Raw genomic sequence first — 72,089 nt, forward strand, 5'->3', positions numbered from 1 at the left:
GTGACGTCAGCGCGAGAGAGTGCGATCTGCTGGCTACGACTGCAGTGCCTTGCCGGCACTGCTGTCACTTTATTGTCCACAAATAAGATACATTATATAAAATATCCTACCTCATTTGACTATAAATAATGTCATCAGTCAAGGTCGAGATTCGAAGCCACGAGCAACACGAATTTCGAACTTCCTGAATGCAATTAGACCATTCTCAGCCCACGCTATAGAAGGAAAGCGCGAAGAAAGCGCTCTTGCCAGCCTGCTTTTATTTAGATTTGCATTATGAGTAGCGGAGGAAGAAACTTGTATACGTAAACCAATGGGGCGAGCTGCTTCAAAACAAGGAAGCGGTAACTGCGTGTGTATGCAAAAACCACTCCCAGGATTCCTTGCGTCGCCGTCGCCCTCGGCGCGCCGAGAGCCTTGTACCGAATAGCACGGCCGGTGACCGGCCCGATCCAGATTCACGTGTTTCGGTTACTCAAGTGGTGGTGGCGAGGCTGAAACAAATATGCGAAATGAAGCCGCGGACAGGAACGGGCTGCGGCGCGTATTTTCAAGGCGCTGCAGGGGAGCGGGAAGCTGGGCCTCGTTATCTCCAGGGCTGGCCGCAATTCAGTGCGCGCACTGCCGCCGGGGCTCCGATTCCCACGCTCCCGCATGCCGGCTGGCCGTGCACACCTCGGCGCCACGACGACTCGCGACCTCATCCGTGTGAACTCCAAGGAAAAAGAACGACATTACAGGTGGTTTAGTTTAACCCTTTGCCCCCTTACGTACTCTCCTTTTGAGTTCATTCGTTCGCTCGTTGGTTTAAGTCCCCTAACCTAGAGATACGTCCCTGGCAACACACGGTATTTCTCATCATTTCCTTGCGCGTTCGTATGAGAGCGAAAAACACATCTACTATTTAGTTGGACATGATCACACAATGATCGCTAATTTATGATACAGCTGTGCTTGTAGTTTTTCTGCCTTCGCAAAGGCACTCAAGACGTCTGATGTCGGTGACTGGACACGGGCTCGAAAATCATACACAGAGGTCATCGCGGGCACTGCACAGAGGTGAAACTTCCAAACGGAACGTATGCAACGGAATGACCTGCGTCTCGACAAATTCCTTACGTTGCGGGTATATTGCGAGCGAAACGATGGGGGAGCTTTGCATCGAAGACATCGGTATAACGAGTTATTTTGAAAGTGCGCGGACTTTTGCTGTAATGTCCATCCGTGTGTGGTCAACACAACTCTGGTGTTTTACGTGTCATAACCGCGATAAGAAGGATGCCATAGCGAAGGGCTCCGTAAATTTTGACCATCTAGCGTCATGTAACATGCACTGATACCACATAGTAGGCGGCCTCTATAATTCAGCCATGCACCATAGAAATACGACAGCCGTCACCGGGATAGAATTGGCCGACTTCGGCGTCAGCTGTCGAGCACCGCTACCACCGCAGTAGACGTGTGTTCAAATGGAACACAGCGTTCCGGGGTAGCACATGCATGTAGAACAAAGTTTATCGTATAACGAAGTATTTAAAAGTCTAGAGCACATTGTTGCCAAAAGATTTGCGTTGTATGGAGGAGAGCAGAGGAACTCGATGTGAGTTACTTGATGGGGCACACTAAAAGAAAGAAAAAGACAAAAACAAAAATGCTATGCAAAACCATTAGGACTGGAAGGAAGTCTGCTGTGTTTTTTTTTCTTCTAGTTTCATGTTTTTGTGCAGCATATTTTTTTCATCCAGTTTGTGCAAAGAGATCTCTGGGCCGAAAGCAAAACCAAGTTATGATGAGGCACGCTGTATAGAGAGTGCACTCGTGATTAATTTTAATTTCCTAAGGTTCTTGAACATACATATAAATCGGTAAGTACTCAAGTGGGATCCCGAACAATGCGCTGTTGAAAGTGGGTGTGATGACGGACAAAAGTAAAACAAAGAAAAAAGATAGAAAACTTTGTACCAGCTTCCAAGTATATACCTCGACGGAAATAAACGCTCGCTCTGAGATCGGAGGAGAAACAAGAGCGGTAGACTCGAATTAATGGCTCTGAAAAGATTTCTGTCGGGGAATTAAAACAAGGCAAGCTTGTTGACAACTCCGAGCGAGAAAAAGACGGCGGAAACATAATAACGAATGGAGCTTTAACGTCCCCAAACATCGATGTGCATATTAGAGACATCATAGTGGAGGATTCCGGAAGTTTCGACCATCTGAGGTTATTTAACGCGCACCTAAATCTAAGCAGTCAAGCATTTCACGCTTCCATCAAAATGTGGCCATCTCGTTACCTGCAGGTCAGCAGCTGAGCACCGTAGCAGGTAGAAAGGGGAAGTTGAACAGTAAAAGTTCACGGGAACATTCCTGTTAATATAGTATAACCATAAAAATGAACCATTAATGTAATCAAGAAATCAAAGAAATCAAACTGTCGAGATCTTGGAACTCAAGGTGCGTACATATATCCTGCCGTTTACCGAGTTGCGTGCCTCCTAATGAAATTTATTTTCTCTTGCCCCTCATTGAATCCACGCCCTGTCCGCACCATAAATCGTTATACTATGGAGTTTGTACCAGAGATAATGAAACGACTCTGAAAGGGCAATTAAATTAGATCACAAATCACTTTCATAAAACTTTGAATGTATATCAAGTGAAGTCAAATTAAATTTTATTTACAACATGTACGAAGTACAATGTTGAAGGCCACCCTAGCAAGTAAGCTGTAAGCATACAGCTTGACGAGGCTAAGGGGCCGTAACCAGGCAACAAGCAGCAGTGCACACATGTGCAGTACAGACAACACTTTCGGTTGTTGTAAATACATGCAAGTACACGCGTGTGCACTATGAATAGGTTAGAGTATGTGTGAATAGTGAATAATATGACCGCCAACAAAGTATTGTTCATTTACAATGCAAAAAATCGATATGAAGAAAAACAGTATAGTAAATAAAAAAGGAAGCAAGCAATAAAAAACGAGCATGTATGTGATGAATACATTGTAAAAACGATAGATAGATACAAGGTAAATTTGCAAGCTTTAGGCATCAACTTGAAATCAATTATAGAGAAAGGCATCAAGCAAGTGCTTGCGTCATAATGACGTTTCTGTATTTATGCACTTCTGTAATGGATTTAACTGTTTGGGTGCATTGTAGCTCAGGGTTGTAGTTTGTTCAATGGCACTTCATAAACCACCTCGTGTTATGAGGGCATAGCTTGGCATACTCACTCATGAGTACACTCACTCACACTCATTCATACTCATTTGAACGTGGTGAGTGTGAGTATGAGTGAGTACTGATGAGTATGAGTAGGAGTGAGTAGAACGTGAGAGAGTACTCAAGGGTATGAGTAAGAGTGAGTATGAACGTGAATGAGTACTTTCAATGTGAGTAGAAGTGAGTATGAACGTGAGTGGGTGCTCATGAGTTTGAGTAGGAGTGAGTATGAACGTGAATGAATAATCTGAATGTGAAAAGGAGTGAGTATGAACGTGAGTGACTACTCTGAGTGTGAGTATAAGTGAGTATGAATGTGACTGAGTACTCTGAGCTTGAGTAGAATTGAGTATGAACGTGAGTGAGTATTGTGAGTGTGATTAAGAGTGAGTATGAACGTGAGTGAGTACTTTGAGTGTGAGTATGAGTGAGCATGAACGTGAGTGAGTACTCATGAGTGTGAGTAGATGTGAGTTTGAAAGTGAGTGAGTACTCATCAGTGTGAGTATCCGTGAGTATGAACGTGAGTGAGTATTCATGAGTATGAGTAAGAGTGAGTATGAACGTGAATGAGTACTTTAAGTGTTAGTAGAAGTGAGTTTGAACGTGAGTGAGTAGTCATGAGTGTGAGTAGGAGTGAGTATGAACGTGAGTGAGTACTCTGAGTGTGACAAGAAGGGAGTATGAACGTGAGTGAGTACTTATGACTGCGAGTAGGAGTGAGTATGAACGTGAGTGAGTGCTTTGAGTGTGAGAAGGAGTGAGTATGAACGTGAGCGAGTAGGAGTGAGTGTGAGTAGGCGTGAGTATGAACGTGAGTGAGGGTGAAGGTTGAAAAAATTGTGGTGAGTGAGTGAGTGAGTAGTCTCTCAAAGTGCCGACCTATGTAGGCGGGTGCTGTGTCGTTCTACGAGGGCTCACAAATTCTATAGAAAGTGCGCAGTTTTTTTACCCGCAAAATACAGTTGACGGAGGAGGCGGTATGCGTGAATACCTTTGACAGTAATTATCCTGTTTTCTTGAAACAGTGCTTTTGTCGGATGTAAATAATGAACAATATTGATGCAGCGAATAGCTTTCTTTTCAAGCAGCAATAACCTATTGATATTCCGTTTTGTGGTTGCAGCTCATATTAAGAGGCCGTAGCTTATATGCGACCGAAACAGGGAGTGATAAAGTGGGAACATTGTACACGAGGCGGAAACATATGACGGCATCTAAATAGAACAGAAAGTGCAGCAGACAACTTCTTTAATATGAGGTAAATGTGATTAAATTGCATCGCAAAAATCACCTGACCTGAAGTAATGGCCTAGCATCACTATTCATTTGGAAGGTAATGAAATTAGTTTGAATTGATTGATTTGTGGGGTTTAACGTCCCAAAACCACCATTTGATTATGAGAGACGCCGTAGTGGAGGGCTCCGGAAATTTCGACCACCTGGGGATCTTTAACGTGCGCCCAAATCTGAGCACGAAATTAGTTTGAAAAGTTCGTTATTTGTGCACCAAGTAGTGTACAATTTATTTACTATACATGTGCATCGAAATCTCAGATATCTTTGTTGCCTTGCTCTAACAACTGAGGTTAGGCACTCAGATTAACGAGAGTGTGCTATATTTTTCTTTTTTTGGTCAAATTTTATGCTATAAAGAAAGATGACATGATAAAGTTTAGCAAAATTATTAAGGAGAGTAAGTTAGAAAATTATTTTGTTCAAGGTTACATTGCTAGATTACCAGCCCACAAAATTTATTAAGTTACTTGTGCAGTACACAAAAAGTAAGTTCATTTCTATAATTTTATTGGTGACAAGTCTGCTAAGCGCATAATATAGACGGTGAATTGTGTAGCATATGTCACGTGCCTCACTCCTTTTGCTGATACCTTTACACGTATTGGTCTTATTTAAGCATGCGTGTGTGTGTGCGTTATTTTAGCGGTCTTTCTCTCTTATCGAGCAACTGTATCACAGTTCCTGCAAGACCAAACACTTCAGTCGCTTAATGAGCACGTTATGTCTGGGAAAATTCTAAAAAAAATTCATGAATATACGATAGGTACTCGCCACCCTGAAAATTGGTTTACCTGTTGTGGCCAACATCCTAATATGACTAGAAACATCGATTACGGCGATAATTGCAGCCAATTACTTAAACTTATATTTTGCCGATGTTAAGTTTTCAGTTCTCAGAGACAGGGGGGGGGGGAGGGGGTCAAATGGCAGAATTGAAGCCCTTCCTCCGAGGAGCCTGTTGCTACTTGAAGAGTTCGCAAGTGTGGCCACTGGTAACTTTTGCACAGTAATGAAATCCAACCGACTTCGCTGGCAAAACCGAAGTTCAAAAGGCGAAGAGCGCAACTGCCATGCTCTACTGAGACACCCAGGTCGAGCAAGCGTTGTTATGTCAGCCGTCTAGTTACCTCGTTTCGTGGGTGTGCGAGCTGCGCTTACTGTGATGGGCCGCATCACGCACGTAGGTTAACGAATGAAGTGCTCCACTGCGATCGGGGTCGGGAACGGCGACGTCATTCAGGTCGTCTGCAAAGGTGGGGCAGGGGCGCTCATCGGCTTCGTTTTGGCCAGTGAAATCGGTTGAATCTCATCCTTCCCATAAATTCCCAGCAGCCATCTCTTGCAAACTTCGAGGCAGCTCTTCGCAGGAAGGGCTGTAATCCCCTAGTTTGACCCGACCGGCTGTCTCCGCTAATGGAAAGTTTATGTGTTAATTTGTGTGATTGGCGTTGTTATTAATGTGTACAGTCATCTCAAGATGTCTGCGGCCATGCAGAAAATTACGAAGGCAGTGAGAAAATATCGCATATCCTGATTTTTTTTTTAAAGATCTTTTCTTGAAACACTCGGTATTACCCAATCAACGAGACTTCGCATTTCAGTCCTGGGATTCCAGCAATCTTTCTGATACGCTGGTTTCATGACTGATTTCTATTCCAAAATAGCTACGATGACAACTTATTTGGTTCATTCGTATCCTCAGTTGACAGAATGAGTAAGACACTACAGGGAAGTCTCTTCCATTATTTGATAATTAATTCCAACTTAATACAACCCTCAGAGCACGCGTCTACAACGGCCTTAACCGGACGAGAAAGAACATTGTTTTCAATAGTGGCTAACACCTAAAAAACAAATTGCGTTGCGTCCTGAAAAAATAATAGTCATCTAGGAGAAACCTTGTTTGCATATATATATATATATATATATATATATATATATATATATATATATATATATATATATATATATATATATATATATATATATATATATATATATATATATATATATGTGTGTGTGTGTGTGTGTGTGTGTCCTTCCAATACCACATACTGTCCGTTTGCGTGACCGATCCGCGGCGTCCTTGGACGTCCTTGCTTGTTTCGCTCATAACTCTCCCGAAGTCTAAGCTCTCTCGAACAGACCGAGGGTATCTCCGCACTGGACCGCGAGAAGAAGCAGCTCGAGGAATCTGACGTGAGCCCGTCGGGTAGCCTCCCCTCGGCGTAGCTTTATCACGGGCGCAGCCGTGTGTAACGCCCGATAAATCTTGGTTAACTCGCGAGGTGGACGACCTGGCCAGGGGCCCGGAGCAGCGGCCGAGCTACGACCGGCAGCCAAGCCGAGCGGGAAAGGGCGGCGCAATTCCGAAACCGGTCCAAACGACGACATCGAGCCCCTGCGCACAAGGTCCGGGCGAAGGCAAGGTTCATTGCCGGGCCGTAAATCAGCTGGCCGGTGGCTTGGTTTGTGCTTTTGCCGAGGGTCGCCCCTCCTGGTACGTGAACCTGCAGCAGGAGGCCCCCGCGCGTGCGTTCCTGGCGAGCACACGTGCCTCCGAGTGCTGCGCCGACGCATCGGCCAGCGCGCGCGCACGGCCCGAAATGAAACAGTTTAGCTCGGCTGGCTGGCCACGGCTCCCTCTCTTCCGAGCGAGGATGCGCAGCTAGGGCGAAGTTGGGAGCGGCGCCTCTGAGCAACAACCGCGGCCGTGCGGCCAACGACAACAAGAAAACACTGTAATATGGCCAGCCGGGTCGCACGGAATAATAGGAGAGCGAGGCACGGAGGGTGGGGATATAAAAGCAGTGAGACACCCCTCCCCCTTCCCCAGAGGTCAGCGCTGCCGGTCCGCCACTCCATAAACGAGCGGCGGTCAAGAGTTTCGCTGCAGCGCTTAATTATGCTACTGGCCCTTTAGTGTAAATCATAGCTTGGCAATTTTTGCTTTCATTTCGGTCCGTGTACGGCTAGGGTGCCCGGCTCGGCACATCTGCAAACGCGTATGAGCGCACGGAGTGGCGGCGGAGCAAGTGAGAAGGCAGCGAGCAGCGCACGCAGTGCTTAACCCGCGGGCCGGAAGATGCTCGTGGCGCTGGACGCGTTCTATTAACAAAACAAAATGGCGTTAGGAAAAGACGTCACCTACTTGCGCTCTCCCCTATCTCGCCGCCATTTTGGCTTTGTATAAGCCTCCTCTATTCTTTCCGGCCCTTTCGAGTTTTGCTTCTGTCGCCAATGCTTTTGTTGCGAGGCGCACCGGCTCTCTCGACGGAAATACCCGATCCCACCGCGACGCCTAAGCTGCGGGGTCGCTTATTATGCATTATCCGGTCGGAGAGGGTCTCATTAAGCCGTTATATGCCGTGCCCGTCGTACAGTGGCTGAGCCTCGTGGCATGCAAGGAGTGGCGCCTGGAGGGCCAAGGCGTATGGAAAGAAATCGTGTATGATGCGTTTCAGAGCAAGCTGAAGGAATGGAAATGGAAGTCGACACAGCTGTGGTCCTTGCAGCCCGCGAACAGAAAAGTCATCCGTGCGTTAATAAGAGGAGGGAGATTATGTCGCTGAAGTCATCTTATCGCGCAGTTTCCGAGAACAATGTCTCATAAATATCACTTTTTTCCCTTCTGCTAAAAAAAAATAGAAACTCAGAAAGGACTTTTCCGCCCCCCCTCTCTGATTCCCGCTTGCATGAGAAAGAAAAAAATGTTGATGAGAGAAAAAGAGAGAGAATGATGTGAATGAGGGATTATAGTGGCATGAGTGCATGACCCAAAATGAGACCGCTTTGAATTTTTTTGTTGTTGTTGTTGACCTCACATGCTGCCGTTTCGTATGGAGAGCTATACGATGCTTTCATTAGCATGCTGTTAAAATGCTTTCAATATAAAAAGATAAAAAGGAAACGCTAGTACAGAGGCCTTTCTGCGAGCTTCAGAATATGCATTGTAAAAAAAAAAAAAAGATCCGTAACGCCGTTTACTATCTTTCAATTGAGCCAGTTGGTTCATGATTATAGGACAATCTAAGTACTCTTCGAACGAGATCCACACCAGACATTAACTTGGCGTCCGATTCTCCCAGATTTTTCGAAGCTACTTTTTCTCGCTGAACTGTGCTTAAGTTCAGTTTTTCAAGTTAGCCTGAGGTAAAACGATTCCGAATGCGAAAAGAATGGCGCGCTGAGCTGATGTGTGGCACTGTGATCTCTGTTAAGAAGTTGACTGTAAATCTTCTTCTTCTTCTTCTTCTTCTTCTTCTTCTTCTTCTTCTTCTTCTTCTTCTTCTTCTTCTTCTTCTTCTTCTTCTTCTTCTTCTTCTTCTTCTTCTTCTTCTTCTTCTTCTTCTTCTTCGCTCTCACCCAATGTAGGGGATTGGCCAAGTGTTATGTGAATTTTTTTTCTTCGCAATACTACTCGCATATGCTAGGGATAGGTTATATACAACAAATACTTACTGAATGATAATATTTTAACAATTGCAATAATGAACAATTTAGCTCTCTATTCTTTTAGTCTGACTGATAAATTCCTCTATGGCGTAGTAAACATCCCTGTGACTGTAGCCCAGAGTAGAGGCGCCGAATGTTAGAACAACTGGTTCGGATATTTCCAGACTCAAGTTTCGAAGAGGTGGCGCTATGAATCTTCTTCTCAATGACGTATACCGGCGACAGGATAGAAAGTAATGACTGATTGCTTCCTCCTCCTCACAAAAGATACAAAGAGGAGACAACGCTTGACCAGCAGTCGCTATGCTATCCTTCTTCACTCTTCGGAGAATCGTAATATCCGCTACACTATTGGTAGGAATATTGGGCATTTCTTTTATGCAGTGGCTGACGACGATGAAGAATTATGCGTGAAGTGTGTATGCGCCATAGTTAATAGGTGATGAAGAACAAGTTTTCTAATAGATGGTAGAGGATGGCCCACTCAACACGCTATGCGTGACGCTTGCTTGTTTCTATGACGTTCTAACACGCTTTACTACTCATATTAACGCTATTCTTTTCCCGACATGAAGCCGGCCTGAGGCTATGGTTCTGTGGCTCAGTGGTAGGATACTGGGGTGGCACGTATACATATAGCATACCTGGGTTCAAATCCCGTTGTGCCATTGGTGTTTTTTTATTTTCCAAGTTTTTTTCCCTTTTCTTTCGATACTGGTTACGAATAGCGGCGGCGACGGACAACTGGACCGCCGCGCGTGACCCGTGTTCCGATCTCATAGCAAATTTCGCTGTAAAACTTCCGATAGTTCAAGCAGTGGATCTCAGAATGTGAATTTCAATCAGATATGACTCACGATTGTGTGAATCGCAGTGGGTTGGTGGATGTTCGCCCTTTAGTGACAGCTCGTGGTCCCGTTCACGCAAAAAGGGTTTTCAAATCCAATGGGATCGGTTGACCTTGGGTAGTTTCCCTCAACGCTGCCACCCAGTCGCTCCTCCAGAATTGCAAATGTGAACTGGGGTTGAGAGCAGAACGGCGAGAGCTGAGGTGGCACCGCACATGCACTGGCTTTCACACAACCTCAAGAAAGGTTGCAAGCAGGCACGGCGTGCCAATTGTTTCTTTTTTTATTTCCTTTTCCCGGAAGCTATCTCAGCGTTGCTCACGTATACGAAACAATGGGAACAAAAAAAGCAGCTGCGGCAACAAGTACGTAAAGTCATGCACAAAACGTGCCAACGGTGTTGTCGACGAATTCCCGATATTCTGCGGCAAGACGTCAGCCGGCCAGACGAGAAGGTGTGTGCGCGGCCACACGAGCTGTCAAAAGTGAAGGCATATTTGCCGGCCCATTGCAATTCACACAAGTGTGAGCTGAACAACATTCAGATTATGAGCAGGGGCGCCATTGTTCGAGAGCCGCTGGAAGCTTTTCAGATAAAATCACGAGGTTTATTATAGGCATTACTGAGACTTCTTTCTTTCCTAAGAGCACGTTCTTGGATCGCAGGTTTTGATGAAGATGTTATCCGATCGATGTGGGCCTTTTTTGCGCACAACTGCATTGGATCAAACTAAGCGTTATCTGTTCGCTGTGTGCCTTCTTTACGCGCATGCATTTGCATATAGCACTGCAGTAATTTTGGAACAAACAGTGGAAAGTTTGCTCTCCCCTTAAATCCTTCCCTCGGTATTTCTTTGAGCGAAACATCTGTGGCTTCTAATCGCCCATATCTACAGCTACCCCGTACCAGACATATTAAGTTTGCTTACAGCCCACGCTCACCTGCGCAACCTGTCAACACTCGCTGCTTCAAGCGACCGCAAGATGCGGGCCTCTCCTGAACCCCACTACGCAGTATATTCTAGTACACTGCAACCACGTAAACGCTATCCCGCTTAACTATAAGACGCCGTCCGGAACGAGCGTTTGCTACACGGCAACGCTATTCCCTTAACCCCCGTTATTACGCAAGCGGTAAACTCTGTCTAATTTCACCTAAATAACGAGACGCGTATTTCGAAGTCCTATATAGCCTTCTTCGGCGATACAGCTATGTTACAGTGTGAAGCTATTTGTTTTAAATGCATAACTTGCCGCCATTGCCTGATCAATATTCTCTTTAAATCAGAGTTTGGAATCGTAAAGTTTCCTTCGAAATTGCGAAACGTGGCATTGAACACGAGTATTCAGCGTTTGGCATCTTTAGATTTTTTGTGTTCTCTGGAGAAATCGACCTAACGTAGACTCACCCGTCTTTTAGCAATGCTGGCGAGTGTTTTCTATAGGAATTCAATTCCGAAAGGAGCTAACCTATATTTGCGAATAGCGAGAACTGAAATACACGCAGTGTCGTGTATGCAGCTGTCCATGCATATAATTCATGATCAGTACAACCAATTATTGTGTTTTGAGGTCTCACGCCAAGGTCTGCAGACACTTCGCTTTCGGCAAGGTATGAAGTAAGAACTTCGCAAAAGGTTCCCAAGTTCTACAACCATTACTAAACTTCGAAATATGAAATACGCAGTAAAAAAAACATCTTATGCTTTACAGCACTTCAAAAAGTAAACATGAATAGGCCATTCTTTTTCATGTCTGATATGTGGTTCTCGTCCGGTTTCTAGAAAGATGTTGACACTGCTCTGCGCAATCATTACATTTCTGATATAAAAACTATTGACTGACGGCGATATTTTGACACATAGTTGTCACATAACCACTAATAAAAGGTTTGTTTGGTATCAGTCCTGTCTCTGTAGCTTACCCGAACAAAGCGATATTAGTCGAATCAGGGGAGAAAATGACGTGAATACCATTTATGAATGTTTCTACAGCTTGTCTCTGGTTCACGAGCGGGCCACCAGCGAAGTGTCCGTGGCCGCGTGCTTAAGATACCTGCTCCAGACGATCCCAAAAACTGTGGCACTTTATGGCCGGAATTTTGTGTGACGGCAACGAAACTGTTCCACTTTCCCAGTTGTCAGTTTCTAAATTACCCTACACCTTGATCGTTACTGGCTTCTAATTGTTGTTTATCTTCTGATAAGAAGCACCCAAAGCCATTTTGCGCACCAGAGAGGCCTTGCGTCATCTAGTTAGGATCGGACGCGTTATTCGAAGGTCAAGGGTTCGGTCCCTGCCAGCGGCAACTTGTTTCTTGCATCCTTATTCACATTTACATTACAGTTACTTCTAACAACATTCATCGTACTCTGCGTCATATGATTGTGTCTTTTCTTTAATATACTGTCTGAAAAAAAAATGAGCTCAAATTTCAACCCCTATTAATCACAGGGAGCGAAAAGAAGTAGGTTGTGTCTAAAAGGGCACTAGTGGACCGGTTGTGCAGGTAACATAGCTCGCGGGCGGCTTCTTGAAATTCGAAGTTGAAAAAACAGCGCAAAAACACCAAAGAAGAGTGCGAGAAAGATCGCTGTGTGTTTGTTTTTTTGGTGTTTGGACATTGTGTTTTACTATCAATGTGTGCCAACAACGTAAACTACACAGATTCCTTCACCATTGCTATAAATATTGCCTACAGGAAAATATTTCTTCTAGCTTCAATTTATGTTGGCCAAGATGTGGCGACAATTAAGCCGCGAGGACAACCTGTTTAGGTCTGAATAAAAGGCTTAAAAAACGTGGATACTTATTACGGGCACTTCATGGAGCTACCAAGAAAATCAAATCTATTGGTGATCAAAAATTTATTTATTGGCACCTCAACGAGAACTCCTCTCGCTTGCTTATTCCTTTGGCTCACCCCCCCCCCCCGGAGGATGGCCATGAAACAGCTGGTTAATATAAAAGGAAATCGTTAATTTTGAAAAGGAGTAAGGAAGGAATCGATCACCACACTCCTAGACTGTTAGAACATGTTGACAAAAAGAATGACAATCTATGCGAATAATATAGAAGAAAGAAGACAACGAAATATGGTCACGAGAGGTGAGCTCGCACTTGGTGTGCAGCCAACAAGTGGGTATGCGCCACGAGCAATAGGTGAACGTGAACAACAAGAACGTTTGCCTAAAATGAACCCATTTTTTAGTAATTGAACACTTGTTCTGCACCACTCGAGAGACGATGTCTTTATTCAAAAAAGTGAATGAGTCCTCACGGCTGGGCTTGCTTGTCACTGCTCTTTGGGACCTGGAACCCATCGCCTGGAGGCAAGTAGAAAGACGCCCCGAACGTGTCTCGACGCAAGATCCTTTTTGTCTTGCGGCCAGAGCTTGCAGAGGCCGCCGTTCCTCCAAGGCCACTGGGCTTCTCTGCAGGGGCCGCAGTTTCGTCACGCAGCTCCTCTGCGCCGGTTTTCGGCTCCGCGCCGGTTTTCGGCCTGGGGAAACGTCCCGCTGCTTTGGTGTCGGCAGCAGCTGGTTTCGGGAGCGGCTCCGGGTGAACTTTCTCTCGAGTTAGATGACAAGCTGGCGCGGGTGCACGGTCTGCCTTTGGTGACACCGGAGAATGCACAGGAATCATGTCAAAGGTCCCTTTGTCTTTAGCACCAGCCTTTCTGCGCCGGCCGGTTGTGTTTCGTTTCGGTGGCGGAATCTTGAATTTCACCTGTGTCTGCTCGGCGTTTGATGAACTGGCCCTGAAGTCAGGATGGCCTTCATTCTGCGGTTCCACATCAGGTTTCCTGCCTCTAAGTGCGTATGGGCGGTTCACCTGGTTTGCGGTGGTGGGCCCTGCACTGGGACCGGCTGAAGCACCGCCCTCTGAGGCCTTGCTTCCCGTGTGTCGTGTGGTGGTGCTTCCTTCATTCACTTCCCCGTCGTCTTCGGCCTTTGCTTCCATCCCCCTGATCGAACGGGCAAAGCCGAGGGGTAGACCTCGACTGGAGTGAATAACGGTTGCCGCAACTAGGAAGCCGAGCCTGATGCCTCGAGCCGTAGGTTGCCGTTCTATCCGTGTGCACCCCGTGACCTAAAAGAGCACGTGTAACGTGAGTGCCACGGCGTTTTTTTCTTCTTCCACAAGATCAAACTATATCGGTCATGAAAGATAGAACGAAAAGTAGCGGAAAACCCATTGCCACAGACATCAATTGCCCCACACAGTGCAATCTAGGCGAGAAGTGGACAAATAAAGAAAACAAAAGGCCGTGAGAGGCAAAAAAAAAAAGACTTCGAATTCTTTTGTTTTGGAAGATAGGAATTAGTATGACAGTGAAAGCTGCGCTAAACATTGGTGCATCTGTTTAGGGACATTGCCACAGAGATGGTTTCAATCCTGACTGCAATTTTATCAAGGTAGTGAACGTATACCTCTCTGTTATCTAATGAAAAACGTTGTAGTAACATTATAAAGCGTTTTGATACATAGATACTGAATCGTTGGGTGAAGTAAACGCTGCCATCTGGTCAGCTGAAAGTTTCGGAATTTCCATTATTGCTGTTTTCTCGACCTCTCCTCTGTTTTACCAAGAAGAAAGGAATAAACTACGCTTTTTACATAATTTGTGTAGAAACCCATACCGAGGAACCGCTCAGGTGTGAACTGGAGTCTTCGGTAGGCGTCAGCAGATGGCGAACGTGGGCGCCAGAGTTTGCTGCAAGCATATAGAGTAATACAGAATGTTAAGGGGGGATACTTCCTTAGGGTCTTTCGGCTGATTTGGGTTCACAGCGCACCGAACGACTGTGAGCAAACTTCGCAGTCTCAGAGATGGCAGAGCGCAGAAAAGACTGTCTCGAAGGCCATTTTGTAGTGACCAAAAAGATTATACAGCCTCCGAGACCACTTCTACGTGCGTGCTCATCTCTGAGGCCACACTTTAATTTTGTAACACGTCGTTTGCATGCATCGATGAGCTTCGTGTAAGCCGAAGCGCTAAAAAGGCCAGCACACCATGCCAATGTGCATCTATGAACACATTTCAATTAAAACATGAGAATCGTTGGAGGAGCGAACCCTTTAATTTTCAAGTGACATGCTTGGTAAGCGCATGCCCACTTTGTTAATGTTTGATAAACGCTGGCACAATGAGAGCTTCAATGCACTGCGAGACGTGAATATACAGCTGCCATACCATCATTATAAATTACACACAAGAAATAAACATATAGACAACAATATAAGAAGAACCACAGCAGAGCGAAACTGAAATGAACGCACACAACTACACATACAGTGCACAACACGATGCGGCAGTATAGTTGCCTCAGCACTTGACTCTGGCATAAATCGAAAAAAGAAAAGAAAAAGTTGGCTACGTTTTCTTCCTCACCTTCGCACTAATTTTCTTCTACACACTTTACTTCGCCTTTTCGCGAAAAACAATCACAATCACTTGCCGCAGCAAAAACAACGCAATTTTAGGTGTTATGCAAGCCGTCAACGAGGAGGAAGTGTTTACTCAAAAATTACGTCCTAGATTTAGCTAGAAAACATGTTTTTAGATAGTCCACTTCTCTCTTACTGCACTCGTTAGAGATTCAAGCAATTTGCGAACGGCACAGATAACAATGATGAGCATAACTGCACGTTTCACAAAATCTCACTCATGCAGTGAATTCGAATAGATGTAGCGCCACAAAGAAAACCTAATAACGCGAGCGGTGGCTCAATTTCTTGAGCCAATAAAGAAGTTTCTTGCAAACGTGCTGCGAAGCATTACAAACAGTTATCTTTCGTGTGAAGCAATCCACGATAAAAGAACGCGAAGTGAAGAGCACAAAAAAAAAAAAAACTATCTCTGCGCCAAAATGCAAAATGCCGGAAATGCTAGGTGAAGGCTTCAATGAGAAATGCAATACGCACCTAAAGTAATGATTGCGTTCGTACCTATAGCAGCAGCCAAGCTGAGAGGCAGGCGAAACAGTTTTTACAGGGTACCGTAAAAATGGGAACAGGCATGGTGGTAGTGTGTTTCTTTTTTCAAGTAGCCCTACCAGTGGAGAAGTTGTTTTTCATGATGAAACTGAATCAGTATATGATGCCGCGTCCAATTTCCCCATAGAAACAGCGTCGTTTTTAGATAGTTTTACCGTCCTGCAGACCACAGCAGTGAAGCATTACTTCAGCTTTCCGACATGCTATCGCAAATATCTGAATGCGTGATAAGGGGGAGGGATCTCAATCTGCCTGATATGAAGTGGGATTCCGACTGTGTAACCCCACAGAAAACTCTGAATTGTTCTGCCTTTTCAAAACTCACGCGCGTCTATTGATTACAGCAATATGTGAACGAACCAACATAGTTCAACGCAGTACTAGGTATTTTACTAAGCAGTGATGAAAACTTTATTCTTCACCAAATGTACGTCCAGGAATTAGTGATCATAGTTCTGTTATTGTAGAATAAAACGTTTCTATAGAAACGTTTCATAACACGCAGGTATCATATATGATACGTGCGTGTAAGAAATCTCCTGGTAGAGTTTTCATGTACGACGAAGGAGACTTTGATGCCATTACTGAACCGCTGCGGTCTTGTGTTTTACCACTTTTTCGTGCATATTGGAGTTATGTGACATGAATGAATTGGGGAAAATTTTCCGTGACAAGATTAAAGAGCTGGTGAATATGAACGTACCTCAGAAGTGTCTAAGATGCAGAAAGAGACACAAACCCTGGTTCAACTATGAGATTCGTAACCTTGCCAGAAAAGCAGCTAATGCCCACAAAAAGTTCTTTAAAAGCTGAACAGCAGTAAATGAAACAAAGCTCAAAAGTGTAAACAAAAAGCTTAAGTTAACACTGAAACAGGCAAAATTCGTCTTCTTTGACAAGCTAAACACAGACCTGAAGCGCAATCCAAAATTTATTTGGAAGTACGTCAAGAACAACAGAAAATATGACACAGCTATTCCTGACCTTTTAACTGAGGAAAAATTTCTAACGGATGACTTGAAGAAGGCTGAAGCATTTAACGCCTACTTTATGTCAGTGTTTTCAAAAAGGACTGAACACTCACTAACATTCTCTTCTGAAAATATTGGTAATGAAATGATGGAAATAGAAATCAACTACACAGGTTTGCATGGTCTGCTGCGTACTTTTGACACCTCTAAGGCTACGGGACCTGACGGTATATCATTTCATGTACTTCAGAAAAGTGTCACGTTATCATTCCACAATATTTAAGCATAATGTACAAGTTGTTTCTAGACACCGCGTGGTTGCAGGGGATCGGGAAACAGCAAATGTGGTTCCTGTGCACAAGGCAGGAAGCAAAAAACAAGTACAAAATTATCGTCCCATATCCTTGATTTCAGCCTGTTGCAAATTGTTAGTACACGTTATTTACAGCGCATTGTTCAAATATCTCGAATCTACTCATTTGTTTTCAATCACTCCCGACATGGATTTCGCCAGGGTCGTTCATGCGTGACCCAACTAACTGAATTTAAGCACGAATATTGATTGCGCTTCATCATAACAACGCTGTCAATGCATTGTTTCTAGATTTTCGCAAAGCATTTGATACGGTCTCCCATAATCCGCTTGAAATTAAACTTGCTTAAATAAATATTCATGCCAAGCTGCAAAGATGGCTCCGTAATTACTAGAGTTGTCGTAAACATGTGTGTTATTTAAATGCCGAAATGTCTTCATATGTAAACGTGACTTCAGGTTTGCCACAAGGTAGCGTTCTAGGTCCGCTGTTACTTGGTGTACATAAATGATATAGCAGATAACATAAAAGCAAGCATAAAATTATTCGCAGATGACTGCGTCATCTACCGTCACATCACTTCAGTCACAGACACTGAATTGTTTCAAGATGGCTTAGACACAGTAGCACGTTGGTGCTCCACGTGGAACATGTGCTAACATATCTCAAAGTGCAACAACGTCAGGTTTGCAAAAAAACATTTTATAACTTCAGAACACATTCAGTATTGATGAAAAGGCAATTAAAAAGTGTCTGAATGTAAATATTTAGGAATCTATTTAACAGAATTATTCCATTCCAACAGACACATAGACCAAATGATCTTAAAGGCTAGTAGAACACTGTTTTTTTTATTCACAGAAACTTTCGTTGTGTAACAAAAAAGAAAAAAGAAAGCTGGATACTTCCTGCATGTAAGGTCTATACTTCAATGTGCTTGTGTTATCTGGAACCCGGCTTGAAAGTATCTTGCACAAAAAATAGGAACAATTCTGAACCAGGCAGCTTGTTTCATCAGAAAAATTACGACCCATTTTCTAGCATATTAGAAATAAAGGCCACATTAGGCCGGGAAACTGTACAATCTATAGAAGACGGAAACTTAGACTTGAACTTCTGCATACTACAAGCTAACAGGAATTGAGAAGTCAGAATACTTACTAGCACCAACATATTGTTACACAAGATGCCAACACACACATAAAATACGAGGATACGCATTCAAAACCACAACTTTCGCCAACTCCTTTTTAAAAACAATTAGAGACTGGAGTGAACTTCCCGAAGATGTCGTAATCTTGAGTGACAACAGCGCTTTCTTTTTTCATCATTGTGACACTGTGACATGCCTATTCACTTTTAGTACTTGTTTGCCATGTGTCATATGGTACTAAATTATCTTTGATTGGGTGCTGTAATTATCATATGTTGCTTTATTTTCCAGAATGCTTAAAGTGCACTATCGCAGAAATGCTAGCAACCGTGCATATTGGAATTTGTATGTATACCCCCCTGCAGTAATGCCACATACGGCGTTGCAGGAACTCTGTGAATAAATAAAGAAAACAAGCGAGGACCTCAACGCACGCCGGGCACATTATCACACATATTTTATGGCGTCTGCTGCTGCCCGTACTTCTTCATTGCCGTATAGATGCTCATGAACACGGAGCGTGACAACGTTGCCGTCGTGTCGACGCCATGTGCACTTCTCTCGCATCTGGTTCATGCTTGATCCCAGCCCAACAATATCGCACCGTACAATCGCAGACGATAAATACAGATTCAGGCCACTATCACCACTATCACATACGCAAAAACACGTACAATGCACTATAAAAGGTACTGTAGTGAATAACTAGTACGCGTGTTTCCTGAAAGCAGTGCGTGATGTGTTATTCATCTTACGGCTGGCGTGAAGCTGCGTAGCTCAGCCGCTTTTTGGCCCGCATGACCACTCTTGTAATTTTTATGTTACTCAATGAATAAAGTGCGAGTAAACTTGGCTTTTGGTTGCTGGCTACTGATGTGTACGGTTGTGCGTTACTGGTACAAGTTATCGCTTGCGTGCTGCAGCGTAGACGCATGGCGGCAGAAGTGCATCATGCGTCTGAACCACCGAGCAAAGTGGGTCTAAGAGCTTCGGGAATTTATGCAAGTCACTTTCGTAAAAGGAAGAGGAGTTCGCTGTAGTCATAACATGGTTTTCATGCGTAAACTTTAAGTGTAATGCCACGCAGAAGCAAGTAACGTCTCATCACACAAGCCCATGTAAATTTAGGTAACATAATGTTTAAACAAATATTTGTTTACAATCAGTAATAAGTACAGTATCAAACTTACAAGTTATACGTTTCTGCAGTTACCAGATCATGAATTTTTTTTTAAATATTGCATGTTCATGAAATAGTTGAGCTTTGAAGGTTTGCCATTGTCATCAAAATTATAACTATTTGCCAATAAGAGCTCTTCTAAAATCGATATGTCGTTTTCTCTAAAAAAAGCTCATATTTAAATAAGGGAAGATTGAACTGACTAAAGCTTTATTAAGGAGCAAGACGTATGCCCCATAGGTAAGAAAATCCGGCGTCCGGGGCTGACAACACAGATGGTGCCAAAATTATGCCCCACAATGTCATGGCGTCACCTCATCATCGACACCGTCGTGTGACGTCATTATGACATCATAACAGAGAATAGTCGTTTGGTCAAAGGTGGGCCGCTGCCGTAGGAATTTGAACACTCCGTGGAGCTCTTGCACTTGACTGTATCGCAACAGTGCCGTCAACTGCATTACAATGCCGAAGTAATTTAACGCGTGTCTCGTGAGAGCGTGGCTTTCGCCTTTTCCCTCGTAAGCGTTAGCCATTGAGACTGTGTGTTTTGTTAAATATATATATAGATTGAAATATCCACTTCACCACGCAATTTCACTACGGGTTCTCAACAGCTTGTTCGATGTGATTGATTCCATCGAAGACGTGCTTGTCCAAAAACTGTTCTCATGTGCCATATATTGGCACCGCTGCCGACCCTGGCCTGACTTACATCCTTCCTAACATATATCAAATTAGAACTAGTTGTCATTGCATAGTTGCAAAAATAGAAGCCTGCATTTGTCCGTAGGAAGTTTTTTTCGGGTGTAAGTGTGGCAGCTTGGTATCGATTCCATCCCCGCATGATGATAGTTATAGCGCGAGAACAAAACGACGACACAGAGACAAGAAGGACATGAAAGACACGACATGTGTCTTTTGTGTCCTTCTGTCTCTGTGTCGTCGTTTTGTTCTCGCGCTATAACTATCGTCATGCCATACCAACTATAGCCCAAGCTGCCACACTTCCATCCCCGCCGTTTGCTTTGTCAATAATTCTCGTAATAGTGTACTTTTAGGCATGTTGATAATACAGTTATGCGTTTAACGCAGAACAGAACACAATCACAGAGTGAAATACGACAGACAATGCAAGCCTTCGCCTCATTGTATTCTGTGGGCATGTTGTGTTGCGCACGATATGCTGAAAGTAAATAGGCCTTCGTTTATTAGATTCTCGGCACTCACTTTGTTGCTTCAGTTGGGAAAGGCAGTTCTTCGCCATTGTATCGCTCGCGTTAATTAAACTGTGCTAAACACTGGCTGAGCATTTGTAATCCTTTTCGGACTTTTCTTCGAGAGCACTTCTTCAGCTCACTAAATATTGCCGCTAACGATGGAACAATATCGCCAATTTTTCTTGTTCACCTATTGCTCGTGGCACATACCCACTGTGGGGGATTGGTCAACAATTGAGTGGTTTTATCAAATGGTACGCATTTTACTGTTTTATCATTTGAACGTTTTAAAAACAACGGGCATGATCGAGATCGTTTCACAGAAACACCGGCGTCGGCGTCGGCGTCATTGGATGTGAGTGAGAAATTATCATCTTTGCGTGACCTAAAGATCAGCCATCTTCGCATGACCAAAAAATTTGGAAAGATGCAAATAAAACAAACAATACAATTTTGGGTCTGTTTAGAATTCAAGCTAGGGTAGTTTGCTTACCAAGCTGGTGTTCAACCACACAGCCACATTTCTCTTTTTTCTTTCATGGTATCGATCAAAGGATTTGCTCAATAAAGACAAATTGAAGCAAACAAGTATACAATCACAGGGACAATAAGCGCTACTTGTGAATACAGTGAAATTAACATCCTCTGCTTGGAAATGCAGTGAAAGGAACACTCATGCTTTACCAAACACACACGTTCTGCATACATGCTTCACAATGCAGCATGAAATAGTGCCGTAATAATGCGTGGTACAAGCGTAGATTGCCATAGAGCGTTAGAAGTTGGGATTTCCATAAGGACTTCAACGCTTAAAGCTAGTCATCAGCTACAAAAGGCACCCACGATACTGCACCCTTAAAGTCACGCAGTGAGTGCATAGCAAGTTCGAAAATATTTCATATACACATAGGCTGTGTATTCTTAGACAGCACGTAGGCAGTCTACGCAGACTGCTTAGAAGACAGCATCGGGCCCATGCTGTCCAAGAATCGGAACACATCTGGACGGCTTTTACGCGACGATGCGCCACCTCGTGTCGAGAAGAGAAAGTCAAAATGAAGAAATGGGACAAGGTTGCAAATTTGCTTCAGGTAGGCTTGATGTCGGGAAAGGAATTGCGTTAATATGAGTAATAAAGCGTTTTACAACAGAAAAGGAACAACCAAGTGTCACACAACGTGAATCGCGTGACGAGTGGGTCGTCTGATGCTCCAACACATTACAAAAGCTTGTTCTTCATCACCTACTAACTGTGGCACGCACCCACTTCAGGTGTCATTCTTCATCGTCGTCAGCCTCTGAATGCAACACAAAGTTCGTTACAAGTTTTTAGTGGATACCACGCTTCTCCGAAGAATGAATACTGAATGCCGACCTACTATGCAGCAATCATGAATATTTATGGCGTAGTGGGTGCCCAGCAAGTGTGTGCTTCTACCATTTACTCAGTGTTTAGAGAAGGCTCTGAAAGGCCGTAGTGTGACTGTGCTGCGCCTTCATGATGATGATGATGATGATCTTGCATTGGTGGCACTCGCCCACAAAGGGGGATCGGCCAAGAACCGGTTGGCACACAGGCCTGGCATTTTTGACAGTCCACTGTCATTATTTTTATCTAAGCTCTGCACTGTCTCAACAAAGTTTTTCACTGTACAGATTCTTCCCTTTCCGTCTATCAGGAAGGCTTTTATATAGTTGTGTATATTCCTCTTTATTTTTCACTTTCTTTCTATGATTCTCGTCTTCACTTTTTATTCTTCCCATTTTGCGCTGATTTTTTTTATAGATGCGAAACAGCTCTTTGAGCAGCCTGTGTAACGCTGTCCCTTCGTCCGCACCGCTCCCTTCGCTGCAGGTGTTGGGGCGGTGCCAAGTCACTCACGTCCTTCTAGCAGTGTGCGGTGACGTCTCTCTCCCTCACCTGCCGCGTGCTCGTCGTATGTCAACTATATCTTGCTTCACCCTCTCCACGGCTCGCAACGCTCGAGCCCACTCCTCACGTAAGCGTCATCTCACCCGCGCCACCTCTCTCCATCTGACAGCGAGGAGGAGCCACGAGCTGGCGGGTGCGCGCGCTGCGTGCTCCTCGAGAATTCGCCGCACTGACAATGGACCACGCGCCGCCGCTTGCCGCTCGATAGCGCCGACGGGCCGGACGCCGTCGTGGCATGCTTCCCGCTGGTGTGCGCGTACCTTTCCCGGCTGTCGCCAGTGTTGCGAGGGTTGGCGAAGCCGATCGGGTTCTCGAATGGCGACGTAAACTCCGCCTAGGCGCGAGCCAAGGAAGCCGTACGCAAGCGTCGGTAGTCGAAGACCAGCGACACCAATGAGGTGCGAGTCAAGAACACCTATCGCGTTCGAGAATATAAACGGCGCGCGGGTGACACCGACGAGACGCGAGCCATGGAAGCCGAGCAGAAGCGTCTTCAACTCGTCCCACCTCCCGTGTCTTTGCGTTTCAAACAAACATTTACTCGAGTAAACGCTACACCGAGTTTAGCTTCAAACCGTTTTTCCCAACACCCGCATCGACTCCCGTTTCAACCAGGTCAACGGCGTGCGCACCGCTGCTGCTTCGCATTCGATCAGGGTTCTGTTCAGGGAGATGTCCATAGTTTTTCTGTGTATATTCTCTCTTTATTTCTTTTTTCTGAAGAGTGTATTGTATTGTTTATTCTTATTTGTATTGTTTTATTTATGGTTGTTATTGTTTATTTGTATTGTTTTATTTTGCGAGCGCCTGCACGAAATCTCAAAGTTGTTCCAGGGCACTTTAGACTAATTATATATTATCAATAATAATAATAATAATAATAATAATAATAATAATAATAATAATAATAATAATAATAATAATAATAATAATAATAATAATAATAATAATAATAATAATAATAATAATAATAATAAGAATTATTATTATTATTATTATTATTATTATTATTATTATTATTATTATTATTATTATTATTATTATTATTATTATTATTATTATTATTATTGTTATTATTATTATTATTAAGTGAACAGGCACACTCTTGGGTACAAAAAAGTAAGGTAGCTTCGTACTAGTGGAGCCAAGCCCGACGGAAGTGCGGAGTTGGGTGGCCTGTCCTCTTTTACTTTGTTTTTTTCTTCCTTTTCTTTCTCTCTTCCTCCAATGGCGTAGCCAGGGGGCCGCTCCCTGGGCCAGTGCCCACCCCCCCTTTCCCGAATTTTTTCCCCTTTTATGGGATACAGGGCTGTCATGGTCTCTAGATGTTAAGCGCGACACAAGAACGAAAGAAGCTTAGAAAATATTTATAAGAAAAACAAACAATTATGAGAAAAACGCCAAGTATCAGAATACATGAACACTAAGCTGTAACGGTGCCTTGCACACTACGCACACAACTTAGAAAGGTATTTAAAGTACAGGTGCAAGAACTGGCGTGGTGGCGGCTCCGGAGTCGAGTCATAGATGCTCGTCGCGTCAATGAAGTCCGTCGCGCTATGGGTGCATGGCCGTGAGCTACACCATCGGGTCCCTGCAGTATCACGTGACCGCGGCGTCGGGTCCCCGCAGCGGCTGTACCAATCGTCTTTGTGATGTACACTCTACGGAGCGAAGTCGCAGGACATCTTTCGCGTCCTCACAAGGATGACGTCGCTCGGCCTATAGCTCCCCTCCTGGTCGCACGCCACAGCTCACAGGGCGCTGCTGAGAAGGCACCTTGCCATTAGCTCGGCTGGTGGACTTCCATCGAACTCTGTGCCGCTTGCTTGCTTGCTTGTACCTGTATGCAGTAGCGCGTACGCACCACTCAGGATTGGCCATTAAACCAGTGGTTAGTGTAATGGGGAAAAGGAATTTCAAATCTCGATGAAGAAAAATTAATTATTCGGACACTGTCAAGTTTAGTCAAGTTCCTTGAAGATGTGGCGCACACCCACGCTGCGGGATTTGCTTGCCTCCTCTTCTTCTTCTTTTCTGATGGCTCATACCCAATGCAGGGAATTGGCCAAGTAGTGGGTGAATTTTTTCAGTATTTCTTTTAGTATACTACAAATATAAATTAGAACTAATATAGTGAATTTAGGTTCGAATCATTATTGGTGAGATATTTGAAAGATTGAGAATTAAGCTGAATATTTTTAGACTGATTGATAAATTCGTCAATAGCGAAGAAAACATCCCTGTGACTTCAGCCCAGATAGGCGCCGAAAGAAAGAACACCTAATTCTGATATTTGCAGACTCAGATTTTGAAGAGGTGGTGCGATGAATTTTTTCCTCAATGACGTTAACCAGCGATAAGAGAAAGTAATGACTAATGGTTTCCTCCTCATTCCAGAAGAGACACATATGGGAAATCGCTTAGCCAGCTCTATGCAGATAAAATGGAGGGACGTAACGCGGCAGCCAAATTTGGTTATCAACTTCCATTCTTCTCGAGCCCCAGAGATCACTGCGCCAGGGAAATAAAAGATGCTTATATTCTGGAGAAGCTGTCAAGACAGGGTGTGATAAGCTTTTCGTCTGCCTCTTGCCGTTGCAAGCCCCCTCTTCGTCGTCTTGTCCACCCGCCACGTCGCCTCTCGTGCTCCGTCTTCAACGTCTTCTTCTTCGTGTTCTTTTTTCCAACTTGGCTTCAATGTCTGATCTTCCCCTTCCTTTATTTGTTTTATTTTTTATTGTTCTTCTCTCTCGTTTCTTCTGCCTCTTCTTCTTCCTCTTCTACCACTGGCCAGGTCACATGCTCATTACAAGAGCACGAAATGACACTTGACCACACTTACCTGCCTGGACGCCAGGTCCCATCAAGCTGGTGGCCACTATCTCGAAACAAATTTCTGGTTACGCCACTGACACACTCTCTTTCTCTCTTAAAATCTTTCTTTATATCTTTTTTTTTCTGTATCTCCTTCTGTGATTATCTGTATTTTTTTTCTATGTATTCCTTTCTCTGTATTTTTCTGTCTTTCTTCCCCATCTTTCTCGCTGATAGTCTCCTTCTTTTTATTTCACTTTCTCTCTGTGCCCGTTCTCTTGCCCATAACAGTTATTGCATACCTCACATCGGAAAAAATTGGCACACGTATTCTGATAGCGAAGCAGAAGATGGAGAAGATGAAGATGCAGAAGAGGTTGACGAGAGCGTGTGCAGGTTCATTATGCTGACAGCTTTATTATCCCTCTTTGTAGGTGTGCGCCAGAATAACAAGGATCATCATCATCTTCATCATCATCATCGTCATCATCATCATTATCATCAACAACAACAACAACAACAACAACAACAACAACAACAACAACAACAACAACAACAACAACGACAGCTTTATTTTCATTCTTGCGCAGACTAACAGTCGTCTTAGACATCTCCAGTGTTAAACATGCAACAGGCGCTTTCAACTGATACGAAGGGCCGTTCGAATAGTCCCACTCTGCCTTTTTGCCACTGTCGTTTACCGGAACGTGAGTTGTGCCCTTTCCTTCGCCATAGCAGGCCTCATTCGCTCACAAAGCGCCCGACTCTGCCTCTGCGACAGCATGTATGCCCTTCGTGCAACTGTTGCCAGGCACGCGCGTGGTGTCCACTTCAGGTATACACGCTTCCGTGGACCAGGATTCTAATCGCGCGTTCTGTGGAAACGTTCATTTCTCCACCACAATGGCCGTCCGAAGGCAGTCGCTCTCCGTTTAGCACGCTCTTTCGCGATTGCGCTGCGGAAGTTTCGTGTGGGTGACGAGTAAGCCATCGGGCGAGTGCTTCAAGAAAGGCATATTAAAAAGCAGAAAGAAAAGAAGCGAGGCACGCCGATAACATCTCACTTGTCGAATGAGAACATCGGGAATACAGGCTAATAGGTGCTCTCGCCCTTCGGCGATGAATGTCCAGCGCCTCCTCGGTTCCCACCGACGCGTGAAATCGCGATAGGCGGAGAGTATATGTGGCTTCGAGGAAGCGACGCGGGCAATCGTTCAAACAACGTGTACGCCACCTCAGCGTAAAAGCATTAAACGTGGCCGTCTCCTCGTGCCCGCGCGTTGAGGTCACCATTGCGGTTTAGAGAAAAGGCGGAACCCGCCTCTGTAGGCGTGTTATTAATGGGAGCCGCCACTTCGTTTCTGAAATAACTGGGTTGCTGAGGTATCTGCGCTCACGCTCTGAGTGGCGCATGCGCTTTCGCGCGTCGTGAATGGTTCCATTTGCCACTCTCACATTCTCCGCGGAAGCTCCACCAGTTCAACGTATGTAAGGACGGGTAAAACCATAGAAAGGACGGCAACGACAGAGAGTAAAAAGCCCCGGTGATCCACCAGCTACGGAGTCTTGGCATCCGTAAGTTCAGCAACGTTTCTGCAGTGAACCAAGATACACACCTCATCACGGACACCGTACCAAAACAGCAACCTTCTTCCGTATTTAAGTGTTGCTCGTATAGCAGCCGATTAACTCGAGGAATGGGGCTGTAGAACGATTACAAGCAGTGTTTTAACTGAGCGCCCGATTGTACCAGTGAAGGAATGCGCACAACCGCATTTTATAACGCATTAAAAACACCGCATCGAATATAAACACCATTGCTTGTCACGAACGAACAGATGATTGAAATACAGGTTCGGTTGACAGTTAACAACAGTCACACCAACTCGAGAAACATTCACGTGTGCCATTACAGCGGACTACTCTATAGCAGCTGGTATAAGCGAGTCTCTCACGTGAATTAGCTCTTCCTTCGAAGCATGCAGTAGGCCATATTTCCAAGTTTTGTCTACACATACAGTCGTGCACACAAGGAGCCGGCAAAAACCCCTCCTCTTGTCAGCCAAGGGAAGAGCTTAGTTTGCAGCACTCAGTCTATCCTGTTTAGTCGTTCTTAAATGTGCGAGGTTGTTGTGACGCAGGCTTTTTGCAATAATGCCCACCGAGAACTCCCGACGTTGCATTCCGAGAACTGTTTTTTTTTTTCGCTCTTTCTCTTTGAAAGCCGCAAACCAAAGGCCGGTCGTTGTGGGAAACATGTCATCGCTTCATTTCCAATTTTGAATCCATTGCGAATATTGCTTCTTTTCGTATTCAACGAACAGGAAATGCTGAAAAGAGAGAGAGGGGGGTGGGGGTGGACCTCAGTTCCTCCTACTAAGCAACCACGCGCACGCGTACCTGTACAGCGTAAGCAGGCAACGGATATTATTGCAAAGGGCAGTCACTTTGTCACCCTGATAACGCATTGCCAGAATTCAAAGGAACAGCGATGCTTCAATTCCTCATTTTGTCGTTAATAAGCATATTGCGTCTGTAGTTTAGCAAAAGGAAAAAAAGAAAGACAGGCAGGAGTTAATTGAGGAAGACGCGATTTAGCCTTAACAAATAATATCGATTTCCAAAGCCATTATCTTTCGAAAAGGCTTGAGTAGCTGACATCAAATGAAAAAAAGGGAACGAGAAGGCATGGGCTGTTTTGAGGGGCTTGCATGTAGTGCACTCACAGAGAAACGGGAGCTAAAGCCACGAAAAAAAAAAAAAATGGAATACGGCAAGGTGGAAAGGGTTAAGATGGGTGGGTAAGTTGGGGTACGGCTCGGTTATAAGCTCCAGTTCATTTAAGTGTTACAGGAAAGGAAGAAGGGAGAGAGAGAGAGGACAAGGATACGAAAAAGTAACAAGTCGACAGACAAGTGCGGCGCAGCTTCTTTTAAAAACAAGACTGGCCAGGACCGTGCAGGTCCGAAGGGAGGCCAGGTTACGAAGCGCTCTAACACACGCATTCTCTCAAAATTGGCGTCATAACACGCAGAAAATACCGTTATAATAAATAACTGACTTTCACATCCAGAAACATAAAGGCTCCCTCCCTCTTCCTGGACTTTCCGCGTGGCCTAAGCGTAATTGAAATACGGTGCTCGTGTTAACCAAAGTAGGAAAGGAGGTTCGCCGTGACCACCGCGAAACTGAAAGTGGAAGCGGTTCTCGCTCAAGTGGGCGGGCCTCTAACTACAGGTCTGGGAAAGTGATTCTCCGCTGGGCGGGACAAAAGAGCGACGGTGCCGTGTAAGAGAAGCGCCGCTGCATAGAGGAGACGCTATGCCTCTTTTTCTCGCGCGAAGTGAGGCCGGCGCATATAGCCTGTCCATTACGTTTTGTTTGCACCTTTTGCTGAGGGAAGGAATTGTGCCAGAGCCACCATCTTCTCAGGGAAGTCCGCTCATTCGCAGGAGTCGATTCAATCTAGACGTCTCAGTCCTTCTAGAGTCGTGCACATAAAAACGAGAAAATGGAGGCGTCATAAGGAAAAGACAGGTCCCAGAAAATTAACAAGCAGGTACCTCTTCTCGAAACGTTTCCTGAGTTTGCTCCGTTGCGCTTCCTTCTCCGCCCCGTACACCCCACCGTTGCTATGCGTGATTATAAGCAATGTATCGAAAAGAAACAAAAAATATAGAAAGAGTTCGTCTATGCCTTTGCTATAGTGACGAAGTGCAGGGGAATGCACGAAAAAAAGAAAACATTTATTCAATGTCTAGACCGGGGCCCGCATGGTACGACTGGTACCCGGTCGAAACGACAAATAAATGTTTTTGCTTGTGTACGCGCACACACACACACACACACACACACACACACACACACACACACACACACACACACACACACATATATATATATATATATATATATATATATATATATATATATATATATATATATATATATATATATATATATATATATATATATATATATATATATATATATATATATAATTGTCGCTAATAGGAAAGGCATAAGACGTTGCTTCAATTGATGCAGAATGTACGCGCACGGTAATTTGAGCCTTCATAGTGGATGAAAAAAAGAAACAAAAAAAAAAGAAGTCTTTCACCACTGGTGAAGTATTACACCACGACCCTTATAGCCTGCGCTGTGGCATCTAAGCCAAAATCATAGGTTCATGAAAGTGCTTTGGTTCAGTGTTTTGCCAGGCAAACTCAACTCTGCAGTATCCTTGAAATCTTTGAGAACTTTGTGCGTCAATAAAATTCTTACCCATCCTGTAATGCACGCATGTGAAGACAGTGTCCATGCAACGTACGCACATTTGCGCCACCAAATCCTCATATAAAAATGGCTCCGTTTGTGTTCATAAGTGTTCCCTATATACGTACTGGTGAAAATTGTTTTAAAAAAATCTGGCAAATCCGACGTGCTGTGGGAATCAATGTTAAGCGAAGCACCTAGCAAAGAACTGTATTCATCGCCTTGTTTGTCGTTGAGGCAAATGAAGTCAGTCATGTCGTGACATTTAGTTCATTATATAGCACCTATAGGGCATACACTCATGTATGTATCTGGCACATACCATGCTAATGAAACGTGTATTCTATTATATGCAACGGAGGACCTGTTATTTTTGTACTTTAAACACTCACGTCAAACCATACCAATTTTGTCATACAACCAGTCAACGAAATGCCCGGAAGCACACCATGAGTGTGACATGTAAACCATGTTGTACATGGCATTCCAGTGATTATTTTAGGGGCGAAGCTCCTTGTAGCGTAGCTTGTGCGTCGGGGCACATGTGCCCTGGGGCACATGTCCGCATGTCCACATGCTACGAAAAACGTAGGACGGCGTCGTTACCACGCTCTCAGTGTTAACAAAGCACTGACAGCAGAAATATGGTGCAGTCGACTACAAAAGCTTATGGACCACGTGAGCGCATAGTCGAGAGCCTATTCGCGACATTTCTGCTATGTCAGCGGTGGTCGACGGCACCGCAGCACCCCGAAAGCATCCCTCCCCTAATTGATGGCCTGTCTCTTTTCTTACTGGGTACAAATTGTTTTCACCTTTCGCTTTTCAACGCGACGCGCTTTAGGTTATCGGTCGCAATCTTTATCACAAAGTTACAACTAACCAACGGAACACTGTTTGAGCAGCACCATGATAGTTATGATCCTCCTATAAAAACAGTAATGTGATGGTCATACTGCAGATGAACGCCTCACGTGAAAAACGCGAACTAACAATGCGCCACGCGGCAGTAGAAAACTGAAAGGCCAGTTAGTAAGAAAAAGACCCGTTTGAGGCCCCGACCTTCGTCGACGGTAGATGGCGCACCGCTAGGTGGCGCGGACAGGCAGTTTGGCATAGAGTTACTCTATATGCTACCTTCAGGTATATGCTGTATAAGCTGGTATATGCTGTATATACTTAAAAGTAGCATATACAGTAACTTTAGTTTGGCACGCGCTCTGTGGTACGCAAACTTTTGTGGTCGACTGTACATACTCTCGTTTAGTCCTTGCATTGTCCCCTGGATGGCAGTACTTGTATATGATGAATATATGATGATGAAATGCTCACTAGATGGACGGACGAACGAACGGGCGAATGGATGCATGCACAGACGGACGCACAGACGGACGCACGAACAGACGCACAAACGGACGCACGAACGGGCGCACGTACGTATGGACAGATGGACGCTTCACTCCACTCGTCATGTTTCATTCCGTGGATATGCCGTAATTTTTTTATGATAACACCTGGCATTTTACTTTCCTCATGCAGTAACGTAGCACAAGGCCAATTTTAGTGTATATCGAGCCAGTGAACCGGTCGCGAGCGCACCGTGAGTTTGGCATCTAAATCATGTTGCAAAATGCATGTCAAGATTTTCATGTTATATGCACCTTTCATTTATATTTGTCACATACTACGTCGTCATCATCATCATCATCATCATCATCATCATCATCAGCCTGACTACGTCCACTGCAGGACAAAGGCCTCTCCCATGTTCCGCCAGTTAACCCGGTCCTGTGCTTGCTGCTGCCAATTTATACCCGCAAACTTCTTAATCTCATCTGCCCACCTAACCTTCTGTCTCCCCCTAACCCGCTTCCCTTCTCTGGGAATCCAGTTAGTTACCCTTAATGACCAGCGGTTATCCTGTCTACGCGCTACATGCCCGGCCCATGTCCATTTCCTCTTCTTTATTTCAACTATGATATCCTTAACCCCCGTTTGTCCCCTAATCCACTCTGCTCTCTTCTTGTCTCTTAAGGTTACACCTACCATTTTTCTTTCCATTGTTCGCTGTGTCGTCCTCAATTTAAGCTGAACCCCCTTTGTAAGTCTCCAGGTTTCTGCTCCGTAGCTAACTACCGGCAAGATACAGCTGTTATATACCTTCCTCTTGAGGGACAGTGGCAATCTACCTGTCATAATTTGAGAGTGCTTGCCGAATGTGCTCCACCCCATTCTTATTCTTCTAGTTACTTCAATCTCGTGGTTAGGGTCAGCGGTTATTACCTGCCCTAAGTCGACATAGTCTTTTACAACTTCAAGTGCACTATTACCTATCTCGAAGAGCTGCTCCTTTCCGAGGTGGTTGTACATTACTTTCGTTTTCTGCAGATTAATTTTAAGACCCACCTTTCTGCTCTCCTTGTCTAACTCCGTAATCATGAGTTGCAATTCGTCCCCTGAGTTACTCAGCAATGCAATGTCATCGGCGAAGCGCAGGTTACTAAGGTATTTTCCATTAACTCTTATCCCTAACTGTTCCCATTCTAGGCTTCTGAAAACCTCCTGTAAGCATGCGGTAAATAGCATTGGGGAGATTGTGTCCCCCTGCCTTACACCCTTCTTGATTGGTATTCTGTTGCTTTCTTTATGAAGCACTATGGTAGCAGTTGATCCCCTGTAGATTTCTTCCAGAATGTTTATATATACTTCATCTACGCCCTGATTCCGCAGTGTCTGCATGACGGCTGATATTTCTACTGAATCAAACGCCTTCTCGTAATCTATGAAGGCTATGTATAGCGGTTGGTTATACTCTGAGCATTTCTCTATTACCTGATTGATAGTATGAATGTGGTCAATTGTTGAGTAGCCTGTTCGAAATCCTGCTTGTTCCTTTGGTTGATTGAATTCTAATGTTTTCTTTACTCTGTTAGCAATTACCTTTGTAAATAGCTTGTATACTACAGAGAGCAAGCTGATCGGCCTGTAATTCTTCAAGTCCTTGTCATCTCCTTTCTTATGTATTAAGATGATGTTAGCGTTCTTCCAAGACTCTGGTACCCTTCCCGTCAGGAGACACCTCGTAAACAGGGTGGCTAGTTTTTCTAACACAATCTGTCCTCCATCTTTCAGCAGATCTGATGTTACCTGATCCTCACCAGCAGCTTTGCCTCTTTGCATGCTCTCCAAAGCTTTTCTGACTTCTTCTATCATTACTGGTGGGGTGTCATCTGGGTTACTGCTAGTTCTTATAGTATTAAGGTCGTGGTTGTCTCGGCTACTGTACAGATCTCTGTAAAACTCCTCCGCTATTTTAACTATCCTATCCATATTGGTAGTTATTTTGCCTTCTTTGTCCCTTAGTGCATACATCCGACTTTTGCCTATCCCAAGTTTCCTCTTCACTGCTTTGACGCTTCTTCCGTTTTTCAGAGCGTGTTCAATTCTCTCCATGTTATACCTTCTTACATCGCATACTTTACGTCTATTAATGAACTTCGAAAGCTCTGCCAGTTCTATTTTGTCTGTTGTACTTGACACTTTCATGATTTGACGCTTTTTAATTAGGTTCTTCGTTTCCTGGGAAAGCTTGCCAGTGTCCTGTCTAACTACCCTGCCTCCAACTTCCACTGCACACTCCGTAATGATACTCGTCAGATTATCATTCATTGTATCTACGCTAAGGTTGGTTTCCTCACTAAGAGCCGAGTACCTGTTCTGCAGCGACACTCTTAATTCCTGTACTTTCCCTCTCAGTGCTAGCTCATTGATTGGCTTCTTGCGTATCAGTTTTTGTCGTTCCTTCTTCAAGTCTAGGCGAATTCGAGACCGTACCATTCTATGGTCACTGCATCGTACTTTGCCAACCACTTCCACATCCTGCACGATTCCTGGGTGTGCAGTCATTATAAAGTCTATTTCGTTCTTATTTTCGCCATTAGGGCTCCTCCATGTCCATTTGCGGTTTTCTCGTTTTCGGTAGAAGGTATTCAAAATCCGCAAATTATTGCGTTCTGCGAATTCGACTAGTAGCTCTCCTCTGGCGTTTCTAGTGCCGATGCCATAATCTCCTACTGCCTGGTCTCCAGCCTGCTTCTTCCCTAACTTTGCATTAAAGTCGCCCATCACTATAGTATACTGTGTTTTTACCTTACTCATTGCCAATTCCACGTCTTCATAGAAGCTTTCAACTGAAGCGTCATCATGGCTGGATGTAGGCGCGTAAGCCTGTACTACCTTCATCTTGTATCTTTTATTCAGTTTAATTACAATACCTACCACCCTTTCATTATAGCTATAGTATTCTTCTATGTTACCAGCTATGTTTCTGTGAATTAGGAACCCCACTCCCAGTTCCCTTCTGTCTGCCAAGCCCCGATAGCAAAGGACGTGCCCATTCTGTAGCACAGTATAGGCCTCATCTGTCCTTCTGACCTCACTGAGCCCTATTATATCCCATTTAACACCCTGAACACCCTGAACCTGAACACCCTGAACACCCTGAACCTGAACATCCTGAACACCCTGAACCTGAACTTGGCAACGTTTAACGCTAGAACCTTATCTAGTGAGGGAAGTCTAGCTGTACTATTCGAGGAGCATACTACATCACGCAATACCAAATCTGATTCGTGTCAAGCTATAGCGAAACGGCCGCGAGCGTACCATGAGCATTGCCTGTGTGTCATGTCATATATAATATGCATGCCATGATTTTTTTATGTTACCTTCCGTCAATTATGTACCTCATGCAGTCACAGGACGCAACCCCAAATTTGGTACGCATAAAGCTAGCAAAATAGCCACGAACGCATAATAAGCGTGCAATGCAAGTCATGTGGTATTAGACATGCACGTGATGATTTTCATGTCACTACCTATCACTCATGTTCGTTATACATTTACCTCACGCAGAGCGAAACGAACCATGAAACGAATCATGCAGCGAAACAAACCATGAACGTTGCATGTATGGTTGAAGTTAGAAGATTGAAGTTTCGTTTTTATTAGCAGCTTTGACAATACATGAGGCTTGCATTGTCTTGATGCTGGAGCGAAAGGCGGGTTTATGCATGCCTGATTAGGCTCCTGGCACCACGAGTACAACAGACAAAACAACGGACAACTGCCACAAATGAAAAAAAAAACACAAATACACACACAGGCCTGTTTCCATATTTGGGCATATACATAAATGACAATTACAATTGTACTACTTCAGTCAAGCATAATGAAGATAAACTGAAAATGGGTCTCAGCATGTCGAATCATATACGACATGCCTGTCATGAATGTCATGATTTTTATGTTAGCCCCTGCCATTTGTGTTTGTCATACAGGAGTGTCTCGTCGCACTGATTTTGGTGTACAATAAACTGAAAAAATTGACCCGAATCTACATGTTACACTGTAAATGTCGTCGAAAGACGATAGTCTTGCGTCTGGAGAGAGTGAAGAAAACGTTTATTTGATCTTCTGCGCAAGAAAATTGGTAAATGGTATTCTGAAGGCGCTGCGTTAGAGTACCTCGAGCATGTAATGGAGGCGAACAAGTGCATCTAGGCACGTTAGACACGAGCGCCATCTGGCAGTTATCTTTGAAAACGAAGGCGTGCGTGACCGCGGAGAAAGATGCGCGCCAGTCTCGGAGGTGATAAGGTGTAGAATGCAAAGCGACGGGCAGGTGCCACCACCGTGCCGTCGTAGCAAAGCGTTGTAAACACCTTTTTGAGCATCACGTTGCACTGCCAGCGCTGCGCGTTAAACGCTACAGTCCTTAGAGTTACTTGTGTGTGCCTTTTCTAGTATAAAGGCTGACTTACAACATATAGACATGTTGTTATGGCGCCTCAGATATGCGCAATATTTGCGTTTTTAATTGACAATTGCACAACTATGAACGCTAAACCTTGAGCAATGTTGGTGGGTGCTGCGGATGGACTTGGCCGTTTGATGCCGTTTGAGGTATCGTTAGGGCGGACAAACAGACAAATGCAAAGACAGACAGGCAGACAGACAGACAGACCAAAATTTTTCCGTCGAAGGTCCCCAAGAAAGACTTTAATAAGCGGCCAAGCACCTCAAGACGACGTCATGTAAATCATGCTGCACATGACATGTCAGTCATAATTGGCACGTAAGGGCCTTTACGTGAGTCTCAGTACAACTGAGTCTGAATGAGAAAATTTTATGTGAGTCTGAGTCCTAGTGAGTCCGACTGAGAAAATTTTACGTGAGTCTGAGCCCGACTGAGTCCGACTGAGGCAATTATACGTGATTCTGAGTCCAACTTAGTCTGACTGAGAAAATTTTACGTAAGTCTGAGTCCGACATAGTCTGACTGAGTCCGACTGAGGATATTTTACTTGAGTCTGAGTCTGACTGATTCTGACTGAGAAATTATTACGTGAGCCTGAGTCCAACTGATTCCGACTGAGAAATGTTTACGTGAGTCTGGGTCCAAGTGAGTCCGACTGAGGAAATTATATGTGAGTCTGAGCCCGACTGAGAAACTTGTACGTGAGTCTGAGTGCGAGTGTGTCCAACTGAGAAAATTTCACGTGAGTCTGAGTCTGACTGATTCCGACTGAGGAAATTTTACGTGAGGCTGAGTACGAGTGAGTCCCATTGAGAGAATTTTACGTGAGTCTGAGTTCGAGTGAGTTTGACTGAGGATATGTTATGTGAGTGTGAGTATGACTGAGAAAACTTTTCGTGAGTCTGAGTTCAACTGAATCCGACTGAGAAAATTTTACGTGAGTCTGAATCCGAGTGACTACGACTGAGGAAATTTTACGTAAGTCAGAGTCCGACTGAGTCTGACTGAGAAAATTTTTCATGAGTCTGAGTCCAAGTGAGTTCAACTGAGACATTTCTACATAAGGCTGAGTACGAGTGAGTCCAATTGAGAAAATTTTACGTGAGTCTGAGTGCGACTGAGAAAATTTTACGTGAGTCTAAGTCCGACTGAGGCCAACTGAGAAAGTTTTACGTGAGTCTTAGTCCGACTGAGAAAGTTTTACGTGAGTTTGAGTCTGACTGATTCCGACGAATTCCGACTGAAGAATGTTTACGTGAGTCCGAGTCCGACTTAGTCCGACTGAGAAAATTTTTCGTAAGTCTGAGTCCAAGTGAGTTCAACTGAGACATTTCTACATGAGGCTGAGTACGAGTGAGTCCAATTGAGAAAATTTTACGTGAGTCTGAGTGCGACTGAGAAAATTTTACGTGAGTCTGAGTCCGACTCAGTCCAACTGAGAAAATTTTACGTGAGTCTCAGTCCCACTGAGAAAGTTTTACGTGAGTTTGAGTCTGACTGATTCCGACGAATTCACACTGAGAAATGTTTACGTGAGTCCGAGTCAGAGTGAATCCGACTGAGAAAATTTTACGTGAGTCTGAGTCCGACTGAGGAAACTTCACATGAGTCCGAGTCAGAGTGAGTCCGACTGAGAAAATATTACGTGAGTCTGAGTCCGGCTGAGAAAACTTTACGTGAGTGTGAGTCCAACTGAGAAAATTTTACGTGGGTCTGAGTCCGACTGAGTCCGACTGAGACAATTTTACGTGAGTCTGAGCCCGACTCAGTCTGACTGAGTCCGACTGAGGAACTTTTACGTAAGTCTGAGTCCGACTGAGTCTGACTGAGTCAGACTGAGAAATTTTTATCTGAATCTGAGTCCTACTGGGTCCGACTTAGAAAATTTTACGTGAGTCTGAGTCCGAGTGAGTCTGACTGAGGCAATTATACGTGATTCTGAGTCCAACTGAGTCCGACTGAGAAAATTTAACGTGAGTCTGAGTCCAACTGAGTCCGACTGAGAAAATTTTACGTGAGTCAGAGTCCGACTGCGTCAAACTGAGCAAATTTTACGTCAGTTTGAGTGCGAGTGAGTTTGACTGAGAAAATTTCACGTGAGTCTGAGTCCGACTGAGTCCGACTGAGAAAATTTCACGTGAGTCTGAGTCCGAGTGAGTCCGACTGAGAAAATTTTAAGTGAGTCTGTGCCCTAGTGAGCCCTAAAGGCGACGTAGATTTCATGAGTGAGTCTGAGTGAGCTTTGTGATGTGGTTGCGCTGAGCGACCTTGTGTCCTGTTCTATTTTTTGTCAGCTATTTGTGCATTTTGCTCAGCACAACCACATGAGAATGCCGTAATAACTCGCCCGATTCGAAGCTTTTCTAAATCTGGGTGAGCTCCACATTGTTTTTCCGACCTATCGTTCAATCTACTCCTGAACTTCAGCATTACTGTCCACCTTACGTCGGCTCACACTTACTTAATAACGTCTACTCACTCATCAGTGCAGTAGCGTTCATACGCCAACTGGTGTTATTGGTTGGTATGTGGGGTTTAACGTCACAAAACTACGATATGATTATGAGAGATGCCGTAGTGAAGGACTCCGTAAATTTCGACCACCTGGGAATCTTTAAGGTGTACCCAAATCGAATCTGAGCACATGTGCCTACAGCATTTCCGCCCCCATCAGAAATGCAGCCGCCACAGCCGGGATTCAACCCTGCGACCTGCGGGTCAGCAGCCGAGTGCTTTAGCCCCTAGACCACCGTGGCAAGGCCATACGTCAGCTCAATATCAATTGAACAGATGGGTGACTATTGAAAAAAAATGTCTTTGAGCCCCCCCCCCCCCCCCACAACCACCCTTTTTTTGCTTTCACACGAAGGCCTTGTAAAAAACATCTCATGTGAGTCGCCACTTTCTATAAAAGTTCTTCGTGAATATCAACCACTGATAGTTTATATTTAAACATGCAAGGTGAAAAACACCAAGTAGAGCACGGATTACGGTGTTTAAAAGCATTGACACCTCGGAAAAAACGGAATAGTCCACTGACGGACTCAGGTAGTGCCGTGAGTCTGAGTATTATTGAATGCAGAGCTCACCTCGGCTTTAAAGCTCACTCATGAACACGCCCCGTTGTTTTCCAAGTGTGTCGGATTAAGCAAAATTTTAGAGAGTCTGAGTTCGAGTGAGTTCATTTGAGGAAAACATCGGTCAATGTGAGTCCGAGTGAGCGTTATGTCAGCGCGAGGTGTGTTTCGTGAGTTGAGTCTAAGGGAGCTGTAAATTTTTTACCAACCTATGCTCACACCAGATGCTTCCTCTACGAATTAACAACACATCCATTTATTTCATGCTTTCAGAGCCTTGTAGTCAGTGCATATGTCTTACATGCAGTTACTACATTTATTTTGTGTTTTACTCAGAGTGTCCTTCTGATACGTGAACATTTACTTTCATTATATATTAAGTGTTTGATAATGATCGACACTTCTAATGTTAGGGTCAAGTTTTTATTACAATGAGTATTACTGCCTGCTGTAATACTTCTGGAACCACCCTATTGTACGGCCCTTTATAACACCTTCCACAAGGAGCATTTTGAGATATCACCTAAATACGTAAAATACACGGTATAGCTTAAAGAAGAATAATCGCGTGTATGCCAAAAGCGCGAGCGTTCAGGGATTACAGGCGAATTCAAATGACGCGCACGTGTTACGATAGTTTAGGAGCCTACTCCGCCGTCAGCATCCGCGTAACTAACAAAGTGCTGCCGAGCCCGACCACTAGACGCCCACACGAAGTGTTTCTCTATTGACAGTTAAACTAGCCGCCGAAACGAAACTCTTTCACCGATGTATATTCTTTTCTTTCTTTTTTCAAGATCGAGTCGCGTTGCGGCGGCGCGGAAACGTCTCTTGTTGCACCGAGCGATGGAACCGTTCTCGGAGCGCGCGAAAGGCGCCGCACTCTCGCGTGTATATTTGGAGCGCGAACGGGAGCGGACGCACAGACTAAACACGCACGGTCCGACCTCGATGTGTGCCCTCGGGAAAGGCTATATAAAGAAGGCCCCGCAGCGGCAGAGCGCGAAAAGGCGGGCTGTATCTTCCCACGATAAGCGCCCGCGGATGCCGCGCAGCCCACGATAACGCGCGCGGTCGCTCATCGCGTCCTCGGCCAGTGACGCGCGCTGAGCGAAATAAAGCGCTCGTCCAAGCGGCCGTGCGTGAAGCACAGAAGAGCTCGAGTAACGGTGGAGGCCGCTTTCTTGGCCGAGATCAGTGCTGACGAAAAGAAGGCGTCCTTCCAACACTTGGGCGGGGCACTGTGAATCTGTAGCGAGGGCAGCGAGAAACATAGTGAGGCCAGAGTATGTATATTGCCAATTCTGAAAAGAGTGGGTGAACCACCTGCTTCCTTTCTCTCCACATGCTTTTTCGTCAGAAAATAAGAGAAAGTAAACCATGAAGAAAGGAGTCAAAGGTAGAAGACCCAATCTTTCACATGCTATTCATTGTATGCTTAGACAAAATGTTCCAAATTTTATACTGGGAAGGGTTATCATGGAGAATCATCGGTGAATATCCCAACAGCCTGCAGTTTTTACAACGCTGAAGATTAAATGCAGCAAATCATTGGGGACCTGAGCCAGGAAAGTGAAGAGACAGGTTGACGAAAAATATGGCCGAGTGCACAAGTAATGTTCAACAAAATATTGTGTTGAGCTAGTTGGCGCGTAATTTTATGAATTCAGTAGGACAACATCATTATCATATAAATATAGTACAAGTGCCAGACTCACAATTTTTTTTTTTACAGGGGCACTCGGTACGATACGGGCACCATAGTGCCCATATACAAAACATGCATACTCACAACCAATTCTCTCACTGCTCGTGCAGGAATACTGCCGAAAAATTGGCAGAGAGAGAGAGAGAGAGAGAGATAAATGTTAAGTGAAAGGAGGGTGGTTAACGAGAAGATGACATTGTTATCCTGTACTGGGGAAGGCGTAAGGGGATGCCGAAAGGTAAGACAGAAAAAGTTATATAGAAACGGTTGAAAAGTATAAAGAAAAATTAAACGCGCACACACACACGCATGCACCAACGAGGCTGGTTGACCGCTGAAACCTCCACAGCACCTTCGTTGCTTTCTGTTGGCAAACTCAATCTCTCCGGCTTTCCTAAATGGATTGCCAAGAAATCATTTGCTCATCCAGGCTTGCAAGTCTTGTTTAGAAGGACTTATCCGAGAGATATAGCGAGATAAATCACAGAGGATGTGTTGCAATAGTTTGCTCGTTGCCCCAGCGATCACAGGCCGCACTGTCTGTCATTATGGTTCGGTAAGCAAAACGTTTCGTCTCTCAAACGTTATTTATTTATTTATTTATTTATTTATTTATTTATTTATTTATTTATTTATTTATTTATTTATTTATTATGCTGCTGCTTTCATTTGAGAGCGTAGCAAGAAGATAATACAAAACGTAAGCGCAATATATTTGTCTGGCTGTCTGAACCAAACTCCGAGTGCCTGGCCCTGAGCCTTTTCTATTGTACAGCCGTCAGCACCTCTAGCAAAAACCCTTCGATGCGTAGCCAGGGCTGGTTTCATTGGTGCCAGCCGCGAAGTGCTGGGCGCTTTTGCCGAGATAATACCTCGGTAGGCTTGGATAGCATGTCAACATGTACGGTTAGCATCTTGGCAACAGAACCCGAACGTACGTGGTGTTAGCGTCAATCAAACTGCTGCAGAACACGCGGTGGAGCATTCGTGTTAAAGGTGCTGACGGCTGTGCGCATGTATTGTCCTTTGTTTTTTAACTATTTATTCATTCGTTTTATTTATTTATACATTCGCCACTGCTCCCTCCTTGGAGCTTGAGCCAACCGCGAGTTCACTTAATGATTCCAGGAAGGAGGAGAAAATCGGACTTGCCGACACCTGCCCTGAAACAACTGAGTCTATTCCTACTGGAACAAAACTACAGTAACCACGTGCACGTTGGCACGGATGGCTCTACTACGCCGTCTAGTTCAGGTGGAGCAGTGGTTATACCATCACAAGGGGTAACTCGGTGTTTTAAGACTTCACATGTGACAACGTCTACGACGGCAGAACTCGAGGCTCTGCGCAGTGCACTGGAACCCATCAATTTTGAAGAAAAACCAGGTAAATGGGCTGTGTTTTCTGACTCAAAACTAGCGTTACAGTGCCTGCTGTCAGTTCTCCGACGCGGATGCCACGACCGGTTGACCTACCAAACCGTGAAACTTCACCACCTTTTAATACAAAAAGGCCACAACATCGTCTTTCAATGGTTACCTGGACATTGTGGTATAAGCGCAAATGATTCTGCAGATCATGCTACTCGCACGTCACATGAAGAAGCAAACAGCGTTCCAATTCCGCTTTCAAGAGCGGACGCGGCGAGGCCGATTCGTCAACTGGCCCGCAGTCTCACACTGACTGAGTGGAACACACCAAGCATACGACGTACAAGACTGCACGAGCTCGACCCTTCACTACAACTCCGGCCTCCACCCGGCCTACATCGACATGCAGCTTCGCTGCTCTATCGCCTTTGGCTGGGGAGTTGCTTTCACAAAAGCTTATACCACGTTAATTGGAATTACTGACAGTGAAGAGTGCGATGTGTGCGGCACCGATGAAAATATCGAACACCTGCTGTGCCACAGTCCTCGATTTGCCTCAGATAGACAAGTACTTGCCAACGCAATGCGCCGACTGGATGATCGGTCTCTTTCTGTGCAGGTGCTATTACAGCAACGTCCACATGCCTCGACAGCCCACAAGGCAGTGAAAGCCATGCTGTGTTTCCTGAGAAAGACAGGCTTGTGTGAACGCCTCTGACATGTGGTAGAGTTATACACGCTGCAGTGAAATTACTGCCAGTCTCCCCCCCCCCCCTTTTTGTTTTCTTTTCCCTCTCTTCCCTCTTTCTCATCTTTTTGTCCCCTTCCCTAATCCCACAGTGTAGGGTAGCCAACCGGATGTCTTTCTGGTTAACATCCCTGCCTTCTCCCTTTTGTTGCTTCCTCCTATACATTCGTTTTATTTTCAATACTAATTAGTATTGTGGCCTACGACGTAACGCTGATGATAGACACCGCATGGCCGTCTGTAAATATATGGCCCAGTTCAGTGGTTACTTTAAGTACTCCCCCTTTGAAGTGCACTGCGAAGTGCCGCAAGCTCCGCAGTAATCAACGTAGCCCTGCGAAACGTTCAATATTGGGGGGTTTCAATTTTTTCTGGGAACATCACTGCTCCTGCTGATGCTCCAGCCGCTGTCAGGCCATCAGCATAAAGATATTGTCCGTGCACTCCTCGCGCATCATATGCTGAGAGACCTGCTTTAAAGCTGCAGGGACGAGAATTCTACTTTCGTCGTAATTATTGACTGTCAGCCGCTCCAAACACCACGGAGGCGTCGAAAATGTCTCACAAGTGTATATAGTAAGCCTATATTCTCTTGCAAAACAAGGCACTGGGCCGGTCTTCTGCAAGCGACGAAAGGTGGTGGACAGGGGCATGCGAGCAAGGCGTCAATGAGCACTCTAAGCACCTCCAATGTTATGTGAATGGTGGTTGGGGGGATCCTTTGCAAATGCAGTGGTATGCGCTGTCGGCGTGCCCTATGGCTGTCGAACGAAACTCTGAGTGCCTGGCCCTGAGCATTTTCTATTGTACGCATGTTGCTTTTAGAAGTGTTAGTCAGTAATGGTACCTTTACCTCGGGCACTCGATAAACAGGGTCTTGTACAATTGCAACAGCGCCTGCATCGATGTGCCACACGTTTTCCCTCCGGGGAACTTGAAGAGTTGTGAGATAAGTTACAGGCGCTTGTCAAGACAAATTTTAAGCCAAAAACATGGCTGATCGCCCTGTATAGGATTCGGTATAACACCAAAGTGGCACGTGTCTCTACAGAAGTAGTTGAGCGTTTATTGTGCACTGTTTCAGCAAGAGCAACAAATTGCAAAGTCGCGTTAGGAAGGGCAAGCCGCCCGAAACTTGCAGCGCACACCTCAAGTAGAAAGCACGCACGAAATCAGCATACAAAGGATGAACGCGGACTACCAACTGTCACAATCCTTCCTGCGTTGTGCCAGCATGCAGCGCGCTCCTTTTGTAAACGCAGCCGTGGCCGCTTACGAATCGACCTTCGTCCTCCCCCGAATTGCGAGTCTGATAAGCGCGCGCGCAGTAGAGAGAGAGAGAGAGAGAGAGAGAGACTCTCGAGTAGGAGCATGGTGTAAGAATATGCAGGTGCTGACATTCTCCCCCCAACGCGTTGAAAAGTGCGATCCCAGCGCGTCCAGATAATGTTCTGACCATTATCAGTTATTTTGATTGATTGATATGTGGGGTTTAATGTCCCAAAACCACTATATGATTATGAGAGACGCCGTAGTGGAAGGCTCCGGAAATTTAGACCACCTGGGGTTCTTCAACGTGCACCCAAATCTGAGCACACGGGCCTACAACATTTCCGCCTCCATCGGAAATGCAGCCACCGCAGCCGGGATTTGAACCCACGCCCTGCGGGTCAGCAGCCGAGTACCTTAGCCACTAGAGCACCGCGGCGGGGCGTTATCAGTTACCTTGTAGATGGTGCTACGACGAGCGGGCTCAGGCGTCTTGGTTTCAGCAACACGCTCGGCAGAAACGTGCATGCTGCTGATTCTGGGTCCCTTTGTTGGCATGTGTGACTGCGTTGTTATGAAGCAAGGCTTTTTTTTTCTTCACGTATGTTAAATTTCATTCTGTTGGCAAAGGTGACATCAAATTGCTTAAAGGTTATCGAAATGGCTAGAACGTGTTTTGTACTGAATTGCCGTTCTGGCTTCGGACTTGTGCGGAGCGTGTGCCTCTTTTGAAAGTGCTGTCTGAAAGTGATCATCTGACGGGGATCATTGACATAATTATATATGCGAATTCGCATCGCAGCATCTAGCCATAACCAACCACAATGCTTTAGTGTGGTGTATATGAAATACTTGCGTGGTTCAAATATTTATATATTTCATGCATCAACTGCATTGCTCTTGTGTGCTTGGTATAGAATACTTGGGCGTTTTAAATATCTATTCATATCGCGTTCACATTGAACAAGCCCAAATGCTTCAATGATTTCCTGTGTAAATGAAAGCAGTGGTACGCACAAAATACATTTCTGGTGCAGTAACGATTCTAGGGGGTAATAATTATTAAGGGGGTTTACGCGTTAAGATTACGATTTGATTGCGAGGGACGCCATAGTGGAGGGCTCCTGTCTTATTTTGACCATCCGGGCTATTTAACATACACCTACATCTAAGCACGCGGGAGTTCGTTGCGTTTCTTCCCCATGAGGAAGTATTTTGATGGAGTAATAGCACACTGGCTAACATTTTCTTTTCTTTATTTTTCTTTGCCTCGAGCAATATTGTGAACAGACGAAAATACTTGTGCGCGTGAGCGGAACTATCTGTGTTGACGACGTTCACACCCTGCACAAGGCATTTTCGTGTTAATGAATCCTTAAACCCGGTAAAATTCTACCTTTTAATCTGAAATGAAAACAATTTCCTTCGCGCCTTAAGAGTTATTCACACCGCTTGGAACGAAAAAGTTGGGGAGGGAGAGGAATTTGAATGCGCCAGCACCACTCTCTGGGTACGTTGGGCGTGGCGCCATCTGACGGCTCGCAGCACAGCGCGCCCGCGAGACCGAACATTATCTGGACGCTCAGGCGCGCTCAGTGCCAGCACCTGATTATTCTTACACCATGCGCAGGAGAGACGACGCTCCGTGGGATGCGGCGCTTCGTGGAAGCGGCGACCTTGAGAGCACGTCGAACGCGAGAGCATCGCGCTATCTCGCCACTGATAACGATAACGTGCTAAAGTTTCGGTGCTCGGAGGACTGCCAAACGGTGTGTGGTGTATTTAAATTGCTCGCCGTTAGCACTCCGGACAATGTACGCATTGTGGCATAGTGGTGAGCACCACGCGCTGAAAATCAAGAAGTTGCTGGTTTGATTCCGCACGACACATGTTTGACTTGTAATTTTTTTTTCTTTGCACCCGAATGTATATATTTTTCAACATCCCTTCCGTGACGGAAGTACGTCAGCAGGACCGTGGTGGACCCCAGCATAAAACAATTTCGTGTTAAAAATTGGAAGGACTACACGAGCCAGGGGAACTATAGACCACATCTGAACATTTCTATTCGTTCTTGTGAAGTGACACTGACAGATCACTAAGGCAAGAAGCAACATTTCTACTCAAGAGAATGATTTTTTTATTATCTCAAAGGTGTCTATATGTGTCTACTATATTCTCCGTCCTTGCATGTGATTATACGGTGATTTCCCAAAAGTTCCACACGCAGTAGCTATAGGCCTTCCTGGGCGTAAGGCATGACATGGGCACAGTTATTGTCGCAATGAGTGTGCATTTAGAGTGCATTATAGTGAATTTATAATGTGTTAAATTTAAGGTGTATTTAAAAAAAGGAAGGTATTGTCACGTATCAATATTGTATAATCTCCTCCTGTTCGACACTGGCGTTTTACACCGCTCATACGAAAAGTGGCTTACAGGAGTATGTGCTTCCTTGAGCAATGTCGTTGAAGCACACTCCGAAGTTTCTCGAGCTAGGTTGAGTTACGTGATATTTAAAGATGTACGTCACCCTGGATTTCGTGTTTACTAGACCGGTATAGAAACATATATGTTGGTGCTTTTCCGCCCGTTTTCGCGCAACATAACAACGGCCCACTGCATGGCTACAGTACTCAGTGAAAAAAAATAGAGCTTACATCAATGTGGTGACAGGTGTACGGAAATTTAGTACCAAAACATGAATTTCTATATGGGTCGCTTCACCTCCATGGCAAATCTCAGATAAACAAAGCTCAGCTTTCTTACGAAAGAAATAAAGTGCCAACGCAACGCACTTAAGTTCGTCTCCTAGGCGCTCTATTCGCGCCGTAACATGCACCAACTAGACTAGCAAGAAGTTGGGATTGAACTTTCCGTTGGATAAATTATTCACTGATAACACACGTTTATGCTAACAGAACTAGAACTGAAAGCCGTGATTAAAATATTTTGTGAAGTGCTCTTATGCTAGCATTTCATGTGTAACATGCAAGGAAGCATGTGAAAGTCCATTACTCCGCAATCCTTGTACAGATATATGCTACATCAATATCATGTCGATACTGGAACAGCAGCGAGGATTTTAATTGAAGCCATTTTTTTTGGGAAGTTACGCGAGCCTCGCTCAGTTTCCCACAAGAGAGAAATGGTTGGTTAGTTCCAAGGCTTCACTAACGCTCGCCCTTCGTGAGCAACCTCGGTGTAATGCTAAGCAGAGGCATACCACTGCACGCTTGTTCTTACTGTGCCGCACTCGACGACCGCACTTGTGCGGTACACTCTCCAGCTAGACACATCTCACGCGACAGGCTTCAAGACGTGCTCAGTCTATCTAGCTGTATACGTGAGAGCCACCGCACCACCATATCCGCTATACAGCCATACACGAACGAGGCGATATTTTTTCGAGAAGGGGACCAGGAAGTGAAACATATTATACGATACAGAGGAGTGCAAGGACTAAGACAAATGAGTTTACTTTTCTTTCTTCTTCTCTGAAGTGATTTCGCAAGAGCGGGGTTCCTGCCGCGACCGCAAAGGAAAGAAGAAGGCACGTCGCCTGGAAGTGATCGGGCGAGCCTCGAACGCTGCCTGATCTACAGACGCCACCGCGACCACCATTTCGAAGCCCCGACAGGAGGAGACACCGAGCGAGTTCATCTCGGTGCTCCCTTCCTTTCTCAGCCCCTGCCCGCGCGTGCAGCCCGAGACAAAGTGCTCTATTCGTGGGTGCACCACCGCATGGTTTCCTCCGCTCGAGTCGCATATATATGGTCGCCACTCCGGTAAGAAAGGGCGAAGGGGGAGAATGCTTACTTTTTTTCGGGGCTGTCTTGGCCTCAGATTAGGGCTCATTTATACGGCGCCGCCGCTGCTGGTGTCCGCCGTGCGAGCGGGTCAACGAACCTCGGAGCCCCAAAGCGGCCAGCCTTGCAGCCCGGCCTCGCTCGGCCAGCTCCCCTTGAAATTGGCCGCCTTCTCTTAATTCCTCCTCCGGGCCGCCGATTCCAGCGACAGAAAACTGTCCCCCTCTCGCCCTTTAATCTCCCTCGCCTCGTTAAATGTGGGCTAGCAGTCGGCAGGCAGTAAAAGCATCCACCCTTGGAATGCGTGGTCGCCGACCGTGTCCTCTTCTGGCCGGGCCAGCCAGAGGAAGGACCTGGATTAGAGCTCCTCCTCGGAATGACGCCTTTGCCAGAAAGTTTCGGCTGAACTGGCCATTTCTGGCCTCCTTCCGGATACACTTTTGCTTGTTCTTTGCCCATAAAGAAATGCACGGGATGTGAGACACAGCGCATAGTGGCTCGGTTGAAATCGGGGACCGAAGTGGTTGGCCCGTATGGTCAGCGAGCGCTTCCACGTTAGCTTCGCTCTCCTGACTGCTTGGCGAACGCCCGTACGTTTCTTCTTTCTTTTATCTGAGCAGAGGAGGAGGTATTTTTTCCTTGCAAGCGCGAAAGAAGTGAGAGCCAACAAAATGGCTTCTCTCCTTCCGAAGGGGGCAATAATAAGGGATGCATGGTGTCGGAAACAGTGATACATACGCGGCCCAGTCACGTCACCATTGCTATTGCTCGTAAATGCGCTAACAGATAGGAATCTTTAATCATGGTACTTAAAATGCTATGAATCAATGTAACCAAGTGCAACTTATATTTTTCAGGAAGAGACGCACACTCAAACGCATTTGTAATTAGTGGGTGTAGTGGTCTGTCCAATGGCTAACATGCCCTCATAATCACTCACTCGAACATGAATAACTGTGAGTGTGAGGTATGCGAATGACTGAAGGGTTGAGCCATTGGGCAAACCCACACCCCCAGGGTTTCTTTTCCTTTTTTTTTACAGCGAGGCTATAGAAATAAGTTTTCAATTAGTACGATTTACACACACACACACACACACACACACACACACACACACACACACACACACACACACACACACACACACACACACACACACACACACACACACACACACACACACACACACACACACACACACACACACACACACACACACACACACACACACACACACACACACACACACACACACACACACACACACACACACACACACACACACAAATCATCTAAAGTTTTCAGAATAGTACATATTACGCTGAAGGCTGAAGCTATTCCAGATTAGAAGGTCTGTAGATTAAGATACATTGAAGTTGGTGTAGCATTTCTTGTTCTATCTGCCTCTTTTCCTATAGGATGGTTGTAGTGATAATAAGACAAACGCAGATCTTCCAAGATAAAAGTAAAAGTGCAGTATTGAGCTAGTTATAAGGCCGCCAGCTGGTCGATTTCGAAGATATGTGCCCACTTGAGAGAGATAAAAATAACATCTGAACTTTAACGTCTGAAAACACCGATATCATGGATGCTGCTCAGTGAAGGGCTCCAAAAATTTCAACCATCCGGTGCACGGACAATCACAGAGTACGCGGCCCTCTAGGACTTCACCAAAATGCGACCGCCGCGATCGAACCCGTTACCTTCGAGTCAGCAGCCAAGCACCGTTGCTGCAACACCGCGGCTAGAGAGGGAACTCCAGAGAAATCGCCCACGAGCACAATTTAACTCGTGCACATGCAGAATTGGTAACTCCGACTTTCGTTAGCGTGTGCCATAAATATCAAGCTATGGACACCATAAGTGTCATGAATGAGCTAATTGAGAACTCAACAAAATTCGATTAGATCCTGCGGTGTTCATGTAGCAGAAGAAAGCGTTTGGATTCGGCAGCGACGCCTTCATAAAGGCACTTCGTAGTTAAAGGAGCAGGTGATCCAAACGGGAACAGTATCTTTGAAAATATGTACAAAGATTCCATAGTTGTACCAGAACTTTGTGCGTTAAAAAATGATGGAAAACGAAGTAAAATACCGAATAAAAGGTATTTCAGTCAAGAGGACACATTCTCTGCCATATTAATGACTACTTGTCAGCGATAAGTATTGAAGGTACGAAATTAGAGGGGATCTGGTGTTAGAATCAGCTAAGACGTATGAAGCACGGCAACTTCTACACCACCTATTACATCGTGACGGTGGAAATGACTTCCAACAAAAGAGTGAGGATCTTAAACGGCAAAAGTCGAAAAGTATAAGCTTGCATATGAACATTCAAAACGCTTAGATAAACATCCCACATCTAACATAATACAACTACTTCTTCACTATTCATATGTAGGCTTTGAGAGATCTTTCTATTCAGCTAAATGCAATAGACAAGAAAAACCTTGCAGTCTTATAAGACTTATATGACGTATGGCAGGTACTCTATAAGCTATGCCAGAATCGTCATCTAAAAAAAGTTTCTCGCTAAGGACATTATCATTTTTTTCCATGAGCAGAAACGTTCAGGATAACCTATAGAAGCTACAGAAATGGTAGCAAGACATGGCACAAAAAAATGGCTTGCACGGTGTTATAAGAGGCAGTAAGATGGTGCAGTGAATTGGTGTATATGATAGTCTATAATTGAAATTAAGGCAAAACATTGAAGTCGACCAGAACATTTACAGTGGGAACCTTGTGGTCCATAGTGCTGCATGTAAACTAGAGTACGCTGTCGGTGTTTTGTCGGGCAGCGTCCCCCAAACGACCCAGCCGTTTGCACGTAGTCAGCGCTCGCTTGCGAAGTCGCGAGCTGGCACGACTTTGCCGCGGGGCCGACCTCGTTGCCTTTCTCACCATTGCCTCTATCGCTCCGCCTCTATTCCGTAAAACGGGTCTCGCGTTTACCGCCACTCGCCGCGCTCTGCAGTCACGCGCACGAAACAAAGGGGGCCATGCCAATTTCGTCCGTGTAGCAGCGCTTGCCGTGCTACGGCAAATAATGCCCGCTGCCTGTCTTCCCCATTGCCCTCCGCCTTCTCCGATTCTTCGTCGACGCTCTACCTCCCTAAAACTGTGCAACGTTGTATAGGTTTGGGCTGACCCGACGATGTTAGCAGGCAGCTTGCGCTGCTGAACTGCTGAAAAGGAAGTATTCTCGTGATTGACCACACGATTGCTTGGATAGAAAGTCTAAATGGTGAGGCCAGTGCCATCGAATTGTTTGGTCGCTAGCACATCTGCCTTACCGATTAACGGCGTACGACACTGACAGCTGACTGGCTGAAGAAACGGCACATAGCCAAAATTCTGTTTTGAAAGACCATTGTTAGTCGTCCCTTGATTATGGAGTTGACCCAATTGTTGTAGAAACATATGTATCTTCCTTGGTAGAGTGTCCAGGTACAGATTAAAAGCAATTTTTGGACGGGTTCTCATAGTGAAGCCAGGCTGGGCCTCCGCGACACAGACTGTTGTAACTTGGAACACGCTGCACATTTTTTTTTTTTTTCGTGGGACAAGTTGTATACACGCTCCAGGCCAAGGATAACGCGACCACTGGCGCACGTGCTCAGCCTCCTTCGACATCCTCGACAGCGAGGCGACGCGGCCCCCGTCCCCATTGTAACTGCGACGGAAACAGTCGTGCCAAACTTTTCACGCACCACTCACGGTAGTCGCGAAGCTAAGCTCCGTTGGCCAGAAACACTGGCACATTATTCGTCGTCAAGTGAGACAAGCTTAAGTGGCCGCGACACTGGAGTCGGGCTACGTGGTCATGCCTCTCAGCCGAGCGTGCAGTACAGTCGCAAGCAACGCAATGACGTGAGTGTTGTAGCGGAAAGGGAAGGCCAAGTCCCCTCGAAGGCCGAGACATGGCGCTACTCTTGCGCGGCACATCAGTGTTGCAAATGAGGAGGACGCTGATTGCGCACAGGGTTCAATGCTTGTCCCTGGCGTCATTAAACAGTATACACACGAGTATAAAACGCACACAGACACAAACAAACACTGTGCACGGACCTATTATAAGTTCCCGCATCGCATCAGCATAGTATTTGCTATTTTCCTGTGATTTTTTTCCCCTGATCAGTGGAGCGTAAGACTATGAGTTGTTTCTGTGACATAAAAAGTTTGGAGCAAGCCCCGCCGCGGTGGTCTAGTGGCTAAGGTACTCGGCTGCTGAACCGCAGGTCGCGGGTTTGAATCCCGGCTGCGGCGGCTGCATTCCCGATGGAGGCGGAAATGTTGTAGGCCCGTGTGCTCAGATTTGGGTGTACGGTAAAGAACCCCAGGTGGTCGAAATTTCCGGAGCCCTCCACTACGGCGTCTCTCATAAGCATATGGTGGTTTTGGGACGTTAAACCCCACTATCAAAGTTTGGAGCGAGTATACTTCCTTTTCTTTATTTTGCTTTTTGCACTGTAAATTTCTTCTTTTTTTTTCAAAGATTACCTCAAGTGATTGTCTGAGTAACATCGAGATGTGTTTTTAGGAACTACATTTATAGTTTATGTGTGACAGGGAACTTAAAGTAACGTAAGGGAAAGCGCTAATTGGTGGACGTTCATGGTTTTATTGAGCTTAGTATTACGTAAACACTGAGACCAATATTCATGCCTGTGCTATACAATATTGAAATTAGATAATTTTGGTTTCGTCAAAATGAACACTATAGATACCTCCCACAGATAATTCGTTTAGAAGTGCACAGACTCGTCTCAATTTCTGCTAGTTAACTCTAATTTCTTCGCCACCTTTTGTACTTCAGCCTACGCCGTGGATGCTCTAAGTCATGCAACCGTGGATACTTTGTTCTTTGCATTTTCTTCCATGCTCTTCAGAGAGACCGCATCGTTTCATTTACATTGCGAGTCCAGAGAAATGGTGCGCAGTCAATAATATATAACACCGCATAACTGCTAGGTGCAAGCAAGCTGCTTATGTCGAAAAACGTTTTATTGTTAGGGCTTTTGTTTATACACTAAAGTCCTTTATGCAAGGGTCTACCAAGACTTCTCTGATGTATTTCTGCCAAGGATATGACGTTAATGAAATGCACACAAACGTATAACAAAGAAATAACTAGAAGAAAATTTTTATAGACACAAATCAAACTCGTGAGATCTCTTGCCCGCGGCGGCAGGAGCTGGGCGCTCTGCCCACTGCGCCACTGACGCACATGTATACTAGGAACGCGTCTCACATATTTCTCACATTCTCTCTCGCACTGTGCTCTTGGGTCGCGAGGTGTGTCGCGGTATACGGGTAGTGATGTGAATTGTACCATGTCATGACACTATCGAGCACCGATAGGAAGCGTTTTGGCGACGACGAAATTCGGGTTTGTGCGCCTCGATGTCACCAAAGTAATTCTGGCCGCGCTGGCATCGAGGATGCGCATTAAGATTTATGTTACGTGCTTTGCCTTTCGCGTCGTGTTATCGTGTGACGACTCGTTGCCAGAGTAGTGCGGCCTCAGCATGCACCACTGATGTTTCTCCACTGCCTACTGCTTTGAGTGCGATATAGTATATCCACTAACAGATCTGTAGTAATAAGCGCCGTAGAAAGGCAGTGACATTGACAGGTGAATGGCGTGCTTTTGTGGATCGAAACACACGCTATATGCATAAGACCTTCGCGTTCACGGCTCAAGAATTTATGCCTCCCACGTTCCTGAAGAGCATTGTGGGGGTGTAGGCATAAGCTCAGGCGTGCGTTACTCTATGCGCTCACTTTGCCATTTCTCTCCTTAACTGACGATGTTTTGAAGTGGTGCGTATCGAGTACCAGTGTTTGGTATGTTCTTGATGATAACATGTTTGCGCGGGATTCACCATATGCTGTGTCCAGGTATATATGTGTCGACAAGTTCAGCTACCACATAGGGAAAATAGGCAACCACTCGATTCGTTCTTGGAGTATAGTGCGGCGTCAACATGCATCAATTGTGTTTCTTCGCTGCCTATACTGCTTCGAATGCGATAGTATACCCACTAATAGAACTGGCTCAATAAGCGCCGTAGAGAGGCTGTGACATTGACCGGCGAATTTCATGCCTCGGTGGATTGAATTTTCCCTCTTTCAACTTTTCCGCCACCTTGCGGATCTCCACAGAACTCATTTTTATATGAAGGGTGTGTTACATATAGAGACCTGCAGCACTTATATAGTAATATTTCAAGTGTACCAGAGATTTGGAAGATTTGCTTTTAGTACTGCACAATGGTACACACTGAGGTATCTTGAAACAAAATCCCAGCAAAATTTGACGTCAGTGAAAATAGCGATTAAGTGGGCTTAAAAAAAAAAGATTGTTTGGCCATGGGTCACATCAACATAATCAATAAAGCTATTGAGCAATCTGCGGAGTATGATCATTTTTCACGTGTTTGATGAATGAAGAATATCCATTCACTTATGTAAAACTGCCAGCGGTGAAAAGCCGTGTGCAAAATTATTTTCAATTATACATAACGATTCCACATCTAGCCCAGTCCTCTACATAAAACTCAGGAAAATGCATGTCAAACAAGGTGACATTCTTTGATGCCAGTGAGTGGTTAGCAGTATTCCAGTTAAACTGGTAATGACTGCAGGATCGACTGAGAGTATGTCAGCAAGGCGCAGTTCTTTGATGACAAGCTCACCAGAAAAACTTCTAGCCTACAAATCCATAATCAGACCAAAGCTTGAGTATGCCGCTGCCATTTGGAGCCCGTCTCGGGCTTATCTAACAAATTCACTTGAGGCGCTGCAGAGCCGTTGTTGTACAATTTATTCATTCATCCTACTCGTATCATATCAGTGAGTCATCGTTGAGGGAAGAATCATCTTTATCAACTCTTGCACTTCGTTGTCACGTCGCCACTCTATCTCTGTTCCACAAGTTCTATTACAGCTCATGTGACCGCCCAGACTTTATCACCCCGCCAGCCCGCACATCTCATCGTGCACCGTTCATGCCTTGCAAGTCACCCAACCGCGCAGCCACAACAAGACATTTTCTGCCTCCCCATTTCCACGGTCATCATCTGAATGCAACGACCTTTCCCACAGCATTACCGTCATTACCTTTCCGACCTTACTCTTGCAAAGTGTAACACATTACCTGCCTCACAAATAACATATATGTGGTTACCATTTTTATACTTTCTTTATATCAACCCCTTATGTAACACCCCCTAGAGGGGTACCTAAGGTAAAAAAAAAAATGAAATGAAATGAAATGAAAGAGAGATGAGTCAGCAAACGAGAATTCGATAGGCAGGAAGCTTCTAGAATTTGTGCAAGAGAACGTTTATCTAGAATAATAATTCATACGGCAATCTGATCATGGGAATATATTTGCACAAATAAAATGGGCTAAAGTGCATACGGCAGTAATTACCATGTCACAATCCCTGGAACGAAAAATACACAGTCACTCCATTCTGCAGCCTCTAACTTATATATGAGCCAGAAACTTTGAGCTTCTCGAGGAAGTTTGAGAAGTTTTGAACCTACAAACGAATGATGAAAGAAAATACGTTAGACGTAACGTCAAGAGACATGAAGAAAGCGGTACGTTTTAGACAACATATTGTGTAGCCGATAGTTTGGTTGAAGCTATAGCAGCAGTAAAACTGATACAGTTGGCACAAGATAACGGTAATTTAAGATCACTTAAACATACATGAATTTTGTACAGTGGATTTAGGTACGCTAACGATTATGATCATTTTTATTATGATCACCCGCCCACTACAGATTTTAATTCAAGAAGTAAAGGAAAGAAAGCACGCAGGTACTACGTCACGTTTTGCCAGATGCTGTATGCGGTGCGATACGTATGCGATACATTACATACAGATAACGTATAATGCAGTTGTTGTGGGTCCGAGCTCCACTGTCGGCAAGTTTGTTCTTTTTTAAACCTATTTTGTCAATATTGATATGTGAGGTTTAACGTCCCAAAACCACCATATGATTATGAGAGACGCCTTAGTGGAGGACTCCGGAAATTTTGACCACCTGGGGTTTTTTAACGTGCACCTAAACCTGAGTACACGGGCCTACAACATTTCCGCCTCCATCGAAAATGCAGCCGCCGCTGCCAGGATTCGATCCCGCGACCTACGGGTCAGCAGCCGAGTACCTTAACCACTAGACCACCGTGGCGGGGCAGCCTAATTTGTTTTTTTTTTCATATTGCTACACTACAATTAAAAGCTACAAATAACACCCCATATGCTTTGTTAGCTTCATTGTGTCTAACAAAAAGGACCATGCCATTTGATTTGTTAAATTACTTTCTTCAGTTTCTTAAATAACCCATTTTCTAAAATACGTGGTGCTTTTCAATTGACGACTAAATTGATCCCCAATTTTTCAACACGACTTATAGGATATCATTGCGTAAAAAACAAATGAAAAAGGACTTAATGAAATGAAAAGGTTCTAGTGCCGAGGGTCGCGTAGCATTGATTCCAACTTCCATTCGAAGTTTTAGTTTTCGCGTATATAATATATATGACATCTCGGGCGCAAAGTACATTGGCTTTGCGTCCGAGGTGTCATATACAATATATACGTGAAACCTAAAGCGACGCCACCGAGCGTAAATAACGCGGTGTATAATCAGGCGCGCCTGACGGTGTGCAGCGGGCCCAAAATTAAGGGCTGCCTGCGAATTATGCAGCAGTATCGCGCATAGCCGAGCGCCGACCGCGGCATGCGTGCCCTTACACCACTTAAGGCATCCATCCACAACTAGAGGGCGATTTCGGGACTGGAGGGCTGCGGCACCAGCGCGCTCTCTGCGGTGAATGAACGTCATGGGGTGTGCGTGCGATGGGCGCCTTCTGAATGCCCATGTAAACTGCAGGCGACGATTTAAAAAAAAAAAGCAAAGAGAAGGCTAAGGCCATAGAAAACAAAGAGCCGCAAATGACGGCCGGGTCTTGCCCAGGGCCGCACCCGTCTCGGGTACGAGCGTTCCTTCTTCCCTCTCCACCACTCCCTTCTCTCACTTTTTTTTCGCCACCAGAGCAGGAAGCCCCTAAACAAATGCCCATAAAAGGCCAAGAACAACAAGAATGGCGAAAGGAACAGAAGGAAAAGGGGTGCAGAGAAAGGCCCGACGGGGTCGGAGGATAGGGTTGATGTGAAAAAATTGTGACCGGTCAGACAAAAGGAGCGCTCAGATCCCGATGGGGAAAGGCTTGCGCACCTAAAGGCGCAGATGCATCCAAAGACAACTCCGGACTGCCAATGACACCCCTAGGGGGTCAATGACACCGGGCTTTCTGCCGAACACTTCCTCCTCGCTCAATTTACCCCCTCCACCTTTCTGTTTCCTTTTATCTATTTCTAAATGCTTTACAGCCGGCTTTCTTTTTTTCCAGGCATTGAATGCAACCACGTCCTGTGACCGAACGTTGCATTCACCGGTCGCGATCACTCACCCCGTTTAACCGAAGTAACGAACTTGAAGGCGTTTCGTCCCCCTGCTTCATATTGCTGGTCTAAAAAAGAATAAAAAGGATTGTGGAGACACGGTTTCCTCACTGTGGCGTAAAGTTTTAAGCAAAAATCAGCCACATAAACTATTTTTTTACTGTCGATAGTTTTACTTTCTGCGTTGTTTATTCAATGAACAAAAAAAAAGATGATTGCTTACGTTCCGTAATATCATATAAAGGTGACTTGTACCCTTAGGGTCTAACCTAAAGCTGATTGTTAAGTTACAAGGAACAATTAATCGGTCGTACACTAGCAAAAAATTAGGTTTCCGAATTCGAGGTCGTACATTTTTTTAGACGTGATGTTTCTGAGGAAGTGAGAGTGCAACAAATGCGAAAAGGTCTGTAGCGACAGTCATCTTTTTGTCGATGTCTGAACTGGCAATACGTGTTGACAATTATTTGCCCATATGGAGTTAAATAAACTACCCTTTTTTTGTTCTGGTTTCCCCCAGTGCATTTTATGTCAGCATGACCTTGACGTGCGCGCTTATTTCAATGCTCAAGCCGTCTTCGGCAGCCACGTAATTAGCGGTACGTGAAAACACGCTCACGAAAGTACCCTCGAAACGCAGCATCGCATCTTCTTCATCCATGTTATTTCAAAACAGCTCATATCAAAGATTTTACGCAAACCAACTAAAGTATAAGGGTACTTGCTTAAGCGAGGTGGTAGCCTCGCTTAAGCAAGTACCCTTATTGCGCAAGTACCCTTATTAAGCAAGTGCCCTTATTGTTACCTCATTGCGCACTGCTTGAAAGACCTACACTTGGGATGAAGGACTAGACCAACACAAGCACAAACTTTCAACTGAGCTTATTGCACAGACACATGATGCTTTTCTCCAATCGCATTTCATGTTTACAAAAAAAGGGTTTTACAAAAATTAATCACAAGTGTTTTATACAGTACAATTCAAATGACTGTCTTTTAAGTAGTGCGTAATAAGGTAACAATGAACCAACTAACGCCCCAGTGATGACCTTACTGCATATATTAGTGGCCGCACTGACCAATCGCAGACTTCCTTCACTGAGGGCCCATTTCACAAGATGATTCCTTACACCGGTAAGGAAGAACGAAGCAGATAACAATTTATGCCCACACAAATGGCGGAAGCACATAATCAAACGCGAACACAGCGAAAAAGTGCAGCAGTGCTCTTGTGGCCCTTTCTATGCGGATGGTGGTCTCCTCCGCAGCGTACGATTCTGCAGCAAGAAATGTGGACGTGGTCTTGTAATGCCACGCCTTCCTCCCGGTAAGCACACCGTGCACGCAAGCTAAAGTAACACGTGTAGTGGCTCTCGGGTGATGCGAGGTGTCATCCCCTTTTACGGCGGAACTACACGAAGCACTCAAGCCCGATCGTTCAACAGTGCGTGCGCGTGGAGTGGTTGAGTACGCCAGGTGGCAATTCCGCGCGATCTCGGGGTCGTGAAGACACTTCGTAACGACAAATGCTGCTGATAAACATCGTTAGCTGTTCGTATCGGCTCCTGTGCAAGCCCTGAGTGTGCACCAATCGAGGCTTCCAGCGTTTGCGCGTAGAGTCATTGGAATACCTAATTAAATACTAAATAAAGCTGAGTTACGATATCAACATTAAGTGAGTGGTACAAAATGGCACGAGGTCGATTACCGCAACTGATGGGGGCTACGATAATCAGCAATGCCTCCTACGGTGCATGATCGTGCCTAAAGCGCCTTCCTCGCCTTGTATATAGCCACGGCGTGCTCTGCAGAAGCACTGCAAAAGCGGTCAAGTCCGGACTGCCCACTGGCATGGCCCGTCTAGGACCCGGAAGGATGCGATACGGGCACGGCTTCCACACGAAGAAATGGCGTTCCTTTGCATAGAAGGAGTGAAATGGCCCCCGTTCGCCCTGCAGTTACTGCAGCCGGGTAGAGGGGGACATCGCCGCCACTTAGCCGTAATCACGACGCCATCCATTTGTAGCCACGTCCAAGACAGCGAAGGGGGGATGATTAGCCATGTGGGCTCGGCGGGCCGATCCCCTTTCGTGGCCCGCTGCGAGGTGATGTGGCCGAGGAAGGCGCCAGCCGGACGCTTATCATTAATCCGGCGCGCCCTGCTCGCCCTAATGGATCAAGCGCCCGGAGCTCTGTCAACGGCCGAGAAAGCCAAGGTCGCCCCTCCTCGGGGGCCACTCCTTGTACGAGCATCTTGACCGAGTCTCAGGAGGCCGATACACGTCACCTGGGACACGCGTCAAGAACCATACAGTTCCCGACGAAATTTAGTTTAAACAAAAATGCCACTGCCATGACGCAGTTGCTGGCGAAGACGCGTAGTATACGCAAATTTATCGTGCCTTCGCTCTTGGGCATTCTCTTGAGACTGATTGAGGACGCAAGCCACCTATAATTACGGTGTTAACACGTGCGCTTTCAACAGCTATGTGCGTGGTTGTATGCTGCCCAAAAGGGACGTCACGTTCTCGCTCTTTATGTATCTAAATTTCTAACCACTGACTTATCTCCAATACAGCGAGGCAATCCGTCTGCCAACGTTCACCGAGTCGTTCCTGAATGTTGAATTTATAGACCATATCTTGCTTAATTGTCAGTTCGCAGGGTGTTAATTATTTTTCTTTAGGAGGTAACGTGATAAAATGAATCAAGAAAACCTTGCCAGCAATGTTGAAATGAGCCACAGTATAGATCGTTCCATATGGCGAGGAGGACCAGACTGGCAACCAGCGCTTTCCTTCTTTCTGGAGCGTGCCGGCGGCGCACTGACCGGTGCTTGGATGAGCGGCGTTGTCGAACAATTTAGCACGCTTACGGCGAACTGCAGATTTTTTTTTATGGCAATGTCAGCGAGTGAAAGGTCAATTGGACGCAGTGTGCCTCTACGGTTGTAGAGATACAGAAAAAAAAAGGAAACCGCCGTCTGAATAATATTCAGAACGCATCGCCAAACGCGCAGTGTTGGCGGTTGCCGATGGTACACATAGTTTGTGTCACGGGATAAGCTTTATATCGGAAAATGCTGCAATATAACCTGAATGCCCAGTGTTCTCCTCGGCCACATGACAATCGGACATGGTTAGATTGACGATCAAACGTAAGCGGTGAAGTACAGCCCTGTTCGTTACAAAGCATCTAAGCACCACTCGTGTAGCCAGTTGTGTTATTTTCACATCGTTTTATTACAATTAATATTTAGCATGATGGGTTTAGTCAAAACAACCATATAGCCTTGTAACTCGGCTCAACACGGTGATCAATGTAGTTGATGTGAGCGCCGACGAGAAACCCTAGCTCACTTCGCTTAGAGGTAACCGGCATGAGACATTCACGGTTTGTTCTGCGCACCGGCCTCGTGCAACCCACACATTCACTGAATTTCACATGAAAATTGTATACGTGGCGGAATACTTGTCGGGAGTGTAAAACTTACGTAAGATGGCGGGATATATCGTGCACAGTGCGCGATGTGAAAGCCGAATTGTGAAAAAAGTCGGTCGTTTCTTGTTTGGAATAAGTACCTCAAAAAGGCAATCTTTTTTGCGTGGTCAAGCGCCCCGTCTGACAAGTCGCGGGATGGCATACAACATAGTTAATTATCTCTTAAGAGCAAAATAAAACCCGTTTTTTACAGTTGTCTATTATTTCTTTAACTGTCAATTTCACTGCTTAGCTTTTTCAACGACAACCAAAAACACAAAATCACTGTTATGCCGATCATAGGCTCGAGTCCACGGGGTGTGCTTAGTGCCTCATCGGCAGTCGAAACTTTACCTATCTTCACTTTATTGCCACCACAATTCAATCAAATGTCACAACTCTAAGAAGAAAGAAAAAAAAAGAAGCGTGCGGGCATTATAAGCTTCAGCATCTTTTTTTGTGTACCAGTGCCACCAGGTCCACTTTCGTCCACTCTGGTGGGCAATAGACGAGCGAGTAATAAGGATCCATTAAAGGTCAAACACAAAAGATAGACAACAGTTTCTGAGCAACAAACAAATACCGTCACCGCCAACAAATCGCAACAGCGCGCTCACGCATGATCACATGTACGGGGGGCAGTCACTGTCACAGCACGAACCCCGAGTGAAAAAAATAAACTCAAATATCACAGTCTAGGAAAAAAAAATTGTATCTTCAAGAGGGGCCAGCACTTGCTTGCCCTGCTTGAATGAGTCGAAATATTCTTACGTTTTTCCAACATGCAAAGCACCGAAAACATACGACACCGACCGCTTGCAAAACGTTCGCGCCGTCCCATTTTATCTTGTTTGACCCCAAGCAAATGAAAACCTTTCAGGACGTCTCCCAGACTAATTTTCTGCGTATATAGTACATTTGAGAACTGTTGTTATTCACCCTAGTGTGGAAATAAGATTGTTTGCAGATGATTGTGTTTGTGTGATGATTGGGTATGACACTCACTTCCAACTTATCTTAGAATCTCCATATTGATAATGTTTTCATCTGCCTTTCGTAAACTATGTCTTCTTAAACATAAACTTCAAAGTGCTCCCACAAATGTTAAACTACTTTGTTAAACAGCCCTTGTGCGGCCAAAACTAGAGTACGCGAGCATAGTATGGGATCCTTATACAAAACGTAGTATATACACTCTTGATTGATATGTGGGGTTTAACGCCCCAAAACCACCATTTGATTATGAGAGACGCCGTAGTGGAGGGCTTCGGAAATTTCGACCACTTGGGGTTCGTTAACGTGCACCCAAATCTGAGCACACGGGCCTACAACAGTATATACACTCTTGAGCGTATTCAAAGAAAAGCTGTTAGATTTATATTGAACAAGTGCTCGCTCCAAGTTAGACTCACCCTCAGATTTAATGCTAGCCAACAACATTCCCTTACAGTAGATGCGAAGACAAAAAGCTAGATTAGAATTCCTTGATCAACTTTTGGACAAAAAAAATTATCTCTAGACCCATCTCCGTATTGGACACCCCTTAGTAGCCGGCCCACCCGACACCACCACCCAAAGGCCTTGATCCAATATTTTTCTCGCACAGACCTACTGAAGTATTCGTACTTTCCAAGAACCATATGTGAATGGCACTGTCTTACTAGTACATGTGATGAATGAACTAACCTACCAAACAACCCTCTTCGCCCTTTATTATTTCGTTTCGCAATTATTTTATTTGTATGTGTATTCCCACCCTGCTTGGACCTCGAGTCTGCAGTATTGAATAAATTAATAAATAAATTCAGCACGCTAAAACGGACAAAACTGACTCCAGCTCCAACCGTACAAATACTTTCCATAGAAACGTGGAGCTTCGCACGCTCCAGAGGGTTGCCAGACCACAGACGCCGCCACCCGCTTGGCAATATGGCTGCGCCTACGTTAAAAAGGTCTATAGGACAATGTCGCATATGTACCTCAGCGCCGTTAACACCAACTCGCGGACATTTGCTCGTAACATGCGTGAAGACAGTGAGCCTACTTTCTTGGTTATTGATTATCTAATGCTGCGAACAATTCTCCTTTATAGGACTATCACGAAAGTGAACGGAGATAAAAGAGACGGGAAAAAGAGATATGGCTCTGGATATACAAGGCTGAAGCGTGTATAAACACACTGTAGGCTGTTAACAACGACTCGCAGGCACGCATTTTAATACGAATGAACGCACTGTGAGCCGTTCCGAGGTTTCAGCATCTCGTCAATGCATTTACTGTTCGTACGTTGCCATCATCGCGATTCATATAACCCTCTCTCAACACACTTTGGTGCGCAGATATGTCTGAGATAACACTGGCTGTGGGTCTCCTCACTATACTCCGTGCCTCTGAGGGTGCGTGTATGCCGACCCGTTCGCGACACCGATGGCGCGGTTGTGGGCCTGTGCCACTTCGCCAGATGCTGGTGCGTGCATGAACTTACAACTGCAGTAATCACATCTAATGTGAAACTCCGAACGCATCGCTTCGTTTATTCAATCACAAGAACCGTTTTACTCGATGGCAATTCGCGGTGCGAGTATGCTTCGAAGGAGAGCAGTCTAAACACGTACAAGTGGTCTGCAGACTGCCAATAACGAGAGAAATAAATGTCCCGGTCGGTTTTATAATGCATTAATGCATGCATGCGGCTGACGTGACTGAAGATAAAACCGCACTAAAGAGGCAGCCTCGTCTGCGCGGTACTAATGTCGCATTCGAAATTTCTGAAAAAAAAAATGAATAAATCATGACAGCAGGTTTGTTCCGCGGGTTGCTCGACCTCCATTGAATTTCATCAGCAAAAAGTGTCTGGCGATCTTCGTTTTTGTTGCGCGCTGCTTGAATGGGCAATACGCACTGCAGCAAGACGTATTCACAGCGCGCAGCGTGTCGCTTTTACGACGACTCAAGGTCTTATTGCGGCTAAAATGAGGTCGCACTGCCAGCTCATGGCTTTAATGACGTCCCTGCTTCGGCCTTCGGTGCATACGAAATGCGTGCACTAAGCAACCGCCGCTGTCGCGCCCCGTGAGCGGACTGGCTGCAACTCTCGCTTGCTGTCGACCTCGCCGAGAGCGGCGATAACCAGGCCAGTTTTTTAACAGTGTAACTGCTTGAGCAGGCCGTAAATACTGTGGTGTGTACAAATGACGACAAGAAACTATCATCACCATGAACGAGTATGTGTCCCAGGGGAAATCCCACAACTGACCGCTGGTCTAGCGAAAATAAAGACGGCAACAGACGGGCGCCACACGCCAAGAGCATTCCTGGTGTCCCTATATGCATTGATGATATAGTGAGCGAACAGAAGCATGATTAGAAACTGACTGCGGTCTGGAAAGTGGCTGAAAAAGCCGGCTCAGCATTCAGCGCTAGAAATCGATTGATATGTGGGGTTTAACGTCCCAAAACCACCATATTATGAGAGACGCCGTAGTGGAGGGCTCCGGAAATTTCGACCACCTGGGGTTCTTTAACGTGCACCCAAATCTTAGCACATGGGCCTACATCATTTTCACCTCCATCGAAAATGCAGCCGCCTCAGCCAGGATTCGATCCCGCGACCTACGGGTCAGCAGCCGAGTACCTTAGTCACTAGACCACCACGGCGGGGCTCAGCGCTAGAAAAATGCAGCTTTCGTATAGCGGAAATGCAACTTATCGGCGACATCACTGTGCATGAAAGCGTTTAGCCAGACCCAGAACTTATCAAAAGCTTGCTCGAAACGCCAGAACCAAATGCAAAACGTTACTGGAGAAATCACCAGAGTAACCAATCTTTCTGATGATAACGTTATTAGAGAAGAACATTTCCGTTTTTTTTCTTCGCACATTACTCCGAGACAAGCATTTGTCTTGACGTTCTCGTATTTTGCTTTTACAGAAACTTATGCTAATGTCGAATTATTCAGTAAAGATTTGTTTGTTTATTTATTTATTTATTTAAAAAATGCATCGATCAATTGAACCTGATGCTCAGCAGCCGAAGGCCACAGCATCCGAACCAGCGAAACGGGTGCGTGTATGTATTTGCATGCTTTGTCCACACATGCACCAAAATTCATCGTGTAGGAGATTTAATATCCAAGGACAATCAACGAAGCATTGTTAATAGGAAAGTGCCCGGAAGCTGCTGTACAGATGGACATATATAACACAAACTTGACATTTCAGGCTTTGCCAAGAAACAGTGCAGTTCGGGCCTCTTCCGTAACCATTGCCGATACTGCTTCGCAGTGGGTGCCTTCTTCGCTCTTTATGACACGCAGTGGTGCTGCCAGAACAAGGGGGTCAGTAAAGATCAAGATGACTATAATGGCGCATGTTTCACGACGTGGCCGATGTATAGGTCAGTAGGAGGTGTTAGGGGCTCAATGGCATAACTTACCAGAAAAGGTTGCTCCAGTGTCTTTTACAAGTCATGGCACTTGACAAGTTTCGAAGATAGACCTTGCGTAGAGGTAGAGCTCATAACGCACCAGACTCTTCGTGGGGCGTCGCTATGTTGGCTGCACCGCCAGCGTTAAGTGTACACGTGCCGACAATGCAGTCGACATTCACTCGGCCACTCATTTATCCGACAATTAATGAATGTGTGCGCCTCCTGTGGATACTTCTCATCCACAGCCACCCTAATCTCAAGCAGATCGGGGCTCGGCCGTCTAACATACGTTATATGCAGTATTGATCGTCACATTTTTCCTTTTCAGCAGTGTACATAGAGAATAACGTATATTTATTTTATTCCTTGCACTACCTCTTTTTTTTTACCGGTTTCATGAACGTATCGAGTGATGTTTTCACTGTTATCGCTAGGATCAGCTCGATAATAATGCCCCATATAATCAAGCGAAAAGCATCTCTACATTATACGAATAACTATCCCCTCCCTCCTTGCCTCTTCTCATATAGATGACGTTTCACATTGAAGCTCATTCATTAAAAAAAAAAATGAAAGCAATAGGTGCTCTCAAGGATTCATTTGAGTTTCGCCAACGTTCCATACGCGTGCACGCATCAAGCTGAGGGAATCAGCATGTAAACGTCATTCACGCCCGTTCGCAGATCTCACGTGATAAGTAAAAATGCTGTTCCCCAGTGTCACGGTATCAAAACGAGACGCTCGTGGCCCTGTAAGATCTTGACACTGGTGAATCCCTGAATTGGAAACATTTCAGCATCGCAGTATCTCCTTCAGGCTTGTTGAAGCGTGCATTACGATGTTTAAGGGGCGTATACGTATGTAAGGGTGGCTGTACACGGAAGCTTTGAATTAGCGCCATGCGCCATATAGTTTACGCAGCTTCTTTGATGTACCACTGCACGGAAGGGATGTCGTTCTTGCGGACTTCGTACAACCGCCGCATTTCAGATATACAGGAGGTTCCAAGCAAAATGTCTCCAAAATCTCATGGAATGAGGGAAATGAAAACTTTTGCTCACTGACTCCATAATTACTCTCCTTCTAGTGGCAAACATGGTAAGATGGCCAAAGACGTCTATCGTGGCAGTAATGAAATGAATTAAATTATTTACTTTGTTAATTAGTAGAGGCAGCCAGTCAGGCTAAGTATAAAGAATTGAAGTCATTCTTGCGAGAAGGCTCCACCACGGTTGTCTATATAGTGGCTAAGGTACTCGGCTGCTGACCCGCAGGTCGTGGGATCGAATCCCGGCTGCGGCGGCTGAATTTCAGATGGAGGCGAAAATGTTGTAGGCCCGTGTGCTCAGATTTGGGTACACGTTAAAGAGCATCAGATGGTAGAAATTTCTGGAGCCCTCAACTATGGCGTCTCTCATAATCATAAGGTGGTTTTGGAACGTCAAACCCCGCATATCAACCAATTCTTGCGAGAAGCTAATTGCCAATTTGAGATTTCTATAAACAGGCCATTGTTGATCTAAGAGAGTGACGAAATCTGACCAATTTATTTAACTAAACCTAAACCGAAATGCGAAAGAGGGCAACTGGGCAGTGCCGTATTCTTTCGAAAAACCTACAATGAGCAACCGTCCATCGATTGACTGTTGATCGACCTCCTTTCGTGCGTGTGCGGGCTGCACTTGTAATCATATAGCACGCATGGTGCTCGTATGTTAACGATTGTAAACGATCTGAAGCATTACTATCGTTGTGGTGACCAGTAACGTCATTCTGGTCGTACGTTAGTTGCGTTCACTGGCGCTTTGGTTTCGGACGTCAATTGGGTCTAATTTCATTACTCCGCAATAACTACAAAACGAAGCTTCTTTGATGCCTCAAATCGGTGACGGGCTGTTTTCAGGAGGGATCTCTTCCATGTGACTCGACCGCATGTCTTCACCAATGTAAAAGTAAACTGATCTAGCCATGCCTCTTGCACTGGGCTTTGTTTACCGGGTAGCACTTTTTACAGATTTTTTTAAATGTTTCTCGCGTAGTCATCGGTATTTTACTTGGCTGCACTGGAAGTTGACTCATTTGCACACCCTCCAGGCATTCCATCGCCATCGGCGGGACACTCGAAGAAATGGAACAGAGAACTCATCGATGCTGACAGTGAGTCTACCGAACTGCATTTGGCAGGAAGTGACGATTGCGACTATGACTTCCCGTTTGTTTGCAGTCGGAAACAAAAATGAAGATCCCTGGTTGCTTCACCACCTTCGACCGTATCTACTGTGAAGCCGAAGGTAGCTTCAACACACTACGCTATTTCATTCATGCCAATTATGCATCGGCAGACCATCTCGAGAAAGCGGGAGTCTCTGGTGCCGAATCACACAAATAATGTTCGAGTCAACTCCATAAAGATTGTCTTGGCCATCGACGTCATGCAGCAGGCACCTCTGCTTGCTCTATCTAGGATCACAGATTTCGAAGGTATTAAGGTCACAGCTCACAATTCACTTAATAATATTGTGCTAGGCGAAATACACGATGTCGATATCTCCATTCCTTTTGAAGACCTTCTAAAGTTGGTCCAGGAAGTTGGTGACCACAGCAACATCGTCCAAGTCTTACGGTTGGGAAACTCGCGTTGCGTAAAGATTGTCTTGAGAGGCGACACATTTCCATCCCACGTGAAGGTAGGACACTTTCGTCATGGGGGGCGTTCACTTGATGCATCAAGATCACTTTAGCGCTATAAGTGTGAAAAAATGTCTCATGTGAGTGGAGTTTGTAGTAACCTGGTGATTTTCCCCTTCTGTGCAGAGCCACGCAATGCGGAATCCTGCTGAGCAAGCCCCCTGAAATGTCTTAATTGCCATGGCTCGCACAAAGCATCATCAAAAGATGGTCCATTAGCGAAAAAAAGAATAGAGTGTCTTGAAACAGATGGTATACGTAACGGCTCAGCGCACAAAGAGGTGGCTGATAGTGTGAGAAATAGACAACGTTGCTCGCGTCATCGATGAACTCTAGAGATAATGCTGCCCAACCTGGACGGATAACGCAATCTCCTACTCCGACAGACCATCAGCCTGCCCTTGAACTACGTGAAAAAGCGGCTCACTGCCATTTGTCACTTGTTCAGGTTCCTTGCCGGAAAACGTTGGGTAGGGTTCAAGTCTATGTTACAACTGTGTAAGGTATTATTTATTAGATTGCTGTAGTGTAGCCTACCTTTACTATCGAACACGCGCAAAACTAACCTGCGCACACACCGAAACATTCAGTCCCAGGCTCTTCAGAATATACCTTGGTTTACCCCGCTGTGCATCGACAGCTGAAATCATTGCCATTGCGTAGGACTATCCAATCATGACGCACATCCCCATTGAAACGATGCATATGCTCACCTCAGGCAATATGCTAGGAACCCTGCTGACACCTTGGCGAGCCTCGCTACTGAGAGGCCCCGTACGACATTTAGTGGAATTTTCTTTGCGCATCAGGCATCTTAGACGCCCACAGAGAAGTCGGCGTTTCCTCCATAGTGCCCGATCCTTCCACAAGTACGTCTTATAGAATTCTTGGAGTGCAGAAGAAATCAAGTTCGCCCTCGCCAGCAGTAACAAAATAGAGCCTGCACAATTTTGTTAGTGCTGGCAAACCACGAACCTCTAAGACGAACCTCTTACAGTAACCACGTGGACATATACACCGATGGTTCAACCACAGCGTATACCAGTTCGAGGAATAACCCTGCGAATCAAGCTGTCACATGTCACTACGTCTACGGCAGCAGAACTTGCGGTTCTTCGCGGTACCCCAGATTTCATCGCATCTCAGAGACCTACAGCCATCTTGGGATGTCTGCCGCTCCAAGAAAAGTAAATATATACGAAGACAGCAAGCAAATGCATTTCTCGAAGCACCATATAAGTCATGCGCTGGTTTTAAAGATCCAGAACCTTGGTTTGTCAAGCCGACTTTGTAAGAGCATGTCGCTGAGACTGTATTCCCCAAAAGTTCAGAGGCATTTTGTTCTAAAACACCTTCCGCAAGGATTAGTATCAAGCTTCAAAAATTTAGCGTATACATTAACTTATTCTGCTGCGCTATTCGGGGCTGAACCAATCATACCTATACTATGCATGTGCAATAATATTATTATCTGCTGTTTTACACCTCCGAACCACTATATGAATATAAGAAATGCCATACTGAAGTAAAGTGTGGGATTGGGTTAGCTGGTAATCCTTGTTTAAACTTCTCAGCACGAAAATTTCAGACAACGAATGCAAGAGACGAGGACGAGCGCAGACTTTCAACTGATTTATTACTACTTAAACGCACATATATGTTACAGATAAGAAGGTCAGATCACTTGCTTATAAGCAACAAAAAAAAAACACCACACAAAACAGACATAGTAGAGGGCTCCAGAAATTTCAACCACCTGGTGTTCTTTAGCGTGCATTGACATCGCTCAGCCCACGGGCCCCTAGCGTTTGGCCTCTTTTGAAATGCGACCGCCTCGGCCCGGATCGAAGCCACGATTTTGGCATCCTCAGCCGAGATTCGTGCCACTGCTCCTCCGTGGCGGACTCCTATTTGTGCAAATGAAGCCAGTCGAAAAAGAAAGTGATTCATGCGGAGTGATTCATAATGATTCAACGCTTAACTCGTAATGCGTTGTAGTTAAGCTTACTTGAGACAAACGAAAATCGAGACTAGTTTAACGAATAACACGGAGAAACATAGGAAGATGCTTTCTCATGTCGCTATAAAACAGATTGAGTGGACCTGGCTTTTACACGTGTCGTTTTATACCGAGTAAAGAAATAAAAGTGGGTAAATTGACACGCATGACGCTGCTGTAGAGTGTATGTTTGCTTTTTAACTGCTTGGATGATCCTAAGAAGCATTTTTATTTGCACAATAACTTGAACCCGATGATTAAGACGCGATGGTTTTACATCTATGCATGTCCTTCTAAACAGTGCCTCAGAAACAGCTTTGAGCTGCTCATGAGTTTCAGGAAAACAAAAAATCAGTTCACATTATTTGTAAATTATCGTGAATATCATATATTTTTGACTGACTGTGCTAAAGACTGCTTTAGCGATTACGTTCTTGTGTGATCGCATACAAATTTAGTGTGTTACTGTGCAATTGACGCGTATATGTGCCAACAGCACGTCCGTGCAGGGAGGTCAACTATGTCTAGTATTCTACCTTCTCTCTGAGGAAAGGGAAATTTTGAGGCTTAAGAGATGAGAGTACGCCAGCCACAATAGACGTGCATACAGTACAGCGTGTGTACTTGCTATCACTCAATTGCGTTGCCTTCAAGAACTGCAAGAGAGTTTGTGGCATTCTGTGATGATGAGATATACAAAGGCTCCCGAGATATTTTGTAGATTGAAACGGACAGCAACACGTCTTCTCGAAGCCAACTGTGGAGTCCCTCGGCTATGTTTGTCAAATTGAGTACAGCGGCACAAGAGGGGCTCAATAGTCTCGTTTAATTTTAGCGGTTAAGCACCTTATAGGGTCTCGACTTGCCGACGTGCTATGTTGTCGTCACGGCCCATCATGAACGGGTGTGCACCACTAAAAACGGGGCACATCCTACTGTACTCACCACTGGGGCATATCATGAGTTCAATGTTCATCGTTAGTGCTTCAAACATTTTTTTTTTGTTTTGAAGTAGTGCCAGAATCCCCGACGAAATATACCAAGGTGCTGAAGTTTCTTATCTTAAACCAGAGACAGAAGCGTGTATCTGCTTTACTCTACGGTAAAGTAAGCTATTAGAAACTCCACGTCAAACGTATCTGAGAAGTGGTGCTTCAGTCGTCATCGGTCCACTAAACATGAAGAAGGCAACAGTTAGTCCAACAAATAGACCACGACATCAAAAGGAGCTGAAACACCTTTCCTGATACGAACTGAAACCATGCATGTATGCAAGAAGAAGAGAAATAAGGGTGATCTGCATTCTGATGCAGTTTTCCGATGACGTCCGTGGAGCTCGATGACGTCCGTGGAGCTCCTAAAATGGCCGCTTTCAGGCTTGGCACCCACTCATCAAAGAAATCTCTCTCAAAACAATGCGGCGAACTACCTAGGTATCTCTCTCAGAACAACACTGCATACTCTTCTTCGATTTGTGCCGTTGCTTTATTTATTTTGAAGTTTTCCGTTGGCTTTTCGTTTTCAGAACCTTTATCAAATACTGTATAGTTCACTGCATTACACACACACACGTAATGCACATAGTCATTTGGATAGCGCGCATGCGCGTGAGTTCTATATCTAGCGCTTACCTGACCACCACGTCCAGGCTGATTGGCAAAGCGACACATCGACCTTGCATATAACTTACCAGCGATCCAACGAACGTGATCTACGTTGATTTTTTTTTCAAACTCAATTAGTACCTTGTTGAAAGTATAGCACAAACAGCAGATGTCATTTCAGCATGACCACATATTCCTCCAACATATCTTTATAATAAGGTGAGTACCTTATAGTTATAAATATGATTTTGACTAATTAATAAATATCAATAATAAAAATATTTTGTGGCCGCTCAATTATGCTATACACATTTTTTACTATAGGGTTGCTTCCTTCACGCAACACCTTTACTTTACACCCTTCTTCTTTAATTGCCCGGATAATTGAAACACAGTGTATGTATGTTTGTATATATATATATATATATATATATATATATATATATATATATATATATATATATATATATATATATATATATATATGTGTGTGTGTGTGTGTGTGTGTGTGTGTGTGTGTGTGTGTTTGTACGAGTACATTCTCTTGACGTTTTCTTGGGTGTTAATAGTTTTTCTCACAAATGCCGTGCTCTTTACTGATCTGAAGACTTACAACATTGGCAGCACTAGTTTACAGACTGTTCGCTGTGTAATCAAGTTGCACATGGCTTTATTTCATCTTCGTTTTTTTTTGTCTCACATTTCCCTCAGTGTGAATACTAGCACTTGCAGGAATTTTTCATCGCTTCTTGATTAAGTATTTTTGTTTTCTATGTCGTTATTTTGTTGTGTTGACATTGTGTTCATGTTCTTCTGTCCAGCTTCCCTGACCTCTATACAAATATGGCCAGCAGTATATACTGTAAATAAATAAATAAATAAATAAATAAATAAATAAATAAATAAATAAATA

At 45.0% G+C, this 72,089-nt stretch overlaps 1 protein-coding gene across 1 annotated transcript; it reads right to left on the bottom strand.

The window, feature by feature from the left end:
* Window positions 1-13,048: 13,048 nt before the first annotated feature.
* On the bottom strand, window positions 13,049-47,633 carry LOC142776995 (uncharacterized). The gene is made up of 3 exons (XM_075881299.1): window positions 47,499-47,633; window positions 14,470-14,543; window positions 13,049-13,918 (listed from the first exon to the last, which is right to left on the bottom strand). The coding sequence occupies exon 3, from the start codon at window positions 13,787-13,789 to the stop codon at window positions 13,103-13,105; it is 687 nt and encodes a 228-aa protein (XP_075737414.1). The 5' UTR covers window positions 13,790-13,918; window positions 14,470-14,543; window positions 47,499-47,633; the 3' UTR covers window positions 13,049-13,102.
* Between the last annotated feature and the right edge of the window lie 24,456 nt (window positions 47,634-72,089).

Source organism: Rhipicephalus microplus, chromosome X (assembly GCF_043290135.1).
Source record: "Rhipicephalus microplus isolate Deutch F79 chromosome X, USDA_Rmic, whole genome shotgun sequence".
NCBI lineage: Eukaryota > Metazoa > Arthropoda > Arachnida > Ixodida > Ixodidae > Rhipicephalus > Rhipicephalus microplus.

Bases quoted from the DNA above. Each gene is read 5' to 3' on its own strand.
- LOC142776995 (XM_075881299.1), bottom strand. From the start codon at position 13,789: ATGGAAGCAAAGGCCGAAGACGACGGGGAAGTGAATGAAGGAAGCACC.